Raw genomic sequence first — 63,882 nt, 5'->3', positions numbered from 1 at the left:
AGCTTGTCAGTGGGAAGATTTTATTTTATTCAAATTAGAGCAATCCTTGCTTTCAGATTTGTGAGGGGTAATCAACAATTGTTTACCTGTTGAGAATAGACTTCTCAACTCAGAGGAGTTTGAGGCGTTTGTGACCGTTAGACTCCCTACAGCGGGAGCAGTATTCCTTTGAGCAAGGCACTTTCTCCCTAACTGTTTCAGCGCAGCAGCTCAGCGGCCAACAGCAGTTTGTAGTGATGTGAATAAGGTTCAGCATGTTTACTGAGCAAACCCAACTCCTCGGACAAATAAAGTTTAAGAAACTTTGAAAACCCTGTTCCCTTTAGTGATTATACAGCCTTGCCCGCATCACTGAAATTGACAAACTGTCTCTTTCTAATGTGTTACATCTGTTACTTCACTTTTTTTGTGAAAACATAGAAATATCCTCAAAGCAGTATGTTTTTTCCCCCGAAAAGACTAAAATCAAATGCACTATGGGTGTTACATTAATTTGGTATACAGGTTTGTTCAAAGCAACTTAAAGTTTCCCCAAGTATACAAAAGCACTGGGAGCAACTTTGGGGTTCAGTGTCCACCTTAAGGGCCTTTCGATATGTGGACAAGAAAAGCTGGGGATTGAACTACAAACCTGATGATAAATGGCAAATTTGCTCTACCACTTGAGTTACAGCCACCCACAGATGCTACTAACTGTACCTAAAAACAACTTAAAATGAAAAAGACAGATCACATTTATGTATTAAGTGCTCATCCAGTTTGAAATTGTTTATCTCTCCACTAATTGCATTAGCAATTACAAATGATCCAAGAGGTCAGTTAAACAATTATGAATGCTTACGGCAGCATTTATTATTTTATTCGTATTTTATTGTTGTATTGGACTCTGCACAATACATTTATTTTGCCACAGACATAGCTAAAAGCTAATTTTCATGTGTGGTCCCTGGATGGAGGTCTCCGGTGATGGCAGAGGCCTCCGGGGCCAACATGGAGAGAAGAACTTTGCTCTCTATTATTGTGACCTGGTGGGATGACACTGTATAGACGTTCCATGTTGAAATAGAGCCTATACCATTAAAGCTTTAGGTAAATCTATAACATTAACATTTTTTTCATCTTCAGCTTATGACTGTCCAGTGGACTCATAACAACATTCGCAGTTACGCTATAGTGAGGAGTAACATGTGCCTGGCTTTGACTCAGTTTTCAAAAGCTAAGAATGAAGATCAGGACACAACCATTGATGCAATTCTCCAACTATTTTTAAAAAAATCAATCACAGTGGAAGCTGCCAATAGCAGCCGAGAGTAACGTCTGTGTTGCGATATTAATAGAAACATTTATTGATACAAAACCTAAAGCCCTTTTGTTGCTATGGCTGTGACTTAGCAAACAGGCTTTTAACTTTTGTTCATCCACATGAGTAGGTATTACCTAATGTTTTTGCTTATGGACTTATTAGGATGTTTTTTTTTTAAATGACATGACCTCTGTCTTTGTTACACTGCAATATGTTTTGAATACTAATTTTTCCTTTCTAAGACATAACCTCTTTTCGAATTAGTTTTACTGTACTTGAAAAAAAAAGAATCACACGCAAGCTGTGAGTGGACTTTTTACTATTTTAGACATTACGCTGAGATAATTGTTTTTTTCCTCAGGATCACTGATAATTCTATTTAGGTTCGACACTTACACTGATACAGATGAACTTGATTTTGTTGTGTGACCTTAGCACAAAGGTATCTGACCAAACCAAATAATAGTTTACCTAATTAAGATGTGATTGATTCTCTATAGTTTGATACTGAAATGATTAATCTGTGGCTCTGAGTAAACAAAGGTTGATACATATATGCATTGAGATAATGTGCTATGAGATAAAGGGGTTTAAGTCAACATGAAAAACTGCTTGGCTTCTGTAGTATGCTAGTAAAAAGTTTGAAAAATAGCTTGTTTTATAGTAAGCAGAATCAAACTCATTTTACATCAAACTCAAGTTAAATGAATTATATGAATATAGCTTGGATTCATACTTGTGGTTTTATAATATTGTTTGTCATTTGGAAGTGATCATTCCTTTGAGTTCAGCACTAAATCACAGACAAACACTCTCTGTGTTGTTCAGCGGCCATTTCTGTGGCCATGTACTTCTGAAACAAATGTGTTTTTCTATTATGCCCCTCTCTTACATTTTGTTGTCATGATGGAATTGCCTGTTTGTTGAACAGCTCCTGCTCTGTGCCTAATTGCGTCACTTTATTTAAGTCATGATCGCAAATCCTCAATTTACTGCTAAGAAAACAAGATAAACAATGCTTATCTCCACCCTGGCCTATGAAGAGGGACAGTCTCCACCTGTCTGCCTTCAGCTATAATCTACATCTAAAGAACAGACATGTGGCTTCAACTGACAGGCTGATAACATTATGCCAGTTCATGTCAGAGGCACAGATAGGCTCCAAGCTGACATAGTCAATAGCAATACCTGTCATGTCTAATGCAGCATGTTTGGATAAGACCTGTAGGGTTGCTTTTGGCAGTGTGCTCTGACATTTAAACATCAGAAAATGACTGACATGCTGATGTAATTACAGGTCAAAATGTAAAACTTGATGGCAGTCTGCATCATTCATGTGAAAGGACATGTTTACTTAATATTTTGGTTTCATTAAGGTTCTTGCTGCCCAATTAGAAGGGATCCAGGGCTTGTGAGCAAAAGTCACATGGACTCACATGGGGCTTGTTTATTGGACAGAGTCTTAGTAACCTGACATCAAACAGGCCACTGGGGATTTTGGCAGCAAGGGGGATCAAAACAAGTTTTGCATTTTAAGGCAATTTCCTGCTTATCTGTTTTAAAAGAAAACAAGAAGCATGTTTATCTGGATGTCATGTATGATTTGAACACATATTATGCTTTCACTTCTGAGAAACCACACCGTGGTTTTAAGAAAGGAGATGAAGGATCTGCATTTTCAGCTGTCTCAGTGTGGCAACCTGGGGCCTGTTCCATAAAGCAAATTCAACATCGTTCACAGCATAAGTTGCCATAGTAACTAAGCTTGAACAATGTTGAATTTGCTTTATGGAACTGAATCTAACAACCAAAACAAGCCTGGCTTATTTGGTAAACTCGCTTTATGGAACAGACCCCTGATTGGACCAAAGTTCAACTGTCAACAAATGGAGAATTTCATTTGTTGACAGTTAGACAAGAGTTAGAACAGACTCTGTACATACTTTATGCCTGGAAGCACCACAGATTTACCCATACTCACACCTGACTGTCTGGATGGATTACTGAACTTGCCCACTGAGCACTGGCCCAGGGTCCCCCTGACCCCTTGGACCCCTGGGCCAGTGCTCAGTAGGCCTGTTCAGAAGTAAATAAAATGACTACAATGAGACAGAAAACAAAAACAAAGAGACGTAAACAACAACAAAGACACACAAAACAACTACAAAGAGATTCAAAATGACTACAAAGAGACGCAAAACAACCACAAAGCGAACACAAAGAGATAAAAACCAACCACCAAAAAGAAAGCTAAATCACCACAGAGATGCAAAACCACCACAAAGAGTTGCAAAACAACCACAGAGACACCAAATGAACACAAAGAGACACACAAAATGTCAACAAACAGACACATAAAATTACTACAAACAGACACAAACCGAACATGCCTGAATGCCTGTCTTTGTGGTTGCTTCCACAAAAATCAAACACAGCTCCGTTAACTGTTAACAATTTGCAGCAGTTTGATTTGAATTTCTCTTGTGCTTTCTCTTACCCATCTCTCATTATTGCTCCCAAGCAGGTGTAATCCAAACCTGTTTAACCCCCCTCATTATAAGACCCTCAGAGGGGCTGAAAGAGACACTGGCATGCTGACAGGTTGCTTTGCATAACCCCCCGAGAACTCACCTCAGAGATTTTCCACTCTGGAAACGTGACCATCTTTTCTGGCATCCACGCATCAACAATATCCTTAGCATAAATTTCCCTGACAACAGGAGGTCTAGCAGAAACTGCCAATGGTCACTGGCATTAATCTGATGTGACAATCATTACTGACCTGTCTGTCAGACTGAGTAGTAGGTAATGGTGAGTAAAAGGCCATGGCTGTGGTGGATTGCATCTAAGGGGGTTGGGAGCAGTGATGACAGGCTATAAGGGAATTGTGGGAAACAGCACTTGCTCCTCCAGAGCCACAGTGGACAAACACACTACAGCTGTTGCTGCCTGGCCGATGATGCAAGCAGCCAAAGTCCTGGGAAGCTTTCCCATATGGCCTCTCCATCGTCCAGCATCATTCTGGACTTTCTCTTTTGATTTGTCTTCAGTCCTTAGATTTGAGGAGCCAAGGCCACCAAGAAAAGCATCAGCATAATAGAAAAGCATGTCTACAAGAGAAAATATACTTTTTGTTGAGCGGTTGAGTGTTTGAGATGTTGTATTTATAAACAGGTGATTTTACTTGTTGGAGGCACTGGCAAAAATGAGGTTCATTTCCTGTCTATCCCTCAAGGGACATGTGGGAAAAACAGGGATTTTTTTTTAAAGCAAACTTGGCTGCATCCCCCCCCCCCAAAAAAAAGCTCGTCTGTGTTTAAGGGCTTTAAAACAACACACACAGGGGTGCCAACCAGCTCCTTCTTACCATTATAACAATAAATAAATAATAAATAATATAATAAAAATAAATAATAATAATTATTATATTATAAATAATAATAAATACAGACGTGTGCTGAGGAGGAGATATAATGTGTGATATTATGTGTGATTTTTGGGATATTAACTTACAGCCAGACATAAAAGATTAAATTCTATTAATAAAACGGAATCGTTATTTTGTGATCAGTATATATAGTCAGCATTAACTGTCAAGGTGGTACAGTTAGGAGAGATAACCCTGTGCCCAAATGCACAAATATCCACTAAACTATTTATGGTTTTGCACGCTTGGAGCTCCCTGCATCCACTTTGAAACCGCTGTATTCAGTTAGTAGGCTGTCCTAAGTGATGCGTCACACTTAGGTTCGATCAGCGCAACTCCCCAAATAGTCCATATTTGTCGGGTAAGTGCACGGAAACACACGCGCTTCGCTAAAAGCTATGTTTAGATTCTGTAACTTTTTTTCATTTCATAGTTTTGGAGTTGAAGTTATTTTTCCCTCTATGGAGCACGCACCTACAGCACTTCTTCAGGCGGATCATTCTTAAACAGAAACCAGTCAAGAAACCTAGTGAGTTGTTGGCAGCTCTGATGTGGTGCAGCTGCAACAGCCTCGATCTAAAACCGCTGGACAGGAGCCGCGAGCAGGTTACACATATCCAAATATGCGCGTAATTGGAGTGCACTGGCGAGGCGTCCCTTGCATCCCTACCGAGATAACGTTGTCGTGATGTTCAATACTTCGGGAATTGAGCTCTCTTTTAACAAGAAAGAGGATATTTCCGAAGTTATCAATGGCACTCTGCAGCTTCTGTACAACGTCCTCGTCACCATCAGTCCCACAACCATGTGGAACGAGTCGTGCGGGGAGCAGCTGCTGGATTTCGGGCGTCCGGAGAAGATCATCATCGGGGTGATGTTGGCGATCATCACGGCGGTCACCGTCATGGGAAACACGCTGGTGGTGATCGCAGTGTGCGTGGTGAAGAAGCTAAGGCAACCTTCAAACTACCTTCTGGTCTCCCTAGCAGTGGCGGACCTGTCAGTGGCCATAGTTGTGATGCCGTTTGTAATAGTGACAGACCTCACCGGGGGCAAGTGGCTTTTTGGGGAGGTGTTCTGCAACATCTTCATCGGCATGGATGTAATGTGCTGCACTGCCTCCATCATGACCCTGTGTGTGATCAGCGTCGATAGGTAAGTTTCCAAGCTGCTTTGATATTGACGCCTGTCAATTTGCACTGGCACCGAAATTACGCATGCAGTGCGCCCTGCGTTTAAAATGACACGGAGAAGACAAATATATGGCCTCTTATAAGCTGCTCTAACCCACTTAAGTACACTGAGGGCAGGAATAGTTCAAGTGCCATATAATTAATGCATCTAAACGCATGAAATAACTGGGAGTTTTTACGCAAGAGAATGGTATTTAAATTAAATGATTATCTGTGCGGTTGAAACCACTGAACCAGAAAATTAATATGCAGACTGTGATTCATTTACAGTGATGTATTTGCTTGACCGGACCATGGGCAGTCTCCTGTAATTACGCATTTTGGATCAGCGCCCATCGACCTTACAGCTGCTGTGACTCTGATACATGATTTATCATCGTCCTTCAGTTCTGTTAAGGGCACACAGGTCGCACCTGCTCAGTATTAGTACGCTCCCTTAACAATAAAATCAAAGCAAAAGCTGCTGAAATTCACTTTTCATAAATAGTGCAGTGGGTAAAATTCACTTCTGAGAAAACTGAACTAAAAATACTCTTTTTTCTTTTGGTCTCACTACATAGGCTACATACATATGAGGTTTACCACGCTGGTGTTTTGCATCAACACATTGTTCCAAAATTATTCATGAAAGTTAGTTCCCAAATGCCCCACTGTGAGTTGCTTTAAATTCCTCATTCAAAATGAGGAAAGTGAAGCCTGAGCACATCAAGATCCACTCTGCATCACAGGTATACTACAGCTCTCAGTTGCTGCTCATCATGCCAGAGCTGAGCCTCATAGCTTGTGACAAATGAGACATGTCCACTGCTCCCACTACAATCCACAATGAAATAAAAGTCAACTGATCAGTGTCACTGTTCTGCCTCAGTAACCATAATGAAGACAGAGGCTCATTGTAGTATTGATGATCTGATTATTTCCTCCCTCTTGCTTATCAGGCGTTATTACCTCAGTGCATTACACCCAGAATTATATATGTTTCCGTCTTGTGGATGCGCTGAGCACAGGGGACTTAAGTATGCCTGAAGAGCTAATGATATAATGGAAGGAACTAGATCACAGATATCATGCTATGATACAGTGTGATTGCAGCTGTGGTAAAGCTGACAGGTGTATGAATGTGTTTTGGGCTGGTTGCATAGAGGGTAACAAGATTAGTTGGTTAGAGGCTGACAAGCCGTTCACGGAGTTAGGTTAGCGCTCACAATGATTATTGAAGATGGATGGACAGTGTACGATTTGTAAGTCATTTGTGGCCACTCAACCCCCAGTCAGGTCATGAGCTGGCCTCAGTCAGCATGGGACCAGTTAAACATCGTTCTGCTACATCCTCCTATAGAATTTTTTCATCATGACTCCAGCAAAGGAGGACACCATGTACATTTTATAGAACTAATCTGAGAAGAAATAAACAATATCAATGTGTTAAACCAGACCTCTCTTTATATTCCAGTGGAGTATAAGTGGGAGTGTGGCAAACCTGCACACTCCCACCATGAACCTGTCGGTTCTCATGGCCATCGTCTATGATTAGAGATGCGAATTGCTTACAGTGTATACTCAGAAAGGACAAATGGACCCACCTGTGAGCGAGCATGTCTGAAAAGAGTAGGTGATTGAATCTGTTAACATGAAATCAAAGTGTGCACACCCACCAAACCACACCATTCTATAGGATCTTTTCCATGTCTTCCTGCCTCTTGTCGACCACAAGACTAACTGGGAATTTAAAATAATGGGATGTCAGTTTGGGATTATTTTCATCTGTAGAGTAGGAGCTCTACTGCATGGAGGGATATTGATTGTCTCTCAGAGGTCCTTTAGGTTTATAGGCGGGGTGCTACATTGTATATGCAAAAATGAAGTCATCACTGTGACATGATGTGTAAAATCAGAGGAGTGCCCCTTTAATATTGCAGGACCTGCTTAAAGGCACTTCTCATCTTGATTTTAGTTAATATTACAATTTAGTGGTGCATATTCATTAAGGAATTTGCAATTAACCAACTTACCACAAACCATACACATAGGTCTGGTCACTTTGCCCAGTAAATCCAGCCTTGTTCTAATTCTGCAGTCTCATTGTGTTGTGGCTGAATTTGCACATGCAGTTATTTTGAGGTTAAATTGTGCCTTTTATAGACATTTTAAATATTTGAACAAATGTTAAAGACTTTTTAAAAGACTGTTTATACTTTCTGAGCAGTTTGCCTCAACAGGTGACAAAGGTTCAGCAAGAAAATACATATTTCCTGTCTCAGCAAACAGTGTGGGAAAATAATATTCTCACTGTGGTTAAGGGGCTTGAAGCAGTTTAAATCTTTTCACATTGGCATACAGTATCATCTAGACTAGGGGACTGAATACTATCCGTATTGGCCCAATACGCCGAGATTACATTGATTCCTAATCTGAATGTCCAACTATTGCCTCTTTCCCCATCTGCAATATGCTTGAAAAATCATGTACTATAGCAATAACCTCCCTTATAAAATTTTCTTTAGTAACCATTCTCCCACAATTACAGCAAGACTTGAGGAAAAGGTTACGTGTCCTGTAGACTGGGTCACGTCAAAATAACTGCAGAATACTCTTCAGTGGTATCCATTTTGTACTGTATGTGCAAATGTTGATTTATGGCTTGAAAGCCATGCTTATGGATGGAGACCCATTCATCACCTCCAGCTTCTTTAAGTGGAGATTCAACTCTGCACATTGAACCTAACATACCACTGCATTGACCCAGTCACAGCAGAAGAGTTCAGCCTGAGTGTTGTGAAGTGAATAAGCGATAAGTTATAGGCCTCTCTGTCTAAATGAATGTAGGTCTGCTCTCTCACAAGATATCCCAAAATGCACTTTCAGCAGAGGTTTGGCCTCTTTCGTGCCCACTTCCTTAAAAAGTTAGTATCTCTTTTGGCTACAGTCAGTTTTTACCTTCACTGAGAGTAATATGTTGTATGTTCAATAATTCAGAAGTCAAATATGAATGATTTATTCACAACAGTGGGTAGAAAGGGTAGTCCTTTTCTGTAGTTCCTCAGACATCTAAGAAAAGACTGGAGGAGAAATTTGCAGCAAATCAAATAGAGCCTGGCTTAACTATCGGTGAACTTGTGGAAGATGGATGGGATGTAGGTCAAGAAAATATATCATAACTGCAATAAAGTAAACTTTTCCACTAAGGTTCAGACTAAAGAAAATACAGTGTAGGTGTGATCACACCCATAAGCTTCTGCAGGGGATTTGAGAGCGGAAATCGTGCTAGCTAGGGCCCTTAGATGGCAGCAGGATTAGCCACGGTCTTCACATCCTTTCTGCCAACTGGTGTGTCAATGATGAGTCGGGTTAACACACAGCTCCCACATTGACCCGTCCTCGACATCTGATAATATTTTTGTGAGGGTGGCGTGTAAGTTCGTCCCAGGAGAGGCAGCGCTTGCTTAGTGCAGCCGGGGAACATCAACCTGCAGCAGCAGACACAGATGACTTGACCCAGCTGACGCATCCTCAGGTAATGTGATGTGACGCCTAAGCTCCACTCTCTCAGGCGCTATTCACTTCCCACTTGTCGGCCACCTTGACGAAATGTGGAGGATTGGACATCTCCTGCCAGGCCAGTGTGATCAGATCAAAGGCAGTTCATGCTTATAAAGGAATGCTAAATCGGGACAGAAAGTGTGTTGCGGTACTAAATAGGATGTTACGCTGAATTGTTAAATCCTGTGATCACAACCAGTTTACAGAGAGTGCTACATTTTAGAGATTTTAGAAACCACAAGAGAGACATTTAATATTACAAGCCACTACAAGTGTTTCATACAGAGAAGACAAACCACTTTCATTTATAAAGAGGAAACAATATTTAAATTTAAAATCCATCACTGCCCATATCCTGTAAACAAGCACTTCTTCTAAAGCAAAACTGCTGTCAATGAAAATATTTCAGAACACCATTAAATAAAAATGCTTGGAGAAGGCATTTGGCAAGTTAATCATTGATAAGTGCTGCTTGTACTATCAACCACAGCTCAGTTTCCGTCCTGTTTGGCTGTCTGTTTGACTTTTATTGCAGAAGCACATGAAGTGCTGAGAGACAAATTGTCATGAGAGAGACAAATTGTCTGCTGATCATGTGATCAGGTAAGGTGGTGTATGTATGTGGGAAAGGTTCCTGAAGGGGTTTGAGATGACTGAGAACAGAAAATGAAAGAGAGGAGAGCAAAATGATAGCATTGGCATATTGTTTGTCTCTTGACTTTGTGAGTATTGCCACCGAGAATCATGAGGTCACGGTCATTGCAAAGGTTTTTAAATTTGAGATTTGGAGCAATTTATTTTGTATGGTGTAAGCAACAATTATTTGAGGGCTTATCGTTGGTTCATAAGAAAAACAACTATATTTATCTCTGGCTTGCTGTCAAATCTATGGCAGCTACAGCAGGTCCAGCATGGGTCCATCATGGTATGCTGGATTCATGCCATATGGAAGTCACCATATTTAGTAGATTTCAACTTGTTCAGGTTTCAAGTTTCCTGTTATATGCAACGGGAAGCAGTGCATTGCAGTGGATAAGAGGTTTATGCTCTGTCCATCTCCTGATGATAAAGAAAACATATGCATATGCACAATGTTTGCATCCAATTGTTAAGTGCCAGGAATCTCTTCTCTTTTTTGAAATCAGTGATGTATACAATATGTGACTTGGTGCCAAATCATACAGAAATATCTGAAAAGCAAAAATGGATGGTTCATGGCAGAAATGCAACATTAAACTGAATGTGAGGTTTGAGCTAAATGCTAACGTCAGCATGTTAGCATGCTTACGATGAGATTAGCCATAGTTATAGTTATAGCAATAGTTGTTGAAATATTTCGGTCTGGATCAAAGTGGTGGGCCGACCGACATTACCATCTAGCCATGCTGCAACATGGCTTATGCTAACCCTGCACATGTGGTTTTTGCTCTGCTGTTGGCTTCAAGTCATGTCAAACGTCTGATTTCACAACATAGTTTTTTTTTTTACTACTGCTCCTTGTAGCTCTGTGGAGAGCTTTGGAGGGACACTCCAATATGAGGGCACACCAAAGTGAGGGGAACGGTTAAGAGGGAGAACTCAGACAAAGCCTTATGAGAGGCAGAGAGGCTGGCCCTTGCCCTTACAAGGGACTTTGTTACAATTTATGGTAGAGAAAAATAATATTTGAAACTGCTGTTTAAACAGCACAGAGATTCATGCTTCAGCAAGACATGGTCTGTGATTTGATTTAGTTTGTTGATTTATTGGTTGTCTCTGTAGGGAGCCACTTAAATCAGATTTGAATATGTAACTAATCAGTGAGCTCTTGAACCAGATCCAGCTCTGCATCATATTTGGACAGTAGTGGTATTGATGGATCAAAGACTAAAATGAAAATATACAGCCAAAGTGCTTTCACAAGTGAAAATCAGGTTATGAAGGGGGTTGTTTTGGGCTGTTCTGCTGATATTTTGAATAATTCACATGTCCCTTCTTTTAGGCAAAAAACATCTGACCCCAATTTGATGTTTCTGTTTCTGTCTTGCTGTGTGAAATTATACACAGTTAGTGATGTTTTAAGGGAGTTATATGAACTTAGAGTTGATGAAAACTGTCAGAAATCCTTAATTTCTGAAAAGCTGGGGATGCCCAACTTTCATACTTTAGCGCAGTATTGGCATGTTGAGCTTTCCTGTGCAATTTGGCGCGGAGGATGATGGATTAGTAACCAGTCCACAGACAGAGATCTGACTTTTATTTTGCTATTCCCAGCTTGTCACCCTATTTACCCAGCAATCTCCTGGGGCAGGAAGAAGAAAAGGGCACAGTGCTGAGTGACTTTAGTGTGGCATAAATCCTGCTTTGTGTTTGGCATAACAAAGGTGGGGTCCATTATTCACCAAGATTGAACAAAGGGCCAACGAGCATTTACCAAGCAGTGAGATAATGGGTTTCCTGTTGATGCAGCTGAGAGACTGCAAACACACACACATTATGCTGTTTATTGCAGATAATGTTTTGAACATTTAGCATATTTCTGCTGTTGCAGAATAACTATGCAGGTTCACCTGTGAACATGAACTGAATGTTTATACAGTCCATTAAATTGGGCAGTATGAATGATCCTATAAATAATTACTGAGAAGCTGTCTTTATTTGAGCATATACTGTAATGCTGCCAAAGGCAACATCTTTTAAAAGCAAGCCCTTTAGGCCACATGCAGACATTAATTAATTGCCTTATAATTCTCTCAATGACACATCACTCTTCATATATGTTTACTGCTGTGCAGTGCATCAATCTATTGTAGTTGTCAGTTCATTCTAAACTCATTATCCAAGAGTATTGTATGATGGAAATGTTCATTGGATGTAGCTCAATGTGACTGTATAGCTGAAATTCCTCTTATTACTCAGGTCAGGTGAATGCTGAAGAGTTAGTGATTTAACCCCCGGCACTCAACAGAGTTTGTATTCCAGCTGTGAAATAGAAAATTGAGTTATGGTAACCCATTACTGCCAAACTGCCCTTGAGCAAGACACTGAACCGACACTGAACTGAACTAGGTCATTGCAGGCAGCCCTGCACTCTTTGAAATGCCTCAGCGTGTATGTGGCATACTAGGAATAGGACATTTCCGGTTACAAGCAATGTCAAATGAAATCCAGCGCATTAACTTTTGAGACTGAAGGTTCATTCTTGACCTAAGCAAAACAGCAGTTGACCAAAACAATCTCACTACAAGGTCTATTAGTAGCTGTTTTGAGCTTTTGATTATATCACACTTGAAGTGGTCAGAAAAATGGAAATGTAAACATCTACAATTCAACTGGGCAACTCAAGGATGGCTACTCATGGACCTTGTGATGAGACACTCTTTGTCAATTGTAGCAGCATCTTTGAACCACTTGCATCAGAAAAACATATCAAGTTTTAGGGACACTGGCATGTTGGCCAGTTTACCTGCTAAGTGGTGAAAACACAGACACCCACATGATCCAACTGTCTCTAGATGTTTGGCTTCAAAGTTTTATGACAACACATTGGCATACAGTGCTGTATGTTGAGTCAGCAACTCACATTATTCAAAGTAGAAAGACTTATTAGCTTGTAGGTGCTCAGAATAGTTTGCCGGTGTTGGTGGATTGTGTGGGTGTGTCTGCGAGGACGTAAGCAGAGGATCAGCCCCAGTGAGGCAGGAGAGTGTATATTGTATTATATTTAGGAGAACTGCTATGATCTGCAACAAGTACTGCTCTTTAATATAACTTCTCATTGTCTCACTTTTTGAGTTAGATGCCGACGTTTTGGCCCTCCCTCACTCAATATGAATATGGAGCTAATGATCTATCTGGCACACATGCATGGTTTTAGTGTCAACCTCCCAACAAGACTAAGCGTCTACAGCCATGCTAGCAGCTCTGTGAGGCTGTGACCTCATTTAGGATCCTAGTGGCCTGAGGGTAGAAGCTCTTCCTGAACCTCTCAGTGCTGGCCTGGTATATCTGGTACCTTCTTCCCAACCGGAGAAATCCGGCTGGTTGTAGAGTGGATATGTTCAGCCGAACAAACCACTTTTTGCAGGGCCTCAGTATTCCTCAGTATTTGAGGGGCAGTGATGTAGTGAATGTGAATGTGGAGCCAATGATCTGGCAGGCACAGATGAATGATTTTAGTGTCACTTAATCTCCTCAAAATCTGGTGTAGAGACTCTCAGATGAATGATTTTAAATCACTAGACTAGTGCTATTTAGTCCACAGTACACAAAACATACTGTAGCTGTTAATTATACACCTTCATTTCTTTTGTTCATATTAATCTCATTGTGTTGTTTAGCATTATTACTAGATTGACTGTTTCTTACCTATCATTACGTGCACTGCTCTGGCAACACAACAGTGACCTTTATTTCACCGGATCAGTATTATCAGTATTATTACCTTGTTGTCACAGCTGTGTTTGCTCACCTATAATGGCATTTTGTTTGTCTATCTTTCAAATGAGATGAATCCTGGAAATGTACAAATGTGCAATTCCAGAATTACTGTACAATACTGTGCATTTAAATTTGCTTTGGCAGTAGAAAGAGGCTGAATGACTTAGAATTATTTTCCCCCTCTCACTGCTCATAGGCGAGATAAACAGCAGTAAAATTGCTCTTGTAATGAATATTCCTGTCATCCGTCATACTTTTGTCTGGTTAGTGCACACTGTGCTCAGACAAGAACATAGATTCCATCTCCATATCTAATGTTCTGATGTATGTCATCTGGTGCAGAATCAAATTATATTCAATTTACTTCCTTCTACTGAAAAACATTAATATCAGTCCTGCTGATGTAAGCAGTAAAGCTGCTTTCATCCCCTTTTGCTTGAATCATTGCGTCTGGCATAGCTGAACATACAGTACTCCCTTTGTGCACGTTTCTCATTTGTTTTATCTAAATATTTCTTTATAGAATACTACTTAATTGACTGATTTATAGGTTGCATATTTTCCATTAAAATGACACACCCAACACTTGTTGAAGACTGAAGGCATACTCTAGATCCAATTCATCATTTAGAAGATCACAAAAGTCCTCAAATCTCATGTGCTGTACTGTTTCAGTTGAAATACAAACAGTACAATAAATAAATACAAAACAATACAATACAATAAATAAATACAAAAAATGCAAGAATCAACATTATGTCAAGAATCAACGTGCAGTTTTTTTCTCACATGAAATTATTTACACTTGCACATAATCTCGGTGAAAGACAACACCTGTACGTATCTGCTTCTTTGATGATGTTAGATGTCTTTGTCAATGATGTTACATACAAGCTACTATTTTAATACAGTAATGACTGTTGCCCCATATAGGTTAATCTATAGGGAGGGGCCTTAGGCAAGGTAAGGCAGGTTTATATGTATAACAACCAACAAGGCAATACAAAGTACTTTACATAAGACATAAAAAGGCTTTAAGAAAAGATATGAATGTAGAACGATGTTAAAGATTTGGGGCATTATTGAGGCAGATGAATGCCGTTTTTGTTCTATGGAATTCAATGGAGTCAATCATTGTGTATCATCATTTTTTGTAATGTTATGTTGGATCTGCCTTTTGAAGAGAGGTTCAAAAGATGTGCTTTGCAATGATACTTGGTACTGGGTAATCCAGAAGCAAACTTTTATATCATGAAATGTTGTTATTTTCATGGGAAAAAGCTTTCATTTTTGGGCTCTTGGAGTGAATTCCTTCAATGACCATCATTTCAGGGAGTTCCTTAGTCTATTTTCTGACAAATATATTGAAATCAGGAAAAATGACACTAAAAACATTTTGAAAGATGGAAGAGGTTTATTGTAGCTGAGAGTTGGTTGAAGTGCCCATTTAATTATAGTGGAACATTGTGTACTATACATGAATTGTACAGATTTGATTTAGGGATTTTGGTTTGTTTTTGCACGATTGTTGTTGTTGTGTTTTGTCTCTTAATAAAATGGATATGGGAGATATGAAATTGAAAAAATCATTAATGCTCTATAAAAAATCCTAAGAGATAGAACAACGTGTTTCAACTTTGAATTGTAATCAGAATTGCATCACAGAGACTCATAATTTCTCTGTGTGTGCACAGGATGAATTCTGGGCATAAAACGGCATAATTCAGTAATACAAGTATCAGTAGCATTTTCTTGATCTTAGTTGAGTTTTTTTTATATCTGTGATATTTTCATGTCCCAAAAATAAAAGGTCAGTAAGAGAATACAGGGTGGAAAAAAAGCACAGTCCTCAACATTTGCCTTTATGTTACATGGTAGTATCTAGTGACTCAGGAACAAGTTGGACACAGCTCCTCCTCACTGTCCTTTTCCATTTGCCGAGCCACGAAATGATCACATATAATGGACCGCACAGCTATACTAACTACTGGCAAGATGCCAAATTGGAAGAAAGTGAGTCGGCTCAGAAGGGAAGCAGCCTATGGTATCCTTGTTAACTAAAATTGTACAACATTTTCTAAAAGGTCAGTAGTAAAACGACTGGAAGTGGAGAATTAGATTCCTCCCCCACATCTGAGACTTCCTCTGAGCTTATTTAGTTTTCGAGGTGTCCTTTGAGAGAGCGAGTGCACTCTGTGACAGAACCAAAGGGAAGGTGACAAAGATGGAGGGGCTCTTCACACTCGCTCTCTCACATCATCATGACAGGGAAAAGAGAGAAAGATGGACCCGCTGCCACATACTTATTCACCTTCCACTAACAGACTTTAGTCATTGTATAATAATGAAGAGTTAGCGCACTCATTAATATTTGAGTGAGTATTTTGGGATCTCACTAAATGAGTTTGCAGATTTGGGGCTGTTAGTGGGATGCTGACCACAGTAAATGTACATTTTTTTGGGCAGTAATAGCACTTCACATGGCATATTACACACAAAATAAAGAATCTTTCTAAGCATATCCCACTGAGGCACTGGCATGCATATATATGTACATATTTTCTTGGTGGAAAGAGAGGTCGGGGGCTTTGTAGCTGCATCACCAATCTGGTCACCATGGTTGCCATCATAATGGAAGTCCATTAAAGAATTGACAGGGAGCAAAAAAAAAAAAAAAGACTAAATACATAACAAGCAGGCAAAAAAACATTCAGAAAGTAAAAGTAAATGGTGTGACAACACTCTAGCAACACAGAAAACTGCCTTGTTTATCTTAGCTTGTCTCATCGCTACTTAAAAACATTCTGGCCCAGATTCAGGAAACGGTGCACACCACATGCTACACCAACCAAAAGACCAGCAAGAAAGAAACTGGTGGCTCAACCTGGAGCAACAAACTGGAGAATTGGAGAAAGTGACACAATTTATAGTACCAGATAAATTTCCATAAACCCAGATACTGGCTGAATTTTTAAGTCAATAATTTAGGTAGTAACCCTTGATGTTGAGGTCCTGGATGTTTCCGTTACTTTGACTTTAACTTTCTAGAAGCAGAATCTCATACAAATTATGTTTGTATACAACTAATTTGCAATAGCAAATATTATTAGGAGGAAACATATCTGGCAAGTTGCAAAATGTTGATACTGAACTTATCAGTAAAATGTTCCCTGACAATGTATTTCATTTGTTTTCCAACAAAATATCTAGCAACCATTATGTTTTTCACCACAAGGTAATTGGGAGAACAATTTAGTAATATATAAACGTAAATTCTAGGAGGCAGGGTTGTCCAGACAGACAGAAATATTCTTGATCACTTGGAGTATCATGCACACTTAAAGATAATGATAAAAAGAGGATTTTTAGCTCATTATGTTCTCATTTAACCACGATGAAACCAAAGCCTAGGCCTAGTTGCCTGACCTTAACCAAACATTTTATAGCATAACCCTCATCTTTAGTCAGAAACATTCTTGTCTTGATGCATTGTGTATTATGGAAAATATAGCTGGATGATTCTGTTCGACTCAGTCTATTAAAAGCAGCTTCCCCAGCCAATCACAAATCCATCTTATGCTGGGGAAGGAAAAAACAGTTAGAACTAATATTGGAATCAATGGAGCCACACGTAACACTATTGTCCGATGCGTGATAGATTGACAGATCAACAGATATGTATGAGTGCTTTTGAAGTATCTTGAGGACATTGAAACAGCAGTGAAAGATCAGGGCCAGATGATGTTGTGAGAGTCCGGTGGGACAGGGGGGTCTGAAGAGTGAGCCGAAAAGAGAAGAGAACAATGTTAAATAATGTGTGTGACGGAAATTGCAAGTGTTTTTTTAAACCTAAAATGAACTCTACACACTGTACTCAGCTTTGCAATGCAGTAGAGTAATGTATAGGTAAAGGCAGGATGTCAGTGGTGTGTTTCAGCTTGTAGAGCAGCAGTGACTGCTGTGCTGACCAGAAACAGCAGCAGCAGCAGCAGCAGCAGCAGCAGCAGCAGCAATGGAAAATAGCAGCAGCGGTGGCTAAATTAGTTAACATGATGAAGGTTTGGTGGTTTGTGGTGGTTTTCCCCTTGCATGACAGCCAGTGAAGAGCAGCTAACAGCAATAAAAGAGTAAGAGTTCATATGGCTAAAGGCATATTAATGTTGAGCAAGAAAGTTAATTCATGACCTAAAAAATGGAATTTGACAAAAATGGAAAATAAATATTAATGATGGGAGGTGGTGAACAGCAGTTAGATATATGGAGCTGGCAGATGAAATATAGCTCTAATGTGTGCACCTCTATTCAACACCGGACCTTAACCAAAAGATGTTTTACTTAAAGGAAGGAATAGTTTGACACTTTGGGAAATGCACTTATTCGCTTTTTTAGAGATGTTGGTAGGTGCATTTTGTTACCTTTGGACAGAGCCAGGTTAGCTGTTTCCCCCGTTTCTTGTCTTGCAAAGCTAAGCTAACCTGCTGCATGGTATCAATCCTCTCATCTAATTCTCGACAAGAAAATGAATAAGCGTATTTCCCAAAATATCAAAATATCCGTTTAACAAAATTTTGCCTGTTCATGTTCAAGAAAATGTAGTGTCAAATTCACACAGCCTAATCAATGGTATTGTATAGTCAAGTTTTGTAGTGGAGGAACACATTCAACAGTGAAGGCTTGCACTGATGATGATTTGATGTTGAAGGCGTCAGGTTTCTAATCTGCTGCTACACTGGGGTAGCTGTGTCTGACAATTTTTGTAATTTTCCAAAACTGACAATCAAGTGTGTGAAAGTGAGAAAGTAATCAGGGTCAAACGAATGCCTCCCACGAAGGATTCAATAGTGTGTGCTGTCATTCCCATTTGAATTATTATTGTACCTTACCCCTCACTATCACGGCAGGCTTTTCAAACCTCCTTGTTTGAGTGTGGCCGGTTGGAACAGCTATAAACTCTTTTGCCTTCAGACGTTGTTGGACGACATGTCAAATGAACTAGTTTATTTCGAGTATACCCCACTATTAAGTCACCTTGCTGTGTTTGATATGCTCAACACAGCAGAAGGAATCCCCTTTAATTAACTATTGTCTGTGATTATAATGTACAGTAATGTATGACTTTATGTGTAGCTTTTTAGTTGCCATATCTCTTACCCTATTCTGTACCTACTCTATTCTGTAGAGCCTGTAGGGTATTTGCTTTGTTGTCCAAGGACACCCAGCCCTGACAGGGATGGACACGCTGACTGTTGGAAGGGGAATCCATTTATCACTGTGGCACTAATAGCTGCCCATCATCTCTATTGCTGTGAGAGCCACTAAACCACTGATAGGGACAGGTGGTGTGCTGCGTGGCGAAGGCCATAAAATATCCACTCTACTGCTTTACAACAATTAGGAGGAAGTAAAACAGACATCATGAAGGTGTCAGGACTTAAAGTCAGAGGAGTGGAAGCGTTGTTTAGGTGTGTCTTTCAAGTACACACAATGATTCTGTAAATAGCTCACCATTTAGAAAAGCTTACGACTGCAACATAATTAACTGTATAAAGCAAAGCATGATAGTTTTTAAAGGGTAGTCAGGGGTGCCATCTGTGGGGGATTGAAAACCATAAGTATTTAGGGAGCCCACAGCTGGTCAGAGATCTTGAATCATCCTAAGGTATATAGATCATTTTGTGTCAGACATGCCCCTCAAGGTGGTCATTGTTAGAAGTCCTTATACAATACAGGACAATACAGTAACCATCAGAATCCGCCATGTTTTAGATATGATTCCAGACTAGTATCTTGCAATTCAACCTAGTATGTAGAGGTATAAATACATTTAATCTTGCATTGTCAGTTGACTCTGTATTTGTGGTCACACCATGTGTGTCAGTTTGTCTCTGTATACTGTTCCATAGCTTTTTGTATTGTGTTTCTGATTCGGAATCTGTAGGTGTAACAAAAGTTTTTGCCAGGCTGCAGACAAAAATAACATTTGATTGATTAATTTCTTTATATCTCTGTTTCTCCTGGATACAAAACCATGTAAAATCTTTTAGCAGCACTTTCTGTTAAGATGGGAAGGGAGGTAGAATGATCTTTAGCTTGCAGTCTTCTAAATCTAATCTTACACTAATAGGTAACTCAAAACTGTGACTGTAAAATAAAGTAAGACAGCAAAGCTGCCATATAACAAGACTAACAGTCTACAGCCATGCTAGAGACTCTGTGAGGCTGCACTTAGGTGTAGCGGTGCTTTGAGCTAAATGCTAATATGAGCATGCTAAAATGCTCATAATGACATTGCTAAATTGCTGATTTTAAGCAGGTTACCAAACTAAGATTTTGGTCTGCAGGGGGCACTAGATAAAAAGTTAAGTGATCACCAAAGTATTACAATTGCTGAGAGGACATCAATGTCTGTACAAAATTTCATGGCAACCTATCCAATAGTTGTTGAGATAAGTAAATTGTCAAGTGCTTGAATTTCACCAAAATCAAAAATGAATGAAACCTTGCATATAGTAGCCCATACAGCATTATGTCTCCCTATCGCCATGATACTAAAGTAATTAAAAAGTAATTAAGAATAATTATGTAATTAGCAGCTATCTCCATGACTACATACCACTAGGGCTAAGTGGGAACATTACAATAAGTGGGAAAATATGTGTTTTTGTAATTTGGGTGAATTGACCTTTTATATCATAGTCAACTCAGACAAGTATAGTCCAACACTCAAAATCACTTCCTCAACATCAGAAACTCTGACAAATATTGGTCTTATTTTTATCAAAAGAGTATTGAGATAAGTCCTTAGTCATCAGGAAGTATACACAATTTTGACCTATAAACTTTCTGGTAAACATTTATTTTTGTCTTAGGGGGCAATTCTGAAGCATCTTTTTCTACATGGGGGCAGGCTAAAATGCCAACAGAGGTGCCAACAGTTACTCACAGACTATTTGACACCAGTCTGACCTAATCTTGCAGTCCTGTGGCTGGAGGTAACAGACAAATCTGAGGGAAGAAGTATGTCTGTCCAGGGATGACTCAGTTTGGCTTATGTAACAATCTAAAAGAGATTTCTTTTAAACTGCTGCTGCTATTTTACTCACTCTAACCTCAACCTGAGCACAAGTCAGAGAACAAAACAGAACCTGACCTAAAACAGGTGCAAGTTTGTTTGAACTAAAAAGAGAAAGTCTGAATTCTGCGTAATGGATGAAACAGATGGGATTGCTCCTTTGCTTTCTTGTTGAGGAGGAAAGTACAGCTCCGCTCACGTTGTGCAGTGCGCTCTGCGAGAAAAGCAGCTCAATTTCTGTCTTACGGAGGTTCCTCAAATAGAATAGGAGAGCTGAAGGATTCCTTGAAGACTGAGGTTGTTGTCTGATGTCAGAGAAATCCCAGAACTCTCACTAGACAGATTTGGTGCTTCAGTCTAGGGCAGCTTAGAATAAATACTCTATGATGAAATGAACACAGTTTTCATTTATTTTTTACCTAAAGAGAAAGCTTATTTGTGTAGGGTTAGTCCAGCTGGTAATCAGATCATTAGAACACTGTACACAAAAAATCAATGAGAAACTGGGCTTTTCTTTCAAATATTTTCCAATAATCTGATTCTAATCATAACAACAAGAGTTTGCACTGAACACTTAGTGAACAATGGATTTGGTGTGTTCAGAGTTTCCCCTTTTTCAGCACTCTCATTCACTTTATGTAAAACAAACCAAGCATGAAAGTAGTGAATACACACTACTGACTGCTGGATAAAAAGCAGCAAAACTGCACCTCTCAGTTATTGAAAAGACAGTTCTTCAACAAAAATGCTTTGATTTCAGGCATCATCTGCATGTCTGTGCCCACTTCAATAACACAGATAGACTGTAACAAAAAAGATATTCTCCCTAAAATGGGCAATATTTCACTTTCTCACAGGCTCGTTTTGGATTGCCCTCAATGATTGCAATGACATGGGAATTATATATGCCTCAGTGAGATGAATGAGTGAGGATTATCCAGTGGAAAGTTTCAGTGGGAAAAAATGTAATTTGACAGACTTCCCTCTTGTCCTGTTACTTTCTTTTTAGGAGAACCTGTTCTAAATTTACCACTCCTCCGCCCAAACCAACTGCAGCTTGGTAAATATTTCACTGTGGATCCCCTTTCAGACATAAAAGGTTTGAGAGGTGCTCCTTGAGATGACTGACGACTGTTGCACACCAGGGCCGGTTACAATGTTTCAGAAAATAGTTCACTTAACTGTGCCCTAGCTGGTAGCCTAGCGGAAGTAATGGAATTCTCCATTAGCTCGGGCACACTGTCTGTGGCTGGGCAATCCCCGAGTGCTGCTGCGGCTGTGGAAATGTCCCAAATCCTCCAGAGATATGAAAAAAAACCTACTCTAAATTGCCCGTGTGCGTCACTCTTAATGTTTAGCGCATGGTGTCTTTTGGGAGGTGATTATAATCTGATGCCACGGCATGATTATGTGCTTCCTCTGAGGTGTGAGGTATCCCTGTGGTTTTAAATTCCTTATGCATTTTGTATATGCTACAATTTCATGCATTTTGCAACATATTGCATTTGACTCTAATTAGTTGGATACTATAGATACCATACGGAAAAATAATGTTCCTTAAAGCTCCTATAAAGAATTCTTTTATATTAACAATAGATCAAATGACTGCATGTAATGTCAGAGGTGTTGCTTGTTGTGATGATTGGGCTAATTGTTTTTTAGCCGCAGCTGGCAGCTGTTTTCAGCTAAGGAGCTATGAAAACCCACTGTTCGCTACCTGCCCAGCACCACACAGCAGACAGATAAAGTTAGCTACTAACTGGTGAACATAGTGGAGCATGTGGAAAGCAAAACAGAGGTAAAAGCAGAGTGAATATTGGACTTACATTCATCGGGTGGACAGGGACATGATTCTAAATGAATGATGATGTTGCTCTGTGTTGGCTGGATGTGTAAATAAGAAACTATTTGTTAACAACATTTTGCCATATCAACTTTAAAGGTAATAATGTCAATGTTGTGTTCATAGCATGTTTCCGCTGCTCCCAAGTGGCCAAAAAAATCAGTTAATCAGTTTAAATAATTCTTCACTGATTTATGCATTTTGCACGTTACATTTTACATTACATGATTTTGTTATATTCACATATTGTGCATATTTTCATGTGTTTACATGGTGCATTTTAGTGTTGTCATTGTTGATTGTGAATGTAATCTATATACAGCTCATTTTGCGATGCTCCTTATTATATACCTTTCAGTTTAATCCCTTTATGTCGAAACACACAAGATAAAACCAACCGGAGGTCCCACAGATGTTTGCATCTGCTCCTCCTGCTAAATTGCATGCAGGAAGCTGTGCAATTAAGTGTTAAAACACGTGCTATCTTATCTAACCTGGCAGTCGTTTATCTCCAAAAAGATGGTGAGAAGAGTTCAGTTGTATTCAATGAGAGCGCGTCTGAAAACAGCTCTGCCTTCTAAAGGGCTGAAGATGAGTCATAGGTTTGTAGAGAACTACCCTCCACCCCCCACAGACACACAAATATCCCCCCAAATAAGCACCACAACCTCCTTCCTCATTATTGAATAATGCATTGAGAGAGGAGCGTTGCATTACTGGGTTTCCATTATGTATTCCTAAGAATTCCCACAGCATGAAGTGTACCCATCTCAGCATCTGTCTTGTATCTATTTGACATTGCTTGCCTGGATGTGTTCAGGCCCCCTTGTAAAGCTTAAGTACATTTTAAGTGAGGGTTGTAAGCTAGGATGATCAGTGGTTGGAGGGACTGGGGATTGAATAAACAGTAGTTGTTATGTAATATTCAGTGAGCACAGCTAACCTGAGCCAAGGGATCTTTAAGAAGGACGCTGTAACAGTGTTGCACCTGAGTATAAATGGGAACCACAAAGTTACTGTTTGATATGCTTGCTTCAGATATGTGATTTCTCGGGAATGGTATTTATTCTAATTTTGATGTTACTAATATCCAATAATAATATGTTGTCAGTTGTTAACAAGCTACAGAGTGCAGCTGAGATGCTGGACTACAGTACTGTATTTTTTCTAAAACCAGTTGTGGCGAACTAAAAACTTGGATTAGTAATACTTTGTAGTACAAATAGCATTTTGTTTCTATACTATGTGCCAGCAAAGTTTAAAAAGCACTGGAATGTATTTCAGAATAATTCTGGCTTTAAAGGTGGGGTGTGCGATTCTAATCCATTACACATCTTTTTGTCAAATTCAGCAAATATCTCCTCACCGTCCGCTAGCTGGCCGTTCTGTGTGTGCGCTGAAAAAATATCCTGTGTTTGTACACGGCCCTGGCTCTGTAAATGAGAAACAAACAAAGTGGCTCGGATTGAGCCACACAACACTATTCCAGCCAGTCCAGCCATGATTTGTGTGTCAGGTACCTTTAAATGATTTGCCCACGGACGTTCAGCTTACTTTCTTTAAGTTTGCCAAGATATGCTGTTGTTGTGATGTTAGCTATAGTAGCAGGAGAGTTGTGAGTATCGCTGTCTGGAGCTGGTTTGCTGGCTCCGTTAGCTTTGCAGCAACAGTTTGCTAACCCACAACCTAGCTAACTTTAGTTATATTACTTGCTGTGTCATGGTATTGGATTTCCCGAGAATCGTATACCCAACCTTTAAGCGTGTTTGACAACTAAGTTGTTTAATTAATACCTGTCCTTTAATATGAATGTAAAAGAATATTAAGTACAGATTCTACACAGTCCCATGGCATTTGTAACAAGCACAAAACTGTGCTGTATAAATATTAAGGCTAATGCATAAAGATAAAGTAACACTTTTAGACTGGACATGACTTGTATAAACTCAACATCAAAAAAGCCGTTCATAAACAGGGCTGACTGAGCTGAATTTGATGTCCACAGTGCCGATAACATCACTGGTGGACGATGAGGCGAATTGGCCAGCGCTCCCTAAAGCTTTTTATCTTGATTAACAATAGAGCGGAAACCAGAAAAACAGCCGGGAGTGTCAAATATACAGCTTCCATCAATGACGCATTTGATGCTGATAAAGGCTGTGGGCATATAGCCAAAACATGCTGAGATATACACACAGATTTATTATTTTGTGAGAATAGTGGCTATTATCCCAGTTTTGTACAAATTCAAGCCTTTCACACCTCACTTTATCTTTATTTTTGTGACACCTCCAGCTGCTATTTGAAACTACCGAGCTGCCCGTTTGATTGATAGCTCCCTCTCTACCTGCTAAACTCCTCCAAAGCCAAAGAAAAGCAGTTAATGGCCCTCCAGGCAACGACAGAGCTTATGACCTCTCATTGAAGTGTCTGTCTTTGAAATGAGTGGACACGTATTTGATGCTACTACACTGCAGTTTCATCTCAATGAAGACAGGCGCTCAATGTGTTAAGGGAATAACCATTATTGTTTTTGCTATGAGAAAGCTACTGTACTGGATAAGATTTTAAAGAGTTTTAGCGCAAATATCAACTGCTTTTAGTCCTATTATGAAAAGCTACCTGGAAGTAAGTACTGACACTTCTTTGTCTCCTTTCCTCCCAGATATCTGGGGATCACACGGCCCCTCACCTACCCAGCCCGGCAGAACGGTCAGCTGATGGCGAAGATGATCCTGGGAGTGTGGCTGGTTTCAGCATCCATCACCCTGCCACCTTTCTGTGGCTGGGCCAAAAATGTCCACACAGCCGGTGTGTGCCTCATTAGCCAAGACTTTGGCTACACCATCTATTCCACAGCTGTAGCCTTCTACATCCCTATGCTGGTCATGCTGGTCATGTACTACAAGATCTTCAGGGCAGCACGCAAGAGTGGCGCCAAGCACCGTTTCACTGACATTTCGCGGCGCGAGCGCCTTGAAACAGTGGCTAATGAGGCACTGCGAATGCAGGGCCTGAAGCCGCCCGGTGTGGCAGAGGAGTGTGCCGCCTTGTCCCGCCTGCTGAACCGTGAACGCAGAAACATCTCTATCTTCAAACGGGAGCAGAAAGCAGCGACAACACTGGGGGTGATCGTGGGGGTCTTCACTGTGTGCTGGCTGCCATTCTTCATCCTGTCCACTGCCAGGCCCTTTATCTGTGGAGTGGAGTGTAGCTGTGTGCCCATCTGGCTGGAGCGCACGCTGCTTTGGTTAGGCTACGCTAACTCCCTAATGAATCCCTTCATTTACGCCTTCTTCAACCGAGACCTGCGATCCACTTATCGTGACCTTCTCCGCTGCCGTTATCGCAACATCAACCGTCGACTGTCTGCTGTGGGCGTGCATGAGGCTCTCAAGGTTTAAAGCAGGGTATATTGACTCTCAAAAAGTGGGGTATGGTGGCCCTGTGCTAGTACACTTGGTGCTTAAAGGGCGACGTGTACACAGCAGGCCTGTAGATAAGACAAAGACTGACAGAATGGGAGTCACTGTTGGTGGCTCTCTGGCCCCTGTGCAAAGGCAGAGAGACAGCAAGATCACTTCATGTGTGTATGACTCAGTCATTCTATTTTGGGAAAGAAAATCATAGAGCGTACTTGATGGGCTATTCAAGTCGACATGCTTTTGTGCATATGCCACAATTCCGTCCTGGCTCCGGATTTATGGTAGGATAATGCAGTGACAAAGGAAATGACATGTAAACACAATCAATCATCCTAGGGCTTTCAAAGGGAACAGAAAGCAAACTGTATATTAACAAAATTGATGTTTGATAAAGAAAAACATTTGTTTTGTAGTCTTTTGAACATCTTCATCAAAACATGCATTTGAGCACATCCCAGGTTAATTTCAAACAGAAAATGAACACTTTGAGGTGTATTGTGCTTTGTGCCAGGATTGGATATTATTTATATTACTTTATCTCCAGTCATAGCTTTCAATTTGGTCTTCTCACTAAATTTAACGGGAGCACCTTAAATGTTTCACAAATGTTTAAAATGTGGTGATGCCAAAGGAATGGAGGTGGGCGGAAGATGGTGTTAAAATGCAACATGAAGGGAACATTTTCCATTCATGAAATCTCAGTGTTTGTTGCTATAAAAGAAACTGAAAGTAGTTTGTCTAGTGTCTGCATGAAACATATTTGTCTTACATACCACTGTATACATAAATCATAAGAGATTTTGAATAGTGAATGACAGTTTGGCAGAAGTGTTTCCATGTTTCACCCAAACACTTTATTGCACACTTGAATTCAAAATGAGCTCAATACTGTATGTGTCAGAAACCATTATACTGTGGACTTTTTTCACTCTTATTTTGCCTTGATCGGTTTCATTCCACATTTGGTTGCTGACCTCATTGGTTTTATTCAGCTAACTAAACCCATTGTCATCAGCCATTTCTTTTTCCCTTTTGAATCAGGATGTGGTCACTTCCCTCCTGACTACAGTACCGTTTGAACTCTTTGGTGACCCGTATGAACCCGTGTCAAATGTGATCAAATGAGCGGTGTGTGCTTTTTCTACCTCGATTTTTGAGAATACTGTATATTTCCTCCAAACAGATGTACCGCTGTCTTGAATCATTTTGTAATTAACTGCTATTTTCTATTATGTAAGATCGATCTGTGTACAACTGCTCTGTGATTGCTCTGTTTGACCGCTTTGTCATCACCTTCACAAAGAAGCGGGGGAAGTGGCGAAGCATTTCATCACTTTGTAAATAAAGAAACACTTGGTTAAAATGTCACTGTGGCCTACATTGGTAACCTCAGATGATATACATTAATGCAAACATAACTGGTTCGGCAATGGACTTCTAGTTTTTTAGAGGGAAAATCAAATGGGTTTTTTTCTCTCATTTTCAAACAGGGGACAATCCAGACAGGTCTCCTTCCTTTCTAGCTCCACAGCATATGCTCAACAAAAGCTCTGTTTGTCGTACAAAATTCATTATCCTCTCTGACTAGACTGATAGGTTTATCACAAGGAATAAAGACACCTTAAGGCCTGCTAGGAGACTTTAAAACATTCATGGCATTTCTTAAGAATTAGCACCAAGGCCGTCATGCTACTACAAGGACTCTGGAGACTGTTTGAGGATGGTGACCCAAAAAGATGCCTTTATTCTCTGTCTGGTTGGAACAAAATCTTTTATTCAGAATCTGGGTGACAGCTGTCTGCTTGCTTTCATGACTGAAACTGTCCTGTAGAGACACAAGGATGAGGTAGAGTCTGACATGTGTGATGTGACGTGTCTTGTGGTCAGAAGGTGTGTAGTTCAAATACACCAAACCAGTGGAGAATAAGTTACACTTGGTCTAAAAAAACAAACAGAAAAATACTGGAGTAAGCAGTCAGTTAATGTATATAACCATCTCAGTACAGACTAATTCAGGCTGTGTTTGTAAGTACGAGAATAATGTGCAGGCAAATCACCAGTCATGCTAGCCCTGTGAGGCTGTACTAACACGCTTACAAGGTCAAGCTGCAAACACAACATTGACATATTATCACTTTTTAAGTTGATATGGCCAACTTCTTAGCAAACAGTTGCCCATTTACACATCCTGCAGATATGGAGCAACAATAGCATTTATTTGGAGCCGTGTTTGGACACCTGGCAAATGTAAGTCCAATATTCACTCTCCTCTAAGCGTCTTCACCAACTCCTGAGGGAAATATTGGACTCTTTCGCACCCAAATATGGAAGTGTATAGGGGACTATATTAAAATGATAATGTAAACTTGGAAATGAAAATGTAATTCCACAATAGCATTATAATTTTCCACATATGTATGTGTTATTTGAGGAAAGATGAAAATAAAAATGCAATTATCCAATCCATTTTCATTTCCACATACTTGTATGGGTGTTCTATGACCATAAAATGAAAATGAAAACACATTTGACATTTCATTTTCAAGACTTAACCTGTTACAGTGGACAATATTCAAACAATGCAGCCTAATTTTCCATTTGTGCAAGCATTATTTAAGTCAAAATTAAAATTAAAATGCAATTTGAAAATGAGAACGGCATTTGACATTTCATTTTCAAAGACTTAACCTGCTGTACAGTGGACAATATTCAAATGCAATAAGTGAAACAGCGCCCCCAGTCTATTGCATTTACATTTACATGTCACCACGCTCTTTTGGTGTCAACATGAAAATGAAAACTTCTTCAGTTTTCATTTAGGACGTCACTTGCGTGAACATCTGCATTGCACATGTGCGTAGTCCATATGTGGCAGAAAGGCGAGAGGGCTGCTGGGCCTCACTGATTACTGTACAAAAACACAACTTTATAACTTTTTTCACTGATTTTGGTGAAACTGGATCATATTTTATGGAGAAAATATTTTCTAGTTTTCCCTCTGATGGCCTCCGGCTGCTCTGTGAGTTTCCTGATAGACAGATAGCTCGGAGCACCGTGGGAATGTTGGTGTTGTTTACACCACTAGCACAGGAGCTTTGGACCGCCAGGAGGAGGCGGTTTTCAGACCCGACAGGGAATACAGTACTGAGGTGATTTACAGCAGCTCCCACCAGACGAAGATACAGCGGGGACAGGAGAGGATTGAAGCGGTAGAGGAAGGGAGGTTGGAGATCAGTCAGCACCCAACTCCGCAGGCCTGAGCAGGGGTTACGGAAAATGTGGAAATTACATTTATTAATTACATTATCATTTTAATATAGTCCCTTATACGCATCCATACATACATGCTCCACTAAGTTTTCCAGCTAGTCGCTAACTGTGTCTGTCTACCGGTTTGTGCTGAGCAGGTAGTGTACCCAGGTAGTAGGTAATGGAGCTCTTTCACTGAAAACAGCTGCCTGCTACAGCTGAAAACTACGCTAATGAGAGTAGCAGGCTGTACAACCAAAACAATGAGCTCCGTAGAGTTGCGAGGAACTACAGAGTTGGGTGATAATTATTTGTGGGTTCATCACTACAAGGGATCTCTTTCACATTACACATAGTCATTTGATTTATTGTTCATTGTATCATAAAAATATTAACATATCAACATATTTAACATGCTGATGTTTAGCAGGTAATATTTAATGAGTTCACTATCTTAGTTTAGTGTTTTAGCATGTACAGAATTTAATGGGAAGACATATTTCAGTCTGGAGTGGACCAAACAAGTGGACCGTACCGACCGACTGACATTGCCATCACTAGAGCCAGGTGCTAGTTAGTTTAATTTTATTCTAATACATAAAGTAGAAACCTGTAAGGCATTTTCTTATTGAATAGATGTGGATCTGATGGTTTGCAGCATTAAACACCTGAGTACGTATAATGCCAACCAAAAAGTGACATTTCTTTGCTTGTTGTTTGTAGCTGCCACCTGCATTAGCTTGTTAAATCAGGGCCTAAATAGCTTTCTGATATCAGTTCAAATTTCCAAAGCTGTTTTAATATTCTTTACTATGTGATAACATAATGTTCCAAAAACCATTTGCTTGTTTGGGTTGGCGGTACATTTGGCTAATTCCTGCATGTTGCCGTCTGTGAAAATATTTGGTGGGACTGTTCCCAATTAGAGCATAAGGACTTTTCTAATTATACTTTTCATTGTCACCATGAGTATCTCTCCGAATCCACTGAACACTGTTACATAATTCAGCACTAATTCAACAATAACAAAAACCCATATCAGAGTCCAAGGGACAAAACCTATTTAAATGGGGCTTTGTGGACTAATGTGTGTCTAAAATTTTTTTGAAATTTCCTTAAGTAAAGAGCAGGAACATGGCCTCGACAAACATGTTGGCATTTTGTTTTAGCACATGACATAGCAGGCAGTCCTTGTGGACTTTGTGTGTCTCCCCTACGATGTCCGGTCTCCCAGCAGCCATGTCAACAGGCGTTACTCTCGGGGAATGAGCACCATTGTGCCTGAGTAGAGTGCCTGATCTCTGAGTCTGCATGGCTCGCCTCCTGCGCTGGCTCCCAATGTGTGTCATCACTATCAGTGAACGGGAGAAGAGGGTGAAATGTTTACGTGTGATGGAGTATATTCATTAAAGGGGGAAAGGATTGTAGCAGATGAGTCTTTCACATATGCTGCCCACAGGCTCAGTTGCCAGCTCTGACAGGCTGTGGGGGCTGACGGGGGAAAAATACACTCTGGCTTTGCTATTTTTAATCTGCCCCAGAAATTAAGTGGGGAAGCTTTGATTAAGCATGGAGAAAGAGATCTGAAGCGCTACAATTATACTATCTTGCTATGTGTCCCTTAAACCCCCATATGTAAACGCTCAGTGAAAAGGAAAGAGCCTTTGTTTGATGGTTCCTACAGGAGTAAGTCTATGGTGACTACGGTGACAGAAAGTGATAAAGGTAATAATTTGCCACATATGCATACAAATACATGCTATCCATTTTACTAATGTCTACTGTTGACTTTATAGTAGTGAAACAATCTGCCCATATGGACAAATCATATATGCTGTAACATGTATGTTTTTAGAGTTGGCATAAGAACACACAATATTTGTGTATCTTGTCATACATGATACTGATTTCATTAAAGTTTATACTTGTTTGGTAAGTGGTAGATTAATATATTGTGTGTGTTGCATATGACATAATAGAGAATATAAGAAATATTCAGCTGCCATGTACAAAATAAATAGTGTAAGTCTGATCGCCTATGAAAATCACAGGGGCTGAAGAAGTCACAACGTATAGACATGCAACCCATGACGAGGGGATGTCGACATACCACTGGCATACCTTTTACAAATTTGAGTTTTATGGTAAATGAACAAAAACTATGTTTACACAGTGTTAGTCACCAAAATGCACTGTGTGTATCCTTTAGGTCTAATAAATGTGTTGAATGCACTTCCTTCTTTCCTTTGCAAAACCAATTTTTAATATATTATCTACATTGTTTATATGAAACCAGTGACAATAATGTGTAAATACACCTGCATTCTAGTGTGCGTGCATGATACAAATGAAATCAGTTGGCACCCACTCATAAAAACATTGCTCCATAGTGCTGCTAGTAGTGAAAAAATCCACAAAGAACCTTTAGCAGACTTCACAATAGCAAAAAGCATTTCCATTTGCTGTGCACAACAGGAAGTGAGTTATTGTGCATTTTTTAATTGTATGGGAAAAGTAGAAGAAGTACTGGGTGGTTAGCACAAGCAGTTATAGACAAAGATCACAGTGCCACATACAACAAGACAAACTTCAAATCCAAGCAAAACGACATCACTGTTCAACCAACCCATGCTGTTTGACTGTTTGAAGTGACCGCTAGGAAATGCAGCACAAAAGCAACAACCACTTTGCAACAAAGATGTCAACAAACTCCATATGACACTCCATATGGTAGCTCTTTGGAACGTTTAAAAAATAGATATAATAAAATGTGCATACAGTACAAACAGCATGCTCATATTTACCACAAGGCTGGTCTGTAACACTTCATACCAAAAAGATAACAAAGGATGAAGCTTAGAGAGGTTACTTGTTTGTATTTTACTGTGAAGTCTTGATTTGTTACTTCCTGTGGGCACTATCACACAAAAAGAAATTAATTCAGGCAAATTTGACACACCAACATTGTTTAATTTGCATTAAATGCTCTTCTCTTGTAACCCCACTATGTATCTTCAACTATAAGATGGCGGTATATTTTCACAATTTTTGAAAATAGTATTTTAAAATGTTTCACTATTTTTACATTCAACATAAAAGTGGTCATTCATTTAACCGCAGCTGCAAGAAATATTTCAATTACCTACGCCTTATCAAGGTCACCCTCAATTAATTTCAAGCACTGAGCGATGTAAATCAGATTTGTAAGGTAGTGTGGGCACATGTGTACCCAGCAGTTATATCCTCAAATGTAATTGGACCGTGAATTTAGCCTTGTTCCCTACTTTCCAATCAAATGGAAGCTATAAATACCCCAGTAAACATGTCAATTACGTGTTAATCCGATTTATGTGGTGTGTCCTGAAACATCAACTTCCTCCCACGGCCACCACCAGCGGCCAATCACAGCATGAGCGTCTGCTATTAGTCTATGCCACTTCCTGTGGGGATGGGCCTGTAGCAAATTAACATGCAGAGAAGTTATCTGCAAAGTGTCAAAGTGACAGCCAAAATAGTTGCTTTCCCCTCGTTGTATTTTCTGGAGGCAGCCTTCTGTAATTAGGTTCTGTCATACTGCTGGCAGGTAAATGGATGCTTTTTAAGGTTGCCACCATCAAAGGAACTGTACATGAGGGCACCCGCCCCGCAACACTTCAAAGTGAACACAGTAGATATCTGCCTGCTTACGTTTTATTGATTTCACTGCCATGTATGCTGTGTTTGTGGAGTATCTGAGTGTTGACTCATTGCCTTGTATTTTTACACATGTTCACAACGCAGACTGCCAAGAAGCAGAGCCCTCCTACACGAAGTGTATGGGATGAGTCTGTCTATTGTTGTGCACTGCATCTGTGATACAGATCTATGTCTGTGTGTGTGTGTGTGTGTGTGTGGTAGAAAGCCACCCATATGTTCTAATACTGCTGCCTCCATATTCAACTAATATATTTAGTATATCAAAGTAGTTGCACTTCCAAAATCATCGCCTGTTTTCAGGGAGCTCATTTTGCATTAATTAAAAACATTGTAACCAGTACACTAGACAATATGCACATCAATGTTGAAAGTTACTGTCAGAGTTCTGTTTTTTCCATATTTCCATTAAAATCTGATTTTTTCATTAAATGGAAAACTGGAAGAAGCATATCACTTGCCTTTTTTGAAATATGCTGCAGTCAGGAAATGTGGAGTGTAAATCATCTTGTAAACCAGATTTTTCAGACAGACCTATAATAAGCTCCTGCTGTTAGATTTTCCAGAAATTAAAACTCCCACTTGATGGAACCACCTGGCTCAAAAAATTGGGACGGTTGCTTTAAATATAATCTGCCACTTATTACTATATTATATATTCTATATACATATCACTAAAAATACTGTGTACTTAGTACTTATACTTACTTGTATAATCCTCTGCAATACCACTATCCAAAAACCTACATTTGATACACCACACTGCCAACGGAAATAAATAAATCATGGAGGTGAACAAAACCCAAAGTCATCTTAGTCAATTTGGTCTTTTATGTAAAGTGACCACTTAATTAGAATTTACAGATATTATAGCCATTATTTCAAGATGAGAAAGATGTTTATGTCAAGAATATTCACAATTCAAAATAGCATTTTCTGAGGTTTTTGAGTAATCCTGCAAATCTAAATAGTTTTTCCTTTTTTCAAAATGACTTAAAGGGATACTCGAGCAATCAAGTATTGCACCTCTGTAAAGTTGGGGGGCTCACAAGAGACAATAAATGACAAAATGGAAGCAATAGAGGTTGAGATATCTGGATTTTTATTCCCTAGTTTGGATCAAACGCACTGGATCCTCCAATTCCAATAATGCAACTCAATAGCATTCAAACTTTGGAAAGCTTCCTTCAGAGCCACAGAGGAACTGTTTTCACAGGCTGAGTAAGTTGAACTTCATGCATAAAATTGGTGGCATGCCCCTTTAAACCTTGTGTACAGTAGACATTATTTGTCCATCATTTTGTCTGTACATCTCACACAAAGTCACCAGGGCAGGAGAGCTACTTGTTATCTGCTCAACTACCTTGATTGCCTTTTGCTCTGTCTTTTGAACAGTGAAAGAAAACAGCAGTTTGGTGAGATTGAGGATAATGGACTGCCTTTTGCACCCAGCAGCCTCAGTATGCTGTTCATGAAATGACAGTAAATGCCTTGACCTGTAAAGAACATTATTTGTTGTGATTTAATTCTTTGTCAGTAATTGTCTGCTAGACTGAAGGACGTTGAGTAGCAGGCATTTTATGCTAGAGATAACAATGTACAAAACATTAGTTCCATTAAAGCCACTGTATGTAGAATTATTATGTGATTGTTGGGTCTTTCAAACTAAATTGAAGTTCATAATGCTGCACACAGTGGCTTCGAGATTCACTTAACTTGATGGTTAGTGTACTAAACTTAGAGTATAATGTAGTGAGTTTAATGCTGCGGTAGACAACTACACAAAGGAGGGCAATGGTAATTTTCTGAACTCCAATACTCAAAAGTCCTCACTGCAGTTGAGGAGACAGTTTGTACCTTGCTCCTGGTTGATATGATTTCAATATGATCAGTGCCTTTTGCAGCTTTAACTTCATTTGCATTATGGTTATTGGGTAGCCAAACACTGAGCAACTTTCACCTCTTCTTGCATAATACTTTCCCTGAAATGCAAAAAAAAATCTCACAGACGACTCTCTGCAGGCTTCTTAAATTCATTTATGTAAACAGAGCACAGTACTGTACACCTTGCACTGATCCACATTATATAAACCCTTTTATCATATCTAACAAGGACACTCAGCATATTTTTACATGGCTCAACTTCAATGCTGACTGTGGCCATCCAATGAAAATCTTTAACTGCCACCAATTGTACACATTAAAATGTTCATGTTGAATGTGATGCTGACTGTGATTTTTCTTTTAACTTACTTTACAGAGAAAATGGAGCCAATCAGGGCCAATATATTGGCCTGTACAACTTTCAGTTATGTTGAGTCCCAGAACAAGTTACCTTCAGCCACTTTATCCCTGTTTCTATTACCGAAATTTTTAATATAGTAGCTCATATGAAAGTGTCCTTTTGTCCATTGGATGTAATGCCAACAAAGCTTTTAATTTATGCATTTTAAATGATTGGGCCCTGGTTGCTATCAATCTTAACAGGTCTCTATCCTTGGGCTGTGGCCCAGACTACTTAAAAACTGCTAGTGTTCAGCCACTCCTAAAAAAGCCTTGGCTTGACTATATGGTTCTTGAAAATGCCGACTGATTTCAAAATTACCTTTTATACCAAAAATACTTGAAAAAATTGTGGCTAAGCAACTTCTTGCTGCTGTGGAAGATAACAATGTCTTTGAAATCTTCCAATCTGGTTTTCGTCAGCATCATAGCACAGAGACTGCCCTTCTTAAAGTCACTAATGACCTTTTAATGACCAATGATGCTGGCATGTGTTCCATTCTCGTACTGCTTGATTTGAGTGCTGTTTTTGACATGATTGATCATGGTATTTTATTGGACAGATTGAGGAAATGGGTGGGCATATCGGGCACTGTACTGAGTTGGACCAAATCTTATCTTTCAGACAGAAAATTCTGTGTGTCCATTAACAACCATAGGTCGTCATTTGCTACTGTCAAGTGTGGGGTACCTCAAGGATTGGTTTTGGGACCAATTTTATTCTCTCTTTATATGCTCCCACTAGGTAATATAATTCGTAGACATGGTGTTTCCTTTCACTGTCATGCTGACGACACACAGTTGTACATCCCTGTTAAGCCAACTGACCACAGTATGCTTGTTTTAAAGACACAGAAACCATTTTACCTGCTTTTATCTCATCACGCCTGGATTACTGTAACAGCCTTTTTACATGCCTGAATGGAAAAACTGTAAACCAGCTACAGACAGTACAGAACTCAGCTGCCAGGCTTTTAACCAGAGTAAACAGGTTTGATCACATCACCCTGGTTTTAGCCTCTTTTCACTGGCTTCCAGTACATATCAAATCTTTTATCCCTGTACGACCCTGCTCGCACCTTGAGATCCTCTGGCAGGGGCCTTTTATGTGTTCCAGACTCCCGGCTGAAGACTAAGGGGGACAGAGCTTTTGAAATAAGAGCCCTGAGACTCTGGAACTCCCCTGCCTGAAGAAAATATGACAGGCTTAAAGCTTAAAACGTACTTTTATCACAACGCCTTCCCTGATTTTATCTGATTCTAGTTTTTATCATTTATTACGGTTTGTTTAATATTTTTATTCTACTACTGCTGTGTTTTATTTTTTTATTTTATGCTTTATGTGTTTTTTGCTTGCTATGTGAAGCACTTTGTAAATTTGTTTTGATAAGTGCTATATAAATAAAGATATTATTTCAAAAGTTGTACTCTGTGCGCGTGTGTGTATGTGTTTGTGTACGTGTATGTGTGTGTGTGTGTTTGTGTGTGTGTGCAAAGGCAGCCTGAGACTTGAGTGAAGTCGTGAAGTGTGGGTGAGGTGGGAACTAAATCGCACAGCTTGCCTATGTCGGTTTGTTAAGGCTCTGGCGGTGCAGCAGGGTGCCAAGTGAGGACTGACAGCAGTTGGTCTGTGAGTGTAGACTCAAGTACACTCAGGTGTTCCTGTTCTGTCTAAGCCAGTTACAGCAGCAGTCAATCTGCACCTGCCTCTTGTCACTGCACATTGTTGCTGATCTGTGGGGATGAGCCGGTGCAAGGATTTCTCATCCTGACACCTTGTCTGACTGCTCTCAAATCTCAGCTCTGTTTGCTCCTGTCAACTCCCACAGTGCACTGCCCCACGGTCACTCAGGTTTGCTGTCAGTGATGAGGAGCAAGAACAAGACAAGAAGATGAAGGTCTTTGTCAAAGGACTTTCTCTCCATCTAATCTCTGATTAAGCGCTGTACAGTAAAAATGGATCTTGAAGAAATAATCTTTTAAACTTAATTGGTCTGTTTTGACATGTAGTAAATCACAATCGTGATTGTAGTGTTGTGTGTGTGTTTATGAAGGTTACTGTATATTTGTTCTAAACACCCAAATCTTTCCTGGGAAAAATCTTCTTGCACAGGAAGTGATGAATTTGACGTTTCTGGTTTGCTGCAATAACAAGACCAAGACTCTACAGTCATGCCAGTGGCTCTGTGAGTCCATGGATATCTGTACCAAATTTTATGGCAGTCCATCCAATAGTTGACGAGATATTTCACTAAAAAACAAAAATGTCAACCCCATGGTGGCGCAAGAGAAAGTCAGGGGAATGTCTCTACACTGATCAGATATTTTCCCCCAGTATTGATTTCCTTGACACTATGTGGTCCTTCTCCATACTTAGATACTGATGATGACACACTGGCTTTGTGATATTCATATAGCTTTTATGACCTTTGCGTGAGCGGAGGTGCTTTGCAGAGGCTGATTGCAAATCATGCAGCCCAAATTACCTTCAGGACAAGAGCTTCAAAGGACGCCGTTGGTTACCGCTTCCATCTTGAGATTTCAATGCTCACTGACACAAGACATTGGTCCTCCTGGCTTCAGCCTTCATGTGGCATCTCACACATGCCAGCTGGTCTATGATTATTGATTTGAAAGCATGGAGGAGCAGATCCAATCATAGTAATGAACAGGATTTCTGGTTTTAGAATAGACTGTTTGGTTTGATAGAAAATAAGAAGCTCATATAACGCTATCTACCTGTCGCAAGTTTTTTTTTTCTGTTTTGTAAAATAAATGCCTCCTCATTTAAGTGCATCACATAACCTGCAAGGTGACAGCGTTTTTTACGCAGAGGACTTAGTCTTTCTCAAAATCAATAGAGCTGTAGCCTATTATTAGCAATACAGACTGAGTGGTTCTTTTCCACTGTGAAGCCTTTCTTCTCTGCAGTTTTATTGATATTAATATTTTATAATAATAATCCTTTACAGTAAGCCAGACATATATAATATAATATTTTTTATTAGATACCGCATCATCACTTGAACACATTTATTGTCTTGAAAAAAATAGCACATTTATATTACTCTACATGCACAAACATCCACACTACACACACATCATACAACTCCTTCAATTGTACTTTGTGGGTGTAAAACTACCTTGGTAACTTTCAGTATGCCAGATAGTAGAGTCAACCTTATTACAACCTTATTGAGTTTTCATTTATCTATACACAAACCTTGAACGCCAATACGACACACGTGAGGAGGGTGGTGAATGTACAAATGTTCCTTTATTCCATTCTTTCAAATGCACCAAACTAAATGAACCGTCTTTGCTAATGAATCACGTACTCTGTCTGGGCCGCAAACTTGCAGTCTATTCATTCAGTGATATTCCACTTCCTTTCCATTTTCCCAAACCATGGTAAGTGTGAGGTGGAATTGCCACATCAATTGCAAATGATATCAACAGAAGTGAGGGCTACCTGGCTCGGTCAGCGGTGGCGACTCTTATTTCGGTCAAGGTTATTGGGCGCACTAGCAAGCCTGGATGAGCCGTGCACCATGGGCTTCACAATCAGGATTTATTTAGGTTGGAGTCGTCTCCATTTGTGACCCCGTCTGCATGCAAGAGGTGAGGGAGGGAGAGCAGATTTAGTAGTTGAGATTTTCTCTGCCGATAGCTCAGCTTGTATTACTCACCCCCCAAAGGACAGCACAGCACTGCTTGAATGGGTCAGCTGACTTGTGCATGATGCATATTTGATAGACATCGGTACTCTAAAATCAGCTAATGTGCATGTTGTTATATGGTAGACAGATAGAAGATACCATAGATACCACTATCCATCACTTTTATTTGATGTCATAGATTTATTTGTTCTTCCTCCTACAAAACATGTTTTATTGTGATCGGCTTCTGTGCTGAAGATGATAGAACTGTAAAAGTCCTGTCTTCCTGGTTTGGTTTTATTTTGTAATTAAACAATATGGAAATAACATACTTGCAGAAATATACTTGATACATAAGAACACAGATTTATATTTATATTATATATATACAGACAAAATAGAAAATAGAAAACAAAAGCATGAAACACAATCAAGCAATTATGCATGAATCTGAAATGTGACACAGACAATAAATAATAAAAGCCAGCAAAACTTTAACATGACAACATTTAACACTAACATAACCAATTTCCATAGTGATCCTGGCCTGCCCAGATTCATGACAACAACAAGTACTACTCTGTATATGTATAAGCTGTACCTAAGCCTTAAATCAAAATTTGGTTAAAATATGTATTACACGCTATCACATAGACAATTTAGATATTAAATTATTTAAAAAAAAAAATTAATCTTATTTTCATAAGAAGTAAGTTTTTACTACTATACACTTCTGAATTCTAACATTTTAAATATGGTGAAGGAACTTCTTTTTCTGTTTAAAAACTTTCAATAGGGATTGGACTTCTGAACATGAAAATCTTCTGAATTACAGAATTCCTAGACTCACAACGCGGCATACAGTACAACTGTGTATAATCTACATTACTATAATTTTCTACCTTGTAGGCAGCCAGTGGTTTCGGTTCACCTCAGAACAGTATGAAACTTAACTTGACTGAAACATGCTTGATGCATCACAGTGAGCTCTTCATCACATTCATTTCTTTGTAAAGTTTTTTTTTCCTGCTCTCACAGGCAAGTTTTAAGTCTCCACAATTTGATTTCCATATTTTATTGAAAAAATGGTGAAGCATAGATGCATAAAAAACATGAAATAAATTGTTATTCTTAATTGGTTTTGGAAAATGCTATTTGCAATAAATAGGCCTGATTAAACATGAAAAATTACTCATTTGGGTCTTTATATAATCAGCCAAACTCAGCCCTTTAAGTTTGGTCTCTGTTCTGTTAAACGACTGGTAGATTTGATGGACATTTGATGCAATTTTACTGATACTTTGTAGAAAATACGTTGTTTCTTGCTTTCTGCCTCATACAGACAGCCCAGAGCTGGGGTCCGTCCACAGCAACGACCAGACATCTATGTTACTGGCTTGTTTCTGCACCCAGAGGTGTTGGACAGAGCTCATGCTCTGTGTCACTGAGCACTTCTCTGCACTGTTACTACGACAACCAGTCTCTAATGTCTACAATGTCTAAAAACACAAATTTGATCTGGTCACTTATAAATTATATTGAGGGTTGCAGATGGTTGTCCTCATTAGCATCCTCTCTCGAACATGGGCAGATGTCAGCTGTCTGCACAGACCTGACAAGAGATTAGCTTCCGAAGGTTTGAGAAAACTGAGAACCAGCTCCTTTATGTTAAGTAGCAGTGGCCGTGAAAAAAGGCGCAACTGCCTCGCCCAGCTCAGATGACATTTCAATCTCCAATGCCTGATCAGCCCAAGTGATAAACTGATGATTGCTCCTGGCCCTCCTCCACCTCCTCTGCCTCTCTGACCTACTGTGAGGTCCTCCTCCTACTAGTAGTCCGGTACTACTTGTCTAATGTGACAACATGGCAACAAGTAATGCCTCAGGGTCCCAGACCATAAGGGATCCTAAAAGCCTCTGCTGGGCTTGTAGATGACATACTATATTTGCCTATCCAAGTGAAATCAAGAAGTAAGAAAGGACTCCAGGGACCCCTCTTTATCCTGAGATAAAAAGTAGTCCCAATTGCAGTAATCACAATTGGCCCAGGATTGTAATAGCTTCAGCTACAGCAACAGCTGATGCTGCATATACAGCTGTGTGTCATGGGACTATACATCATCTGGAATTGTCTGTTCTTTTCTAATTCAAGTAGAGCTGTTGTGGATGAAAGTGTTTGTGCCATAAGACAGTCCTCCACATTTCCCACCAAATTACACCCTAGAACAAATAGATAAACATAGAAATAAACTCTATGAATTAACTACTTTTAGTTTTGATGATCTCACATTTCTGCAGCCAATATACTGCTGTATGCTGTGAAATGTATTTTTGAATGATTAAGCAAATATTTTCAGTCTGTAAAGTAGAGAGTGATAAGAGACTGCAGAGTTCCTGGTGAGTTTGGAAGTCAGTCAGTCGCTGCTTGTTGTCACAGCAGACGTTAGGGAGCTCGCTTATTGACTGCTTGTGGCCAAAGGTTAGAGACTGAAAAAACTCCAAAACACTGCATGCAGTATCAAAGTGAGACGTAAATTCATGTCACTTTTTAACTGAATGCAGCTTGCTCGTTATCTTGAAGTAAAAGAGAACACGGATACTCTGACATTGGAAAAGCCACTCCACGGTGCTCTGCTCACCCTGCCAGATGACAAGATTTACAGTAATTGACAACGGCTCTGTCATGGTTTTGTATTGCAAATATTGTGTCTTTATATTTTGTTACACCTCTAGTAAACAGTGAAGGACACTTAGCCCTTTGTATACATAGTCCCCCAATGCAGCGGGACATTCATCCAAAAACTATAGCCAACGCAAACAAACAGGTTTTTAGTTTTTTTTTTTTTACAACCAAACAAAAGTATGTTCTTGACTGGCCAAGTTAGTCACATGACCTCAATCCAACTGAGCAAGTGTTTCACATGTTTTAGACCAGACTGAAGGAAAAAAGCCCCTGAACTAAAAGAGAACTGAAGATAGATTTAGTGCATCCCTGGCAGAGCATCAGCAGGGAAGATACCAAGTGGCCTGCAATTCCTGCACTGTTTACTTAACATGCATGGGAACCATTTTCAATCCAATTTATACAGAGCCAACACAACCAAAAAGTCGTCGTACAGTAGCTACAATTGTCAGACTAAACAGTCAGAATAAACGCAGGATAAAGTTGAAAAAATTAGTTCAAAATGAGACAAAATGTGCATCAGTGCCTTCATGGATTGTTCTTTGCTTTCAACTCTCCACAGAGACACTTGACTACAGGGCAGCAATAAAACAGCAACAGCAGCTTGGTTAAGAGATCCTCATCTCTTGATGGAATGACACAACAGAGCTGAAATGTTTGGACATGTTTGTTACATCATGAAGAGAATAAGTCCCACTGTTTTTAGCAAGACAGACGCATTTTGTATTCTGTATGATCTAAGAATGGACTTGTACTGTAAAGAAGCCTTTCATTGCTTGAAGCCTTTCAACTGGAGATTTTAGATATTTTAATACTTTTTAAGGCTTCAGATTTAGATTATTTTCTGTAATTGACTCACATGTCCTGTGATTACCAGCATGATGAGCCACCCATGCTGCCTATTGACTTTGAATGAATTTCAAGAGAGGTAAATCTACAGTCCTTGTACAACTGTGTTACATGCAGTAGCACTAAAAAACAAGTTTTCTGCCTTTTGTATTACCATTGCTGACAATAACCACAACATATTTAACATCCACTTCATTTAACAATGGGGGTGGGGGGGAGTGTACCCCTGTTCCAACATACAAAGCAAAAGATCCTCAAAATCAACTCACTAAACTGATATGAGTGACCTTCTTCATCCTTCTCCATTCAACCTGCTACAGTATTGCTGTCCTGAGGTTAAACCAGCATTGTGTCCTATCTGCAGATGGCTTCCAGAGAAAAAGAAGCATTTCTACCTGTTGGACTAATAGTATGTTTAAAAATCATACACACTGTATTCAGTGTACTTGGGGGGGGGGGGACTGCAGCTATTCGACCATCCGACAAGCACTTCTCCCCCTCTTCATGCAGGTGCATTGTATGATTCACTAGTGCAGTGACAAATATCATCCCTCACCAGCTTCCCACACATAAACAATGCTGTACCTTCAGCTTTGCACCAACATGCAAGTCATGCAAGGCAAATATAAAATAGTTTTGCTGTCAGTTTATGCATTACCCCACCATACTTCATCAAAACACTTCGGCTTCTTCTACATATTCCAAACACGTGCTGTTGTTGACTTTGTCATGTAAATTGCATCATTCCCCATTCAGAAGAGGGTTTTTACGAGGATAGCTGTTTAAGTTAACTAAACTAACTGAAGTTCACCATACATTAATCATAAGTTATTTGCCATACCATGATCTTTCCCTGACCTTAACCATACTGTTATTGGCATGCGCAGATATTGTAGAAAGCGAAAATTTGAAAAATGTTGCCGTTGGATGTAAGAAAATGTTTAACTTGGGGGTTTTGTAGAATCGTCCAATGTTGATGTTGTGGTTTGGCAATAGGGTTGTGATATAGAACTTCCCTTATACTGCAAATAAAGGCCTTTTTTGGCTAATAAATTGAATCACTATTTAATGACATCAGTAGGTGAAACAGAGTAGCAAAGGTGACATTTATTAATAAGAAAGAACTTGCATATTATCACTTCAAAGAAAGGTGCTACAAACCTTGATCTCTCACTACCAACCGACTGATCCTGCTTCAACTGATATGGAGCATAAGTGAGCTGAAATGCTAAAGAGGATGAATCACACAATTGCATGAAAAAATAACACCTCTCTGTTTGACACCCTCAGTTTTCACACTTTGCTGTCGCAAGATTTGAAAGTACCACAAAATCCTCAGTTTGCTTTCTGGTATGTGCATGAATGTTGCTCCCTTTCACGTCCAACAATTCTGGAGAGTGAAATTAGACAAAGTATCTCGAGGCAGATGATAAAGTCATCAGCAGGGAAAGCAATTACACCTAGAACCGAGAGTGAGTGTAGAGGACAAAACTGAATGGCAGTCAATGGCTTTTCCTGAAGGTTAGAAAATGGAAATGGCCAAGTAAATGAAGTGAGAAAGAATATGGGAAACAAGCCTTTTAGAACTAAACACGACTTATGTGCTAACAGTCTATATGATAAATAAAAAGATGGAAGAAGTCACTGGGTATAAATGCAATACTGCCAGATAGACTCCGTCCTAATAAAAATATAAGAATATTATACAGGGCTTTAAATGATAAACTAAGTGAATGTATTGCTCAGGATTTTTAAATGCATTACTTTGGCGTGTTTTTGTAAAATCCTCTTCTTTACATCCTGAAAGGAACCAAATAATGGAAGGGTGCCTGTTAAGGCTCATGGGTTACTGATGGTGAATAAATGGTATTTTTTAGTCCTGATGTATTACAGAAAGCCTCTCTACATAGCAAAGAAATATAAAAGATGTTATGCACTGACATCACTTTTAAAGCCTCCTCACGACTGCTGCTTGGCTAAACAAACCAACTATTACACTCATAGTTTTTCACTAATTTCTACACAATTTCTGTGTTGTGCTATCACCTCCTCAAAGCTCTGAAGGTCAGCTGGAAGTTGTGTATTTGGCAATTGACTGTATTAGCAAAGCAAGTTATCGGAAAATACCTAACATACAGATAAATGCTGGAGAAGTGGAATATGCACCAAAAGTGGTCTGAAAACAACAAATCCTCCAAACAAAACAACAAAATACATTGTTTAGTTGCCCTCCAGAAGGACACATACAGTATAAGTCTTTTCTGATCTGTCAACCCTATCAGAAGGACGACTTGATTTGTCTTTGCCTTCCAAAATTGTTACAAATCACTATTGCAAAAATAAAACTGTTTTCTGATCTGACACTGCTATGGTTAAGGTCTGGTTAGTTTTAGGCACAAAAACTCTTGGTAGCAAGGGCTTAGGTTTGGTTTCAATGTTGTTTTTTGTTTTTTGTTAGACGACCACTATGTATTGTGTGTTTGTGTGTGTGTCTGTGTGTGTACTTGCTCACATGTGCGTACACACACGCACACATACAAAGAGTTGTTGTTGACAAAGGTCCAACAGCTTTGCATATGTAACATGCCCAAAACACAACTTATATTTTGTGTTTTTTTATTCAGATTTAAAGTGATATTTCACATTTTATTTTGTTGACGTGAATGTGAGACATGAATTTAAATTGACATATGATAGAGTTTCACACACCAGTGGTCGATTTCTGTTCAGTGTTTCAGACAACCAGGCTGTGATATTTTGAATACTGGAATATTTATGATAGTATTCTTGGAGATCCTACAGTATTTGATGGATATTATAGTTTACACATCATGTTAAACACTGACCTGTTCTTGGTTGATGCAATAAAAAAATAGTTTTGCTGTATTTATGTTATGTGAGAACAGGGATGCTGGAAGTCAGTCAGAGTTGGGGTGCTGAGAGAAACTGTATTTAATGACATCATAAATACACTAAGTTTCTCTTAGTGTATTTCTTGCTGTGCAACATCATGGTTTTTGCATTCATTTGAATGGCCAGCATCATTTATATCTAATATAGGCCTATAACACTCTAAAATTGTTAGATATATACAGTGGTGTGAAAAAGTGTTTGCCCCCTTCCTGATTTCTTATTTTTTTGCATGTTTGTCACACTTAAATGCTTCAGATCACCAAACAAATTTAAATATTAGTCAAAGATAACACAAGTAAACAAAAAATGCAGTTTTTAAATGAAGGTTGTTATTATTAAGGGAAAACAAAATCCAAACCTACATGGCCCTGTGTGAAATAGTTATGGCCCCCTAAATCTAATAACTGGTTGGGCCACCCTTAGCAGCAACAACTGCAATCAAGCGTTTGCGATAACTTGCAATGAGTCTTTTACAGCGCTGTGGAGGAATTTTGGCCCACTCATCTTTGCAGAATTGTTGTAATTCAACCACACTGGAGGGTTTTCGAGCATGAACTACCTTTTTAAGGCCATGCCACAACATCTCAATAGGATTCAAAGTCTTCATTTTGTTCTTCTTCAGCCATTCAGAGACCCCACAACAACATCCAAAGAACTGCAGGTCTCACTTGCCTCAGTTAAGGTCAGTGTTCATGACTCCACCATAAGAAAACTGCATTTTGTGTTTACTTGTGTTATCTTTGACTAATATTTAAATTTGTTTGATGATCTGAAACATTTAAGTGTGACAAACATGCAAAAAAAAAAAGAAATCAGGAAGGGGGCAAACACTTTTTCACACCACTGTACATCTCACTCACTTTGCAGTACCAGCAGTGTTCACATTCAGTTAACAATTATTTAATACATTTTTGAGGGAAAGGCAAGCATATTTCATGTAATTTTATATGACAATGGTATATGTGTGTTTGGGTTTGGAGAGAGGGATGGTGTTGAGGGTGAGGGGTGAAAGGTGGGGGTAAAGAGTGAGGGTAAGGGGTGGAACTGGGGGCTTGTCACCAACTTGTCACCAACTCCTCATGTTGAGGAGATGGATAAAACACTCCAGAGACCCCTGGTCACCTTTCTTTAAAAGCTGACTGATGCATCCTTCAGCAGCCATGTTTTAAACAACTCCCAGATGAATTTGATATTTGCAGCTAAATGTCGGAAAGCCATTGCTTATTTGGCTGCATGTATGTGCTCCTCCTCCTGCAGAGAGATACAAGTAAGAGATACTTTAAGAGACAAGTAAGAGATACTTTTTTGATTTGTTTTATCAAAAAAGATAATGCAAGCCTAATTCAGCCTGAGTGCAGAAAGAGACTGAAAAATGAAACCTTCGACCCCAAACTTTCTGTCCATAAATGGAACTGGACCCTGTTTTCACTTAGTTCCAGAAGACATTTTCAATGTTCAACACAACACATGACTTCATGCAGCTCCCTCTGGAGACACAAAATCCTTTTTATACAAGTTGTACTCCCCAACACCTGTAAACAGAGTTAGATGTGTAAAATCGTTGAAGTACCCCTCTAAGATGATATTGAACCCATTATTTTACTTCATATTATGCTGTCCGCTTATGTAAACGTGATTTGTTTTGTCCGGGGGCTTCTGGGTTTCAAGGCTGAACTTTTATGAAAAAAACATTATGTTAAACTCTGATAAAGCTCATGATATCAGAGGCTTATATGGCTTATACACAGACAAACCCTGCAGCTTTATTTTTAATTAACTTTTCACTCTCTAACCGCTGGTTTTAACAAAAATGCTGCTGTTTGTCAGAGACAAGAGGCCTACAACTCAGAAGCCCGGTAGCAGCCCCTCGAGGCTACAATATGAGTGTGAACGTACACACATTTTGATCGTCCTAGAACCTTGCTGATAAGGGTTTAAAATATACAAGTTTGTCCTGAGGGTGGCCTTAGAAAAAAGGCTATGGGTTCGCTTTCACACCTGTAGTTCAGTTCATTTGACCAAGGAAGGAATTGTTCATTGTTGCCTTTTAGTTCTGGTGGAGTTCATGTTCACACTGGCTTTGAACCAAGAGGCGTTAACATGAACTTATACTGACTGACAGGTAACTCATTTGGACAGTTTTGGGGATGTCATCCTGCATCATCAGTGCTGCATAGATCCATGGGGAAATCAAATGATGGTGACTGACAGCAAGTCATGCAGCACTTTCACAAAGAACTCAAGAAATAACCGCATTGTTGGCCGCATGAATAATGACAAACTGGTGAGACAGGATGGGAAAGAGGCGTCTTGTACAGCAATATTATAGCAATGCGCTGTCACACACTTTTTAATGGACTTAATGAACTGCCAAAGTACACGGAGTAGGATACAAGAACAACACACTGTAGTTTCAACTGCTTTTGACTGTCTGATTGATCAGGGAAAATCCATGCAATCACGCGCTGACGTGTTACCATGGTTACTGGTAACATGGTAACATGGTTACAAATTATTAAGCAATGTATGCAAATAATGCAATAATGCAAATACAAATCAATTATAAGATCGCCTCCTGAACAGTTCACACCAGCAGATGTAATAGTAGTTAAGCTCATGAAATCATGCTAAAATCACATATCTTCTATCATGAAATCCTGTGGTTGGTCCTTTTGCTTTGAGACCACAAACAAAATGCACCAGGGCATGCTTGGAAGTGGACAGAGGCCCTCCTTTTCAAGCGGTCTCGTTTCGTCTGCACCAGAGTTTGACTGACAGCTTTCGCACCAGCCCAAACAAACTGCACCAACCAGGCAAACACACCATTGTTTGAGTGAACGGAACCAAACACCCTAAAAGAAAGCCATTTAATGTCCAAAATAGACAGTGATCCTCTGGGGAGCAGTCAGTAAGTTCACTGGAAATCATGCCGTTAGATTCTGAGAAATGTTTCATACAAGTGAAAATTTTGGCCTGAAATTATGGAAAGGTCAACAGGTCACCACAATTGGTATATTGAATGTCATAATTAATTTCATGGCAATTTTTTAATTTCTTGTGTACCAGTGGAACTTTATCTGATATTGTTGCTGGAGGAAAAGTGGAGGGGTCACCAAAAATGCACTGTTAGTGTCCACAGCAATTTTAATGGCTATGTACCCATTAGTAATCAAAATATCTCAGATGATCTGACTGATTACACAACCAACATTGCTATCCTTAGACACTGCAGATAGATGGAAATAAATACATAAATAATCAGGTAGTGTTTGTTCTTAAACACTGAATTTTGTCAGCTGACCTTCTCCAGGTATATAAAGCTTACAAAAGCCATCATTTGTATTGTTGACACTGTGTTGACAAGAAGTGTGGGATTCAGACACTTGTTGTGGGTTGATGCTGTGAGAGTGAGCGGTCAACTTGATCCACTTCATACTCTTCACATAAGGACAAATTTAATTCTGCACACAACACTGTGCAGGCAAAGAGTTTTGTTCCAAAAGGAGGCATCCCTACTGTACATGAAAAAGTGACACCTACTCTCACAAGATTACAACAAATTACTGTGCTGGAGACTGGAGACTTTATACAGGGTATTTTCTGTTTCTTAGAGAATACTGTACATTGAACTTCATGTGCCCAACTGGATATGCAGTAAAATGTTTTGGAAATGAACGTGTCAGTTCAATTTCCAGAGAGGAGCTCTCTCAGTAGCTTTGGGCCTCTTGTCTGCATCCTTAGCGCTGACGCTAATTCACATTTACATCTTAGTCATTTTCCAAGGCTCTTATGCAAAGCGACTTCTAATCAGTGCTACTCAACTAGGAGAGCAGCTGTAATCGCAATCACTGTAAGCCTACATTAAAAGATGGAGCCAGAAAAATAATAAAATAACAGCGTGGTTAGCAGTTATGACACTCCAATAGCATAGATAGAGCACACATGTAAAAATGCAAAGCAGGATCAGGTATTAAACAGATACTGTGGTGCTGAATCCTTTTTGGGTCCATGTGTCTTTGTTGAAATAATTCATGTTATTTCCTGACTTGATAAGGGTTAACATCTGAGCAGCAAGATATGCAAATCCTTCTCCCAATTGTCCTATTCATTTCCCAAGCACGATTATATTCAACTTACAGAATACATGAATATTCCACTGAAGTCCCAAAGCCTAATAAGGAAACATGATTGAGGTGCCCAACCAAGGTGGCATAACTTACTGGAGAAATTGATTTTCTGTCACCAGTTCCATCCTCTAATCACTGCTGGATGCTGCATTTCAATACTTCAGGTGTAGCTGTTGTAGACAGAGAATGTCAAAAGGTGTGCGCCCAATCTGGCCATGGATTAGGTTTCATTTCCTGAAATACAAATATTAATGCACTACATCTCTGTATGTTTTAGAAACTCAGCTGATTTGTATTCAGTCAACTGACTCATATAAAATTGCTGTTGAAGGACTTTCCAATCAAATATAACTTTTTTTCCACATTAAAATTTAAAAAAGGAAATTAAAATTCCTAAAAATCAGCTCTTTACTGATGTGTGAGAGTGGATGCATGAATTTTGGTCACGGCAATATCTTTTTTCTAATTTACGGAGGTAGGAGAACAAAGTGCAGGACTTTGACATCAGAGACTGGGGGTTCATGTTCTGCATCTCGCATGTGGTTACAGTAGGTTTAAGATTGGGGTACCACATTAGAAGGCAAAGGTGTTTATAGTTGTTCTGAACGGCCACACTGGAAGGAGGGGAGATAAGTTGGACATAAAAGGTGATTGTTGTTTAAATATGGGGATAACGGTGTACATTTTCAGATGGGCTCTTCTGGAAGGCCTTCATAGTAGTGCATTTTTTTGTACACATGAAAAGTGATGGGAACAGTTTTGTAAAGAATGACAAAAGAGAGCTAGAGTTCAAATCCTTCTTACTCTCTCATCTCCACACACCTGGCCAACTACAGCGTGATCCCAATCGCGAGGTTTCAGACGCTGTTCGATCATATTCGAGGGAACCTATTTCAGTATTCAGTAGAACGAGCTGCTTAGGATATGTACATGTGCGCGACAGCTAAAGTGCTCGCGTATTAATGTTTAGAATACTGACAGATGTAGAATCACATCACATTTACTGTAGTTAAATATGACCTTGCATTATGTTTTGGCAAAAGTTGAGCCAGGTTTAACCTTTTTGCCTGACAACCCTGTGTTTGTCTGTTTCCTGTTGTAGGGAAAATAAATGAAATACGTTCTCAGTGAAGTGCAGAAACACTCAGCATGAACATTTGCGACTTTGCATTATAGCAAAAAACATTTTGGAGCCTCTATATACCAAAAGTTGAGTGGCTCTGATGCAATTTGCGATTGCCATGTTCTACGAGTGTAACCAGGGGCTCGGCTGCAGATGTCGAGACAAGGGTAGCAGTACAGTAATAATGGTGGAATTCACCAAGAAATTTAAGAATAAACAACACTCCTTTAAAAGTGAAATGACAGGCCAGACAACCTTCCCCATGTCATGTCTCCAGCTCCTCCTCCAGGATCCTGAAGGCCAGGTAGGATATGTTATCCCTGGAGTGTGCTCCGGATCTGCCCCAGGTTCTCCTTCCAGCTGAACGTGTCCAGAATGCCTTTACAGGAAAGTGTCTGGCAGGCAACAATCTTAAGTGGCTCAATGTGAAGACTGTCAACCCCCCATCAATCCGCCTGTCAATCTCCCGCTCCATCTCCTCCTCACTTGTAAGCATGACTCTGAGATGCTCGAACTTGAACAATTCTTCACTTGGGAGTGAACCATTATGGGGGTCATCCACCATTCTTCTGCACAGTACCACGGCCTCAGACCTGGTAACCTTAGCCTCAGGTTAGATGCTGCAGGGTGGTTAGCTCATCAAAATGAGTGACAAGTGTTGAGACATTGGGGCATACTGTAGCTTTAAAATGGATAGAAATATTACTCTGGGCTGTAAAGACTGTCAACTATAGTGTCACTGTCAACTATCTGTTGTAAAAGCAGCAGAGATGATGCATATGATCTTAAAAAGAAAATTAGCAAAAATTGAAAAGGGGGAGCAGATTTTATTCATCTCACCATAGGCCCCAACTTTGCTCAGTGCACATTGTTTATGCTGCAGATCAACTGAGGCATAGAGGATATATACAATTAACATCTGGGTGTTCCCCAAAGATGAAGCTTAAACACATTTCATAAGCGATTGAAATCACACAGCTCACACTACACATCAATTATCAAATATGCATGAGAATTACACAGTCGCAGACAGCACGGAGGATCCTCTGAATACAGCTGCAAATAGTTAGTAGTAAGCAAAGCTAGAAGAACAGATAAAAAATCCTCCTTGCTGGAGTATAGTCCCACCCTGGGGACCCTGCACCAACAAATGTCTCGGAGGCGTGTGAGTGTTTGATTTGGATACTGCTGCTCCCCCTCCCCAACCTCCTCACTATCCTCAAGGAGAATCGAGTGGAGGAGTGTTGCAGAAGAGCAGAGAGAGTGAGGATGCAGGGAGGAGAAGGATTTATAGCTGTGTGCAGATCACTTGCTCTATCAGACCATGAGAGAAAATAAATCACATGCTGAAAGAATGCTGAAAGAAAGCAAGAAGCAGTGGGAATATAAATCCAAGCTCTTATGTTACAGCTGGTCACATTTAGGTACTGGGATGTTTCCTAAATATAAATTCCTAAATGACATCTTGAATTCAGTGGAAATGCTACTTGGGTTTTACTACAGCTTTACTGCTATGCATTCTATTAATCACACTATGTGTTGCATGTCAGCTGCTGTTTGTGTTACAAGTTTTCTCTGTCTAGATTCAGCGTTTCCCATCTGTTGTATCGTCTACTACTTGTGGCCACTGAACAGCTGCACTGGAGAGGTTGGCGGAGGACGGCTTTGTGTTTTGAGTTGTTGAAGGAGGGGAGAGTGTTACTCGTGTCCTTTTCCCACGCAGATTTTCTCAGCTGGTCTGAGAATTCAAACTTGCTCCATTAAAAAGTAGCAGAGATATAAAATCTCTTGGTGTTGATGAAGAATTTATCATCCTTTTGTAAAAATGGATGATGGGAGAATCCAACCCGTTCTCCTTCCCAGGTCGTCAAATACTGACATTTTGTCACGCCCCTTGGCGTCTCATACAGACGCACAAGGTAACCTTTAGTGTCTGTATGAGACGCACTGGGCTTTCAATTAACTCCAATGTAAAACCATCAATGGCAAGATTAGACGCTCAGAGGAACTGCTCCGGCCTTCCATTCAGTCCAATATTAACCTGACCTATAAGACGCAGTGAGCATCAGTCCCATTGGAGAACGAGGACACAAAAACACGTGTCCTTGATAATTCAACAATAAGATAAGTTAATGTTAATTAAATAACGTTTTTTGTCCTATTCTTTTCTATTGGCCTGCGTCCATATCATGTGACTGCCAAGTTTCTTTTGTGAAAACCAAAATGGTGGACATTCCTTTTATTCTCAGTGGAAAATGAAATATTTTAAGTTTCTGCATTAAAATGTGTTTTGATAACATTTCTAACAAGATAATCTTAATAATCATAATCTTTGTTCAGTGCATGTACATGCTCCTTAGTGTTGTTAGTTAAGATTCTCTCAGATCGTTGCTATGGTGGTTGCTACGGGTGCTGCTATCCACACATAATGTTGTATGGGTGGACTTGGCTCGTTCGACTCCTGTTTTGGGCTGTCTGCTGTCAGTGGGCTTCATTCCATTTCAAATTGCTGCCGGTTGGCCGTAACCTGAATCCAAATGCCACTATTTCTGTTGAGAAAAGTCTGTGATTGAAAAATGTGAAGTTGCTCATTTATTTCCAAAAATATGTTTCATATTTAATTATGAAATCACCTTTCTAAAGAAGGTGTCATCAAACTGGACTTTACCTTTCACATCCCTCAAGTAATCCCTGAACTTGTCACGTTCATATATATCATCAAACTGGACTTGACTTTATATTGTGCATTGCATTCAACCTCCACTGTTACACATTTATGCACGTCACATTTAATTATTGTTCTTGTCATCTTCATGTGTTTCATACACTTAATTTCTTTGTCCATAGCACAGTCCATATTTCCTTTGTACAGTCAATATTTAATTTCAAGTTTTATATCCCATTTCAAAACTATTACTATTCCATTCTTTAAATACATATTAAAATGTCAATTTAATTTTAATATTACTTTGTATATTTAATTATTATTACTATTACCTTACATTTGTCTATTTTTATTCTTCTGTATTGCATTTTTTGGGAGCAAATGCCAAGACATATTCTTCATATGCTTGCATTGGCTAATAAAACAGATTCTGATTGAATGGGCTATGTCGTGCTGACATAAAATCCCAAAACCAAGAATCATCAAAAAAATCTCCAGGGTTGTGTAAATAGTGGCCTATGCATGCCTTAGTACTCAATGACCTGTGAATGAGAATGAGTTGGTCTTTGCAGCCATAACCTAAGCACTTCAGGCCTTCCTCCAAGCCTGTAGTAATGCCCTAGATTGTAAGCAATATTGTACAATAATCTCTGAAGGTGACTGATTTTGGTCACAAGTTCCACTAAAAAGGAAAAAACAAACAAAAAGCTTCATTTTATATATTGGGCCTTCAAAGTTCTTTCTGAAACTACGCCTACGATGACTTGTGTCCATGAAATGAGAAAATGAAAACTTTTGGCGTACAGCTAAACCAGAGACATCTTTGGAAAGGTTGCGACATGGAGAGTAAGATATGTCAGTATGAAGATTCTTCATGGCTCCTGCTTTGAGATACTGACCTTTGAACCTTAACCTTGGTGCATGTTTGAAGGTTTATAATCCACCAACAAAAGAGGCTACAGACATGGGACCAACTCTTATAGAGAGCTCTTGACTTCAGCTATCATGTGAGTATGGTCAACAACTGCGGGCGCCGTCAAATAAGATAAGATACATTTCATTGATCTCACACCAGGGAAATCCGCTTGTTACAGCAGCTCAAGATTCAACACGTACAGGAAAAAGGTTGATAAAAAATACACATGAAATAAAAATGAAATAGAAATAGATAATATAAAATAAGAGCTATAAACACTCTGTACACACCTGTCATTTATACAGATATATGTGATGGATAATTGCACAGAATACTTGCACATGGACTTGGACATTGTAATACACACTTGGTGTGTAGCATTATACTACTATATATATATGTTTGTTTTATATTGCCTTGAGAGATGGATGAATTGCACAAAGGTTTGATTGCACAGGATACAGCAGGAGGTAGTTGCACAGTGTAAATAAATTTAATTGCACACATTCATCCATTTAACAATTAGATATTTAAAATGGTGGAACGCTGTCATGCCCTGATATTTTGACAGCTAACGCTAACTTGGCTGGCCCATCTGCAGCTAGCCTGGTCAAAGTAAAAAAAAAGCACCTCTTCAACTCACAAATTAACACATTATATCTCATTTGTTTAATATATACTAAAACTGAAGTGTAAAAATGACACGTTGTACCTCCAGACAGAACCAGGCTAGCGGATTCCCCCTGCTTCCAGTCTTTATGCTAAGCTAAGCTAACTGTCTCATGGCTGAAGCTTACCGTACAGATGTCTGATTGCTATTGATCTTCTCATCTAACTTTCAGCAAGAAGTGATTAATTTTAGATATCTCTCTGTGCAGGCTGCCCATATTTCAGAGCTTATACATATAGAGTAGGGCTGCAGCCATTTGCCAATTACTGATTAATCTGCCAATTATTTTCTTAATTTATCGTTTGGTCTGTAAAATGTCAGAAAAGTGTAAACATTTTCCAATCACAACTTCCCATACTTCAGGGTGACGCCTTATTTTTTTTTTGCTTTATTTGTCAATTTATTTTATTTTGGCTGAATTTAGAGCTTAAACACCACCACTCCACTAAAAAGATGGCAAAATAAAGGATTACTGCACATGAACAGAATAGAACAAGAGCAATAACAAACAAGACATCTTTTAACAGAGCGTCAAATCATGTAGAAACAAACATTAAACATCCAGTCCAATGTTGCACCTTCGCTGATACTTTGATACATGTATATAGGCTCAGCCTCTGTTGTTAAGAACATATGGTAGTTTCCCAGCTGTGGGTCCTCCGTGTATTCACTGACTGTCATTGTTGAACCAAGAGGCTGGCTGAACTTCAGTTGAACTTGATTTGCATAAATTCACGCAATTAGACAAGGCAGTGCATCTACTGAGGAAAACAAGTGGATAAGCATTTATTGTAGTTTGCATACAAGCACATGACTGGACAAGCATTAACTGTCCACCTAGCAGCTTTGAGTGAGCAGGAGACAGCAATTTACAACAGAAAGCTCAGGGCGGCCGTCTGCAGAACTGTGGGGGGAAAAAAGTATGTTCAAACATACAGTAGTTCAGCATTAGTTTGAATTCTGTGGTACATAAATGAGGCAGGTAGCCGGACAACGAAGATAGCACTTGTCGGCACAGAGTACACTGATGGCAACTTACTACATAATTTTGCTATTTAGCCCCCAACAGGGATACATTGATCTGTGGTCTAGTGTACTATTTCCTGCCAATTGGCTCTGATAAATCTTTTAAAACAAGGATGAACTAAGTCAGAGAAAATGCAAAAAATCTTTGAAAAAACACCTCCTCATGCAGTCTGTCTACATTAAAATGAGGAAAGAAAATATATGTGTAGTTGGAATGTGAGGAATGCATTTGCAAATTATAATAATGATAATAATAATAATAAAACTTTATTTATAGAGCACTTGTCAAAACAAAGTACAAAGTGCTTCACAACAAGAGAAGTAAAATACCACAGTGAATGATGAAATATAAAGAAGTAAAATACATAAAATACACAAAAGCAATGAAATAAACAGCCAGTTCAGGTAAAATCAGGATATGCTTTCTGATAAAAATGTGTTTTGAGAAGAGACTTAAACGAAAACACTGACTCAGACAACCTAATTTCTTCGGGCAAGTTGTTCCAGAGCCTCGGGGCCCTGATAGCAAAAGCTCTGTCCCTCTTAGTTTTCATCCTGGACTCAGGAACAGACAGGAGACCCCTGCCTGAAGATCTCAAACTATGTGAAGGTTCATAAGGGATTACAAGGTCTAAAATATAGTCTGGAGCCAGGCTATGAAGAGTCTTAAAAGTAATCAACAAGATCTTAAAATCGATCCTAAAACAAACAGGGAGCCATTGTAAAGACGCTAAAACAGGTGTGATGTGGTCGTACTTCTTGGTCCTGGTTAATAGCCTAGCAGCTGAGTTTTGTACAGTTTACAGTCATGTCAAAGTTTTTTGATTAAGACAAGTGAACAGGCTAAACAGATAAAAGCATGTACAACAGTTTCTGCATCAGTTTGCAATGTTTCTGAGGTGATAAAAACATGATTGGACAAGCTTAGTGATATGTTGCTCAAAACATAAATTGCTATCAAACAGGACACCCAGATTTCTTGCAACAGGTTTGATATGTTGTGACAGGTAGATGGCAATATTTGTTTAGTGATGCGTTGGGGCCCAATATCAAGGATTTCGTTTTTATTTGAGTTGAGCTGAAGAAAATTTATTGACATCCAATTTTTTATGTCAGAAAGGCAGTCCTGCAGAGAACTCAGCATACTAAGGTCTGTGGGCTTGACAGGGAGGTACAACTGTGTGTCATCTGCATAACAATGACAAGAAATACCATGTCTGCGGATGACATCACCCAAAGGAAGCATGTATAAGGAGAACAGTATTGGTCCCAAAATTGAACCTTGAGGCACACCGGACTTGATATGGGAAAAAGATAACATGAAGTTATTAATGCTGACACATAATTTCCTATTGGACAGATAAGATGAGAACCAGTCTAGTGCAGTGCCAGAAATTCCCACCCAGTGCCTCAGTCTATCTAAAAGAATGCCATGATCAATTGTGTCAAAGGCAGCACTTAAGTCCAACAGCACAAGAATTGAACACATGCCTGCGTCTGCATTCATTAAAAGGTCATTAGTGACTTTGAGAAGGGCTGTCTCAGTGCTGTGGTGTTAACAAAAGCCAGATTGGAACTTTTCAAAGGTATTATTGTTTTCCACAGCAGCAAGAAGCTGCTTAGATACAAGTTTTTCGAGAATCTTGGAAATAAAAGGCAGATTAGATATTGGGTGATAGTTATCCAGGAGGGTGGGATCAAGCCCAGGTTTTTTAGGACTGGCTGGACACAAGCAGTTTTAAAGTAATCTGGGATGCAGCCAGTAGACAGCGAGCTGTTAAAAAATAAAAATAAGCAAATAGGGTGCAATACAATCCATAACTTCCAATAAAAACCTAGTTGGGATTTTGTCCAGAGGGCTGGAGGATACTCTCATAAGCGACATGATGTCTGCGAGTTCAGGCAGAGTAACAGCAGAAAAATTGCTCAAACAATCCCAGAGTGGGTGATCCACATCTAAAAAGTCAGGATTGGGGGTGATATCAGATCTTATTAACTCCATCTTACCAGCAAAGTGCAAAAGAAACTTTTCACGATCAGCATCACAATCAGCAGGGGCACAAGGAGAGGCTGGGTTAACTAACTGATCCACAGTTTTAAATAGGAATCTGGGATTGTGCTGATGGGCAGAAATAAGTGCAGAGAAATGACATGTTCTTGCATCCTTCACCATCCTATTATAAAGGCATAATAACTCTTTCATAGCCACAAAGTGGACCTGGAGACCTGATATCTTCCATCTGCGTTCTGCTCTTCTGCATTTCCTTTTACAGCTTTGAATACACAGATGGAGTTTTCAGGCCCAGACTAAAGATTAGGTCTAAGGTGTGGCCACGGGAATGAGTTTGGCCAGACACTGGACTGGATAAAAACTCCAGTTCCAACAAGAAGGAGCCAGCTGGTTTAGGGGGGCGATAAATAATAGCAAATATAACACCAAGTTTAAACATGAGCACTTCAAAGGAGGAAAAAATCATTGCACGCTATGAGGTCACACTTTAAATGCTTCCTATAGACAGTAACAAGGCCCCCACCTCGACCACAAACCCTAGGGCGGCTAAACCTGTCATAATGTGGAGGACACAATTCAGCCAGCTGACTGTGATCTCCAGGACGTAACCAGGATTCTGTTAAGAACATAAAATCTAAATCACTAGAAGAGATAAAATCATTTAAAATCAACGTTTTATTAGAGAGGGACCTTACATTTAGAAGAGCCATCTTAAATAGTCTGTGCTGGTTCAGATTTGAGGTTGAGAGTGGAGGTAGAGTTCTGGCCTGGATCTTTATTAAGTTATTATTACTGCTGTGTCGGCTGTGTCTGTTTCGTATTAAGGACCTATCCGAAATTACCACAGGAATTTTAAAAGTAGCACTAGAGGGATCCGGGCTCCAAATAGCAGCACTATGATCAGTCTACAAGGGGGACAGTGACAGCAGAGGGTGCATGGCTGTTTTTGATGGGCAGAGAAGGGAAAGAAGACGAGCGAGGGGGAACAGGTGATGTAAATAGTTAACTATGTGAGGAGGACAGCACAGCGATTTTCGTAATAGTTGTTGGGAGTGCAGCCAGAAGTCCGGGGAGCTTTTCGAGGATGTCTGGGTTTTGTAGTTACGGGAAAGCAGCGTGGGGCCGCATTAACAAAGCGGATATTCCTTACTATGAAATCTCCAACTATCAGCGTAGTTGGGGGGATGAGAGGAGGCAGAGTCAATGATCGTGGAGACCGTTGAGTTCCATCAGCCGTCCCTGGGATAGTCGTGGCCGGGGACTGCTGCGGCGAGGGGGCGTTGTCCTCCTTAGCAGAGGTGTTCTCTGCTGTCTTAGAACGAATGAGACCTCCAGAGCTTCTCCTGATCACAGCCTTTTTCAGTAACTTGCAGCTAGAGGAGGAGGAAGACTTGACCGCTGGAAAAAGGGAGCGTCCCTCCAGTGGAGGAAAGTCCTGCGTATCCAGGATGTCAAACCTGTTGGCCAGCGGGAGGTCCTGATGTGAAGGAGGAGGAGGCGGGCACTTTGTACCATGTCTGTCCTTACAGGCTACAGTCCAGTGCTCCGGTTGACGTGGAGTCGAACTCACCGGAACCCTTCTCACCACCCCGGGTGACGAGTAATCCACTGAGGCTCAGCAAGGAATAGAAATGGCCATTGCTTTGGGCTTTGCACCCACGGATCTTCAGGCTTAGCTGAAACGGCTTCATGCTCCGGGGCGCCAGTGATGATGGAGCCGAGCCACGGAAGAGTGGGATCATTGTCTATTGTCTAGGTTTCTTTTTATGAAAATGTAATTGTGTGCTCACCTGGACTCCTCACAGGGAAGTGGCTTTTATTCAAAAGGTCATCTATGCGGTGGCACGACCCTCCACCCACACTTCTCTCCAAGGGGCCTCGCCTCAGGCTTTATCAGGGCTGCCAGCCCCACTCTCCACACACTTACTGTACAAACAAGCATGAGCGCATAGACACTCACACACTCACTATGTAATTACTGTCAAGGCAGGCTGTGTTTTGAGAAAACTGGCTGCAGCAAAGTTGTTCTTTAGTCCTTCCAACTGGCTCAATGTCCATGTAAATTCACTTTATTCTGATTATTCTGAGAACAACAGGAGTTGTTCACAGAGAGTCTCAGGGCATGGATGGTAATTGCAGAGTAACCTGTTATGACATTTATTTGTACCATTTTGTATTCTATTATTAACAGCTGTTGTTTTGCGACAGCCATATTATTATCACATCTTCAACCTCTGCAGTAGTCAGACTTCCATTTATTTTCATTGTATGCTGAATGACACAGTGATTAATGAGAGTGGACTGAAACTGTTGCTAGATGAAGTTTGGAAAAAGTCCCATAACACAGAAACTCAATTCAGTTTCTGCTGGCATGAAAGTAAATGACAGCACTGTCAAAGCATTAAGATAGGGATTACACTTTGTGTGTGTATGTGGGTGTGTGTGTTTGTGTCAATGCTGGGATGACATTTCATCACACAATGGCAGATTGACACATATTGTATGACCTGATCTGCTGTGTGTCCTTGGCTTACAATGATTCCTAGTTTGAACTTGTCATCAAGCTCTTTTCATTTAGGAATTAGGGAGCTGAATGTGGGTGATTTCCAGGTCTATTTGTGTATCAACCTCACCTGCAGCACACTGACAGTGGCTCCAATGGCTGCCACGACTTCTTTTATCTTTAAATTTCAGGTGGTGGTCACTAAGCCTCTACTGGGCACAGACACTCTCCCTGTCAGTTTGTCTTTTTCTGTCTGAGTGATTTTTTAATTCAGTATGCAACTTAATCAACTGCTCACCAAAAGCCTGAATATTTGGGCAACATTGTCTATGAGAGGTCGGTCACAAGTTACTGTGCAGAAAAGGTATGTTTATTGCCTCACAAGCTGGCAGTCAGCTAGCTCAATTAGGCCTAGTAGCAATGTTTTTGCTTGTCTAAAGTGGGGTGCCATAAGGACAGGTCAAGGGTACTGCAAGATATATTTTATTTATTCTTACTGTACATTTACTGTATATTTTATATAATAAGGTTTCACCACCATAAAAAAAGGAGGTGAGATTTTCAAACTATATGTTTATTTTTATATTACGTCTTTGAAACGGAAGAAATAAGCAAATAAGCTGAAGCTAAGACGCCAGCTCACAGTTGTCATAGTAACAGCAGGTGCACAGCAGTTATAAATAATGATTGTAAGAGCAAGTGAAGGACAGATTTGTCACTGTAAACAGAGCTCAAATAAATGCTGATACACTGCGACCCTCAACACAGTCTGAGACTATTGTACATGAGCCAACACTGAAAGCTACTTGGCTCACGGCTTTTCATGGAGGTGAAGTTAGCCGTCTCACACTGGAATGCCTCATCTACACAGAAAAACTAGGGCAGTGTCTGAAATCATTCCCTTGTTTACTCATTCCCTTTTCCTTTTAAATAAGACACACAATACTTCACCCTATAGTGAGCAGCAAATTGATATTTCTGACACATCGTTGTCATTTTGAGTCATCACTGACAGGTGTAACGTTGCATGGCTGCTTATTTTTTCATCTATAAAATGTGGCACATTGCATTGTGGGATTGTTAGCAGAAAGTAGTGTACACTATTCTTTTCATTTCATTGTGGGAATTTCTGAGGGCATTATATATATTATAGTAAAGTATAGTATAGTAATCTATCTATAGCAAATACAGAGAGATAGCAATGATGCCAAGTAAGCTCAATGGACAAAGGAGGAAGTAAGATAATGTTGTTATAGTATAGATGATGTATGACCAGTGCTGAACTTCAACCTTAACTTTAAATAAATTAGGGTTCAGAGCTTTTCCCTTTGTGTGGCATACAGTAGACGAGTGTGTAAACACGGAAATGGGAAAGGACTGTGCTTTCATATTTAAACATACACACATGGGTGCGAGCAATTTTTTTAACACTGCCATTGGACTGACAGTGACAGGAGTCTTCTGCATGAGTTACACACAATGGGTTTAAACTTCATGTATGTGTATTTAATAGTATAAGTATCTGGCTCTGCACTGTACAGTAGGATTTATCTGCACTAAGCTGAACAACCTTCCCTTTACTGCTATGCGGAGCTGCAAGGTAGCAGACTAAACCAATCAAAGTAATAACAAGAAAGAAAGGGAGGATACAAGAGGGAGGGAGGAAAAGAGATGGATACAAACACCTTTTGCTGATGAGGGTGAGCCAGTAGGCCGCTGGCTGTTTGTTCCACATCAGAATGTCAAACAGGGCAGCAGCAGCCTGTGCTGAGTCACAGAGGTGAAAATAATGTCAGGCGTTGGAGAAGACGAGTCACCAGACTCCCAGCACCCCAAAGTCACCCACAACTCAAAAGCAGTGCAGACAAGGCTGAATACTACCCACACTGCGTAGTCACAGGCTTGAATTTCCTCCTCCAGGAGACATACGCGTGTGTTGAAATATACCTCTCGGAAACATGACTTTCTTGATACATGCAGTTCTTGCTTTGTGTTGAGTGTCACATATTAGGCTGTGAACAAGAGGCTGTGATAAGGCCTTGATGCCGTCACACCACAAACCACAGGATGAACCAGCTGCCAAATGTCATTTTGACAAGCAGAGACACATTTACTGACGTGCAATGCTCATCTTGATTCTCTGGTTGGCAGCATGGGAAAGTTATAAAAGTGAACTTTCAGCTGAGCACCCAGCAGCAGCGAATCATATATTTGTGTTTACCGCATGTCCTGGATATCACTGCACCGCCACAGCTGGCTCGAGTCAGCTATCCAACAGCATGCAGCGATGTGGCTGTGGGCGGTGTGAATGTTGTCACTCTTCAGCGAGCCCAGAGACCTGGAGTTTTTTTCTTAATCTTTTCGGTCATAACAACAGAGAGTCTCTCTACAGTCGGTGGCAAGAGTGCTTCATCAGTCAGTCTCAACTTGTATCTATCCCGCTTTTGTACTGTAGCTCACAACAACAGTGAATGGAGGGAGGGATGCGAGCCTGAATTTGGTGACATTGCTGTTGAAATCTGTGAGTGCAGTGGCTCCCACAGGGTCAGATCAATGGGGGGCAGTGGTGGCCTAATGGTTAGAGAAGCGTGCTGTGACCTGGAGGTCTTCAGTTCAATCCACAGACCAGAAGGATAAATCTGGGTGGGGAAAGTGAAAAAGCAGCACTTGCCCCTCCCTCATTACCACCACTGAGGTGCCCTTGAGCAAGGCCCTTAACCCCAACCGCTCCAGTGGAGCTGCTAAGTGGCTATGGTGTTATATTTGTGCCTCATTCCTGAGCGAGCAATGGGAGATTTGGAGCCCAAAAAATTTATTTTTAAATATTTTTTTATGTTAATATAGATAATAGCAAACATGCAAATACATTTATTGAGCACAGAATAGATTTTTGTTTGCTCAAATGAAATAATTTTTTGCTTGCGTATAATTGTTTCTCAAAATATAATTTATATGCTTGCCAAACATATTTTTCTGTGCTCCAAATCTCCCATTGCTCACTCAGGAATGAGTGATATATTATTATATACATTATCCATAAGTTGCCAGTAGATCAGACTGTGGTTGTACTGGGCAGCTTCCAGGTGTGAATGTGTGTAAATATGTGATTAAATGCGATCAGGATGTTCCTGCAAAAGAGAGGCTTCCTCTCAGAGAAAATTCCCTGAATACATAAAGGTTAAAAACCCTCAACAAAGTTATTACAAATAATCCTGAAGGGCAATCTATTTTATAGAAATCCATCCAACAGTTGTTGAGACATTTCTCTTAAAAACACAAATATCAACCTC

The 63,882-nt window shown here is 39.8% G+C and overlaps 1 protein-coding gene across 1 annotated transcript; it reads left to right on the top strand.

Moving 5' to 3' along the window:
* The first annotated feature begins 5,085 nt into the window (after positions 1–5,085).
* htr7c (5-hydroxytryptamine (serotonin) receptor 7c) lies at positions 5,086–27,590 on the top strand. Its single transcript, XM_044197013.1, has 2 exons — positions 5,086–5,885; positions 25,463–27,590. Exons 1-2 carry the CDS (start codon positions 5,419–5,421, stop codon positions 26,199–26,201), a joined length of 1,206 nt encoding a protein of 401 aa, XP_044052948.1. The 5' UTR covers positions 5,086–5,418; the 3' UTR covers positions 26,202–27,590.
* Positions 27,591–63,882: the final 36,292 nt, after the last annotated feature.

This window comes from Siniperca chuatsi, linkage group LG5 (assembly GCF_020085105.1).
Source record: "Siniperca chuatsi isolate FFG_IHB_CAS linkage group LG5, ASM2008510v1, whole genome shotgun sequence".
Lineage (NCBI taxonomy): Eukaryota > Metazoa > Chordata > Actinopteri > Centrarchiformes > Sinipercidae > Siniperca > Siniperca chuatsi.
The sequence above is the reverse complement of the archived record's forward strand: the minus strand, read 5'-3'. Positions and strand labels throughout refer to the sequence as shown.

Coding starts and splice junctions, on each gene's coding strand:
- htr7c (XM_044197013.1), top strand. CDS start 5,419: ATGTTCAATACTTCGGGAATTGAGCTCTCTTTTAACAAGAAAGAGGAT. Junction 5,886..25,462: donor TGTGTGATCAGCGTCGATAG/GTAAGTTTCCAA, acceptor CTTTCCTCCCAG/ATATCTGGGGATCACACGGC.